The sequence below is a fragment of the Pinus tabuliformis genome, chromosome 2_2 (genome assembly GCF_031772625.1).
Source record: "Pinus tabuliformis cultivar Carrire ecotype Pingquan chromosome 2_2, CPIR1, whole genome shotgun sequence".
In the NCBI taxonomy this organism is placed as follows: Eukaryota; Viridiplantae; Streptophyta; class Pinopsida; order Pinales; family Pinaceae; genus Pinus; species Pinus tabuliformis.
In genome coordinates, this window is record NC_142300.1 from 807,007,689 (window position 1) to 807,079,777 (window position 72,089).

Genomic DNA, 72,089 nt, shown 5'->3' on the forward strand with positions numbered 1-72,089 from the left:
ATATGACCACATCAATTGGACATAGTGGCTAGAATCCCAACCCCATCTGAAAAGGGATGTGGCTAGTGGAGCTATGGAGAGCTCTATTGTAGTTGTGTTGGACATAAGGGAGACTTTCATCCCATGTGTGTGGATGCTTCGAGTTGTACATGCAAAAAATGTACCTAATCATCCTGTTGATGACCTTAATTTGGCCATCAATTTGGGAATAGGAGGTCATGGACTTAATGAGATTGGTATTGAGTGTCGACTAGAGGCTTGACCAAAATACACTTAAGAATATGTTGTCTAGATCTGAGATAATGGACTGAGGGATCCAAAAATGTACACACACTCATTCAAGAAAGAGCTTAGCATCGGCCTCTATTGTGATACTTTTCTTGCATGCCGTCAAAATGGCCATCTTAGAGAATTTGTCGATGACCACAAACATGTAGTCATTGCCATGCTTAGTATAAGGAAGGCTAGACATGTAATCCATGGAGATGGATTGCCAAGGACAACTAGGCATAGGCAGAAGAGTATATAGGCCTTGCTTCTTGATTATTGGTTTGGTAATGGTGCACGCAATGCAATATCTGATGTACTTCCCAACATATTGTCAAAGGTTCAAACAATAAAAATACTTTTCCAGTACTACCACTATTTTCTCTACCCTGAAGTGTCCAATGACCCAATTGTAGTGTGATTCCTAAATAATCTTAGCACGCTTGCTTGTAAGAGCACAAATGTGTCCCATGTGGCATAAAAGTGTGCCATGGAGGTGAAGATATGAAACTTTCTTTCCTTCCACGAGCATCTAGTAGGTGTCGCCAAATTTTGGATCACCTTTGTAAAGATGCGGTCACCCTAAAAGCTTGTATCCACAAGAGTCAAGCATAGTGGTCAGCGCCATGATTGGAGGTCAGCTGAGACAATATGCAACATTATTGGTGCTTCCATTTTTGCAATTTATGTTCAAATGGAGTTGTTGCAAACATGTGGACCATTTATGATGGCGATCATTCTACAACTTCCCTTTTGTCTATATGAACTGTAGGGGTTGGTTATCTATGTGGATGATCATTTCCTTACCCAAAATTTGATGCCTCCATTGTCAGAAAGGTTGCACAATAGAATAAAACTATTTTTCATAAGTGCGATACTTTTAGACTGATTTGGAAGTGTCTCACTGTGATATGTGAACGGATTCCCATCTTGGGTAAGAACTACACCAATAGCATAGTCGGAGGCATATGTCTCAATTTCAAATTGTTGTTGGAGGTTTGATAATGTGATTCGGATCTTCGGGGAGACCCCCAAGATCTAAAAGATTGAAATGGATTTTGGTGAAGAGGCACCCCAAGATCCAAAAAATTGAAATGCTAGAATAAAAAGAGGAGAATACCCAATAAACAAAACCACAAATATTTTTTTTAATAAAATGGAGAATATCTATAAGAGCTACATTGTGGCAGAAGAACTGTCCTTTTACAAAATGTGACTTGTTACTTATAGTATTTTTCAGTTACAATACCACGGGTCAATTCCATGGGTACCATGGGTGTATGTCATAGTACCATGGGTCAATTCCATGGGTGAATGAATACTAGGGTGGATGTCACAATACCATTGGTTAGTTCCACAGGTGAATGAATACAATGGGTGGATGTCACAATAACATAGGTCAATTCCATGGGTGAATGAATACCATGGGTGGATGTCACAATATCAAGGGAAAATACCATGGGTGGATGTCACTTACAATGCCATGGGTGGATAAATACCATGAGTGGATGCCACTTACAATACCATGGCTAAATTCCATGGGTGGATGAATACCATGGGTTGATGCCATTTTGCATTTGGATCATTCCTCCCTCCTTAAGAAGCAATGGTCTCCACTGCGTGAAGTTCCCTCCTGTGAAGCCTTTGTTGGATATGAAGAGCCACTGAAGAGAATGGTTTTCTGTGGTTAACCCATAACCATGATGAACCAAGATCCGGGGATAGAGATACCATGTAATGCTTGTGACCAACTGTGATACTGTGTAGGAATTTACAGGGTAAGTTCCTCAGAAAGAACACCAAAAGGACACCGCTCACAACCAGATCACAGATCAATACACCAGTATTTTGATGTGGTTAAAACCCTCAAAGAGGGAAACAGTCCACGGCCTGCGCCAATGTGGCTACTACAGGCAATTTATTAATCAAAGAATGAAAATTTACATAAGCTTCTCTCATGCACGGATTACCCGAACAATGACCCTCCATGCGCTTTAAATAGAAATCATGGACCAATCGGGTGTCAAGCCACGGATCAAGTGTCGTAATACCGAGGAGAGAATGAACCGTCGGATCACTACATATCGTGACCGTCGGATTGTAAGTTACAAAATGTACAACGGTAAAGAAACACACTTTACCTAACTCTATACCTAACTCTAAACTAGACCAAGTTGTACTTAACTATTTCCTATGTGTCAGAATATCCTAACATCCCCCCTTAAGAACAACTTGGGATAGGATTGAAGGATTTACAAATATGACACAATAGGAGAAGGAAGGAGGCACTAGAGCCTATCCCCCCTTAGTGACAACTTCCTGAACTCCAAGCATATATCGAAGTTTAGTGAACTTCGCCTCTGTGAGAGCCTTTGTGAAGATGTCTGCAACCTGATCATCTGTTGAACAATATTGCACTTCAAGAACATGGTCATGAATGAGATTTCTGATGAAGTGCATGTGTAGTTCAATGTGTTTGCTGCGCTGATGCTGGACTGGATCTTTGCATAGCTGAATGGCACTTTGATTATCACACCAAAGTGTGGTTGGATGCTACTGCTCAAAGCCAAACTCTGATAGGATCTGACAAAGCCACAAGGCTTCCTTCCTAGCTTCCACGGCACCACGATACTCTGCTTCTGCTGACGAAAGAGAAATGGCAGCCTGTTTCTTACAAGCCCATGTAATATGTCCTGAACCAAGAGTGAAGACATAACCGGCAGTAGACTTCCGATCATCAGGGTCACCAGCCCAATCAGAATCAGTGAAACCAACTAATAGAGGAGCTGCTTTGGCACTGTAATGAATCCCAAACTGTATTGTACCTCAAACATAACGAAGTATTCTTTTAGTTGCTTTCCAATGACTTTCACGGGGGTTTTGCATAAAACGAGCAACAAGGCCAACATCAAAGGAAAGGTCAGGACGAGTATGGGTTAAATACAAGAGTTTTCCTACAAGTTGACGGTATAAGGTAGCATCAACTTCAGGAGAAGTACAAGAGACTGAAAGTTTGACTCCAGACTGAAAGGGAGAAGGGGCTGGCTTACAGTCTTCCATGTGAAAATGACGAAGAATATCACAAGCATACTTGGACTGGGAAAGGAAAATACCCTCCTTGGATTGCAAGACTTGAAGACCGAGAAAATAGTGTAAGTGTCCTAAGTCTGTCATTTCAAATTTCTTTTTAAGGCTGGACTTCACATGGTTTATAAGGTTGGGATCACTACCAGTAAGAATAAGATCATCAACATAAAGAACAAGGATGATAAGAGAGTTGCCCACTTTCTTGGTGTAGACAGTATTGTCAGAATAACACCTAGAAAAGCCAGATTCTAAAAGAAAGCTATCCATTTTGGCATACCAAGCCCGAGGAGCTTGCTTGAGACCATAAAGGGATTTCTTAATTCGAAAAACAAGGCTGGAGTTTGTTTGTATGAAGCCAATGGGTTGTTCCATATAGATTTCTTCCTGCAAGTCCCCATGCAAGAAGGCAGATTTAACATCCATCTGATGGACTTCCCATTTTAAAGAGGCAGCAAGGGAAAGAACAAGGCGGATAGAGTTCATTTTGGCAACAGGGGAGAAGGTTTCAGTGTAGTCAATGCCTTCAACCTGTGAAAAGCCCTTAGCAACAAGACGAGCTTTATGTTTATCAACTTTCCCATCTGGTCCATACTTGGTTCTGTAAACCCATTTACATCTAACAAGTTTGCATCCCTTTGGTAGAGGAACAAGATCCCATGTATCATTTGCCAACAATGAATGATATTCTTCATTCATAGCTGCTTCCCAATGTGGATGGCCTGAAGCTTCTGCAAAAGTGTCAGGATCATGATTTACTGGAGCTTGAGCCAGTAAAGAAGAGGCTCTTTCAAACTGAGAACGTGTACGTCGCTGATCTGTAGGATCACCGGCAAGATCACCTGCTGCATCCCGAGTAGCACGGACCCATCTTGGAAGTTGAGGATCCTGAGAAGGTGGGGGAGGATTATCATCCTCACTTTCATCATCTGAAGAAGAAATGTTTTCAAAAGTAGAAGAGATAGGAAGAGGTGGCACATCCGCCGGACTAGGCTCGCAGGCCGATTTATTTTCATCAAATTTTACATCTCTTCTAATGATAACATTTTTGGACTTAAATGGAATAAGTCTATAACCTTTTACATCTTTAGAATATCCAACAAAAGTACATTTCTCACTCTTAGGTTCTAAAGCTCTATGCTTTTCATCTGGAATATGGGCCCATGCTTCACTTCCAAAAACACGAAAGTGACTTACATCTGGTTTAATGGAACTCCAAGCTTCTTCTGGAGTGATATTCTTTAGAACCTTAGTAGGAGTGCGATTGATTATATAATTTGCACAATTAATTGCTTCGGCCCAAAAACTAAGACTGAGTCCTTTAGATTGCAGCATACAATTAGCCATTTCCTTTAAGGTGCGATTTTTCCTTTCAGCTACACCATTTTGTTGTGGAGTGTATGGAACAGTATGTTGCATTTGAATTCCATTTTCGGTGCAAAAGTTGATGAATGTGTTTTTAACATATTCTCCACCATTATCAGTTCTTAGCTTAAGAATTTGTTGTCCAGATTGTTTTTCAACAAAGGCTTTGACGGCCAAAAATGTGTTATATACTTCGCTCTTGAGTTTTAAGAAGTATACCCAAGTGCGTCTGGAGAAATCACCAATGAAAGTTAAGAAATACTTGCAGCCAGAGAATGAAGCAACAGGAAGTGGACCACATAAATCACTGTGCACAAGCTGTAAAGGGGCTGAGGCGTGCCAAGAGGCACGTTTGTCAAAACTGTCCCGATGATGTTTTCCGAGTACACATCCGGAACAAACACCATCTCTGCAAGATACCATAGGAAGACCTGTCACCATATTTTCTTTACATAGATGCTGAAGGGAGCGATAGTTTAAGTGACCAAATCGCTCATGCCAAAGTTTGCTCACTTCATCATTATGAGCAACAAATACTGAGGGAAGATTTGATGACCCAAAGTTGTGAAACTTATACAACCTTGTGGAATCATCAGCAATACCAGTAGCTAGAATCTGTTTAGGATCTCTTAGATCCTTGATTACAACATCATGAGGTGAAAATTCAACAATTTTACCTTCACCTGAATGAGTTATCTGATATACAGATAGAAGGTTGCAGGATAAGGTTGGAACACATAATACATCATTAAACTGACCATTGTCTAGATGAACAGTTCCAGTCCCGACAACATTAAGAGATCTATCATCACCAACATATATATTTTTGGTGTTACAATCATTTAAAGAAGAAAACATGGCTTGGTTTTTGGCCATGTGATAAGAGGCTCCAGAATCAATGAGCCACTCATGAGAAGGAGAGGAAGAAGATACATTTAATGCATAACCAGACTGAGATGATTGACAACGAGATGCAGAAAGTGCCATTCCGGAAGTTGAAGTTGAAGTATGCTCCACATGGATGTTATGTTTCTTCATTGCGGCTTCCAAGGCTTCCATCTTCTTAAAGCATTTAGATTCTAAGTGGCCATCTCAATTACAAAAGTTACAATGTCTATCAGTCTTCTTCCATTTGCTTTTATTGGTCTTATCATTTTGCTGAAATGATCTTTCATTTTGAGGCTGAGTTGGTTTAGGACCATTCTTGTTAGGATATGACTTCTTAGGATTCTTTGAATTTGGTTGCTGCTGGGCGGCTAACGCTTTCGTGGAAGAGTTTCCAAGATTAAGAAGACCAAGGTGTAAGAGTTTTTCTTGTTCTCTTATTAAAGAATCACAAAAAGAGTCAAAGGAAGGGGCCTTGTAGTCTTTTCCTTGACAAATGAAAGCTTCCCTTGTAGAATTTAAGGTGGAAACAAATACAGAGTAGGCTGGTCCCAACTTAGTAAGGATGGAATAAATAAGGTTACTATCTTCTTTCTTAACCTTAACACCTTCCAAAAGATATCTAAGGGTCTTGAATTTGGACAAGAAATCTTCAATGCAAGAAAAATTATTAGGATCCAATGTAAGCAACTCATTTTCAAGTTGATGGGCTCTAATTTCATTTTTAATCCCAAAAACTTTAGTGAGTTTTTCCAATGCTTCATGAGGAGTCTCAAGTTCTGCAATATGGAATCTAAGATCAGGAGAAATAGACATCCCTATCAAACCACGTGCTTGATCTTGTCTATTTTCCCATTTTGCAGCCTTGTCTTCATCTTTTGGTTTCTTCTCTTGGTCTATGGATATTCTGTAGAGACCTTTACTTCTAAGTAAATCTTCCATGTAGGCTATCCATTGGAAGTAGTTAGTGCTGTCAAGAATGACTTGGCATGGACTTTCCATTTAAAAAAAAAAAACTAAAGCTGAAGATGCTGAAAGTAAGTGTTCCAATGGATAGATCTCGAAAAATTAGGCTGTTTTAAAAAAAACGGCTCTGAAAAAGGCTTCCGGATGAAGAAGTTATGGCTTTTTGAAAAAAAATTGTTGAAGTTGCCGGCAAAGTGCGCGAATGTGCGGGAATGAAAAAATCCGCCCCCACAAAATGGAGACTTGAACCCAAGACCTCTACTCTCTTAAAATAGCTTTGAACCAATTGATCTATACAAAAAATTTGAGAGAGAGAGAGAGAGAGGGGGGGGGGGGAGGGGGGGCGCCTTGGTTTGCGTGCTTGCCTTGAGAAAGTTCTTTTTCCCTACAAAACACAAAACACAAAACCCAACACGAATATGCAAAGAAAAACAAACCTTGCGGCTCGAAGTTAGCTTTAGCCAAAAAACTAGATATATTAAAAAAATGAACCTTGCGGCTCAAAGTTAGCTTTAGCCGAAAAACTAAATATTTTTCTCAATGTTTCTGATTTTCCGAGATCACACTAAGGTGCAGGGAAAAGAGCATACGCATGAGAAAAATCCTTCCTTTCTGTTTCTGATTTGCCCAGATCGCACAGAGTCGCAGGGCAAAGAGCATACGCAGAAATGAAAGGTATAGATCCGGTTAAAAAAAAGGCTAAATAAACCGAAACCGAAATAAGCAGAGAGAAAAAAAACAGTAAACTGCAAATAAACACTATATACCTCCCGATCTGAAAAATGACGCAGCTAGGGCTACCGGAAACCTTTTCGCGTGAAACGAAAGGGGTTCCTCACTGGAACAGATGCTCCGAACGCAACAGAGCAGTCCTCTCGGCCCGAAAGCAGTCAGAAACAACAGATCTAGGAAACGACAGTCAGATGCAGTTCTACCGGCTTCAGATTTGGATCACCAACGGACGCAGCCCTCAAATAGCTCTGATACCATGTAGGAATTTACAGGGTAAGTTCCTCAGAAAGAACACCAAAAGGACACCGCTCACAACCAGATCACAGATCAATACACCAATATTTTGACGTGGTTAAAACCCTCAAAGAGGGAAACAGTCCACGGCCTACGCCAACGTGGCTACTACAGGCAATTTATTAATCAAAGAATGAAAATTTACATAAGCTTCTCTCATGCACGGATTACCCGAACAATGACCCTCCATGCGCTTTAAATAGAACTCATGGACCAATCGGGTGTCAAGCCACGGATCAAGTGTCGGTAATACCGAGGAGAGAATGAACCGTCGGATCACTACATATCGTGACCGTCGGATTGTAAGTTACAAAATGTACAACGGTAAAGAAACACACTTTACCTAACTCTATACCTAACTCTAAACTAGACCAAGTTGTACTTAACTATTTCCTATGTGTCGGAATATCCTAACATACTGATAGTGTGCAGCCTAGAAAATGGACTTTGATGAAGTGTGGGCTTGTGGATAACCTATAACCATGATGAATGAAGATCCAAGGATAGAGATGCCCTGTAGTTCTTGTGACCAACTATGATACTAGCAGTGTCCGGCTTAGCAAATGGACTTTGATGACAAGGATTTTTTGTGGTTGAACATAAATGTGATTTTGGTTGTTGATGATGTAGCAGGTGCCTACATAATCTAGGGTGGGATGGAACGTCTCCAACTAACCCAAGCCAAATGTTTCTATGCTGAAACTGATGAATGTGAAGTAGGTGCCTATTAATATGGGGTGGGAGGGCATGTCTCCAACGAGAACCCGCTCTAAATGTTGCTCCAGAATTAAAATGGACATAACTCGGTCAATATAACTCAGAATATTTATTATAACCTATTTTTCGAAGCATAAGGATCATTTTCCATCTTCCCATGTGATGGATATCCTTATCTGGACACTTTAGAATATCACATTCGCCCTGCAATTTTTCCGTCGTCACAAAAGTTCTAAAAAAATAGTTGATTTTAAATCAGTGATATCTCTCACATCTGAACTCCGATTCAAACCATTTTTTTTAAATTGGTCGATTTTTCAAGAGGAGCTCAGTTCTACAATTTTTTTTCTAAAATTCTGCACAAAAACTTCAAAAAATGATAGGATAGTCACCATCCACTAGTTGTAATTAGAAAAAAATTCTACAACATAGCTGATTTAAAATCAACGATATCTCCCTCATCCAAGCTCCAATTTGGCTAATTTGTCTTCTGAATTTTTGTATCTTTTCATAAGGAATACAGATTTGTTATTTTTTTTTTTAAATATTGCACCAAATGTTTCAGATCTGATCTGAAGACTAGCTGCCAGAAGAAAAAAAAATAAAAATAAAAATAAATAAAAATAAATAAATAAATAATTCCTGCATAAAAATGAAATGAAAAATCTTGCTACTTGGCCCAAGAAAGTGCTATGTCAAGGTCGCTGCATGTGCCTAAAGTTTGTTGAATATTTTTGCAAAAAATTTGAAACTGAAATATTCATTAAACCCTCATTCCAATAAAATCATAAGTTGCTCTGATACCACTCGTCCGGATCTTCAAGGGAGGCTCCCAAGATCTAAAAGATTGAAATGGATCTTATGGGGGAGACCCCTAAGATCTGAGGAATTGAAATTGATAGAAAAAAAAAGAGGAGAATGCCCAATAAACAAAACCACAAATATTTTTTTATTAAAATGGAGAATAACTGTAAGAACTACATTGTGGCAGATAAACTGTCCTTTTACAAAATGAAACTTGTTACTTATAGTATTTTTCAGTTACAATACCACAGGTCAATTCCATGGGTACCATCGGTATATGTCACAATACCACCGGTCAATTCCATGGATGAATGAATACCATGGGTGGATGTCACAATACCATGGGTGAATGAATATAATGGGTGGATGTCGAGTTAACATGGGTCAATTCCATGGGTGAATGAATACCATGGGTGGATATCACAATATCATGGAAAAATACCATCGGTGAATGAATACCATGGTTGGATAAATACCATGAGTGGATGCCACTTACAATACCGTGGGTCAATTCCATGGGTGGATGAATACTATGGGTTGATGCCATTGTCCATTTGGATCATAATGTGAGCATTAGTGTAGAGCATAGGCAATGCTTCAACTCAAAAAAAGTCTACTGTTGGGATTCAGACCCAAAGTACTTTTCTTTATCTCTATCCTTGGTGACTTGACTCAAAGTCTACGTGATATGAGAGAATCCCAACATGAACCTACGATAGAAGTTGGTAAAACCAAGAAATCTACGAAGCTCTATTAGAGTGGTTGGGGTTGGCCAATCTCAAATAACTTGTATCTTGGATGGCTCCACATGCACACCTATCTCATTTATGATGTACCCTAGATATTGAACCTAGGTCATACCAAAAGTGAATTTCTCCAAATTGGCACACAATTTGTGTTATCGCAAGGTTTGGAGGACTTGTGAGATATGGTATATGTACTCTTCCCAACTCCAGCTGAAGATCAAGATTTTGTCCAAGTAAACTACCATGAACGAGTTGGTAAAGGGCCACAAGATGTCATCTATAAGCCGCATGAAGGTTGCACGGCCATTCGTCAACCCAAAAGGCATCACCAGCCATTCGAAAAGGCCCTCCTTGAATTTGAAAGCATTCTTCCACACATCATAGGGTTAAATTGGCACTTAGTCAATCTTGCTAAAATATTTGGCTGCCTTGAGCTGGTCCAAGAGGTCATCAATCCATCAGATTGGATACCTTTTTCGAGCAGTACTCTTATTCAGCACCTAATAGTCAATACAGAGTCTGCATGTGTCATATTTCTTCTGTACCAAGATGATTAGGCTTCCACAGGGCGATGAACTTGACCTGATGCTCCCTTTCTGCAACAGTTCTTGAATCTTCCTCTTAATTTCATCATTCTCTAGAACAGATCGTCCGTAGATCGGTTCGGTGGGTAGAGGCACAACTGAGGTTAGATCAATTGAGTGCTTGATCTGACAATGTAGGGGTATCCCTATGGGTGAGGTGAAGATGTCTTATACTCTTATACGACCTTGTCCATCTATTATTGTCATGGAGACGAGTCCTATCTAGAGGTTATTGATGTAGCCACAATCTTCATCTTACCATGAGGAAGAATCATAAGGAAGACAAATTTCTTGGTCTTGATGCACGAGCATCAAGGTCATTTTTTATTTGTAAATATGTTAGAAAAGGGGGTGTGACAATTTTTAATATTTTATTTAATTAATTTGTTATTTTAAATAAAATAGGAGAAAGTGAGGATTTTTGTAAATATCCTTTTATTAATAAAAGGATATGAGAGAAATTTGAGTAGTTAAGGATATAAAGGGATAAGATTCTAGATAATAGGATTTGTTGAGATATTTTAGTGATATTGAGATATTAAGGGGATTGAGCATTAAATTCGATTATTTTTAAAAATTGTATAAATAGGAAGGGGTTTTGAGAGAAAAACACATGGAGATTGAGAGTAGGCTTGAACTACAAGGCTGTAAGCCTTCGGCAATTGTAAAGGGGCCACAAAATTGAAATATCTGCCCAGTAAAAGTTTGTAAGTTATTGTTTTGTTTCAGATTATATATGTTTTGGTTAATTGGGAAATCTTTGTTCAATTTGTAATTGAGAGTTGGATCATGCGCCTTAGCTGAGTGTTTATGGATGGAATTGAATATAATCTCTGCAAGAATGGTGATTGTAATTTTAAGATTGAGCCAGTCCTCTTAAATATAATCAATTGCAGCAAATGCTATTTACTGAGCGCCTGAAGCCACAAAACATAAGTCTTGGGCAGAACTGAATTCGATTTATGTGAATATGTTTGGTAGCTCTGCACATAAGTTATTACTAACGATATGGCAATTGATAAAAAGTATTGTTAAATCTAAGTCTGTCCAGTAATTTGGTTGTCGATCTATAGTTTGATGGACAGCAATAAAAGTACAAAGGAGAGTGCTAGTATGAATTCTTGAGTTTCGAGAGAACCAAAAAGCGTTCAGGCTTAGCTATTGAACAGAGATCGGTGAAAACGTTGAAAAATCGATTCAAATTCAGTGAATCGATGCTGTAGGACAGGAAGCAGTAATGAAATTGGTCTTTCTTATGTAGTAATTGGCATTTTGCATCTTCTGGATTTGTAATTGAACCAAATCTATTTTCTTGTCGATGGACAAATGAAACAGTAATAAAGATTGAAATGGCGATGTGAAGAAATAACATTGCAATTTAAATAGATGCAGATCTTATAAATGCACAGTCGACTCAACTGGAGCAGTTCGGCCGAGGAGTACTTTATAAAACTGGAACAGTGGATTGAGAAGTGTTAACCAGGTTTGGAAATCAGTGTGTTGACAGCGTTAAAAGTTAGGCAAGCAGAGAGAGTTGGGCGCAGCCCCTTCAGAAAGGTGGAAGCTTCGGTGAGCAGTAAGTTGTTTGATTGTGTTTTTTTCAAACCAGTTCTTGTGTTAATAAGCGAATTCCATTGTAAAATCAACGCAGAGTTGATACAACATTTAAATGGTAATCGTATGGAGGCGTTAAATGAGTGATGCCATTGTAAAGATGTATGAACCATGGAAATCGAGCCGTAATAATGGAAAATCCAGTTGAAGGAATGAAACGTTGTGGGTATATAAACACCGTTTGTTTATGTCGTATATTGAACACCGTTTTAACATAATGCAGGTTGAAAAGAAGTTTAAGAAACCAGTAGCTTTGAAAAGAATGTCGTGAAGCCAGCTCCTGGTAAAAGACAAGGTAATTGCAGAAATGAGGTTTATCACAAGCAGATCAGCCTTGGAATGTTTCAGCAAATCACACAACAGGTGTGTGAGGAGTGCCCTAATGTCAAGTATGAATGAGAAGGCGAGTTTATTACTGTTGATATTGAAAAAGGCATGCGCGATGGACAGGAGATAGTATTTTTTGAGGATGGGGAACCTACTGTAGATGGAGAAGTTGGTGATCTAAAGTTTAAAATTTATACGGCACCACATGAAAGGTTCAGAAGGGACGGCAATTACCTACACACTACAGTTACAATTTCGCTGCGGGATTCTCTTGTTGGTTTGAGAAGAGTATCCCTCACCTTGACGGCCATTTAGTGGCTATAGGTTCCAAAGGAATCACCAAACCTAAAGAGGTCATGTGCATTCGAGGAGAGGGCATGCCCATACATCTGAGTACAAATAAAGGGAACTTATTGGTGACATAAGAGGTTTTGTTCCCAAGTAGTCTCACAGAAGAACAAAAAAGAAAAATCAAAGAAGTCTTTGCGCAATGATTTCATATTAGAGAAACAAAAGTTTTGTCAGATTGTTAGAGATTCATATTCAAATGAGATGGTGTGAATTTTCCAATTATTGAAATTGATTTGGGCATATGATGAGGATGCATTTGTATATAGCAGAGAAAAAAGTTCCTAGGTATTGCAAGGTCTAGGCTTGCATCATTTGGTATCAGAGCTGAAATAGCTTTGTGTGGATATATAATTTTTCAGTTACATTAATTGCATGTGTTAAGATGAGATTTTGAGACTGATGAATATTGCAGAATAGGGAGGCAAGTGCAGTTGAGGGAGGAAGTAAGATCAACAGGATCTTGAAAGGTGAGATTGTGTAGTTGATATTTAACTCTGGTTTGAAGACTATTTGTAGAATTTCGTTGCAGGCATAGTAGAGAAATCTCAGCAGGAAGAAGCATATCACAGATGAAGTGCGGTGATGAAGGAGTTCAACAAAGGATTCTAGGTGTGTGGCAGAACCTGAAGATTCAACAGAGTTTGAATGAAAAGAACACGTGTGTTCTTAAAAGTTGCAGATGTGATAAGCCTGAAGGAGCAGTGGAGAAATGCTTAGAAGGTTCCAGCAGAGGACCAGTGATTACCAAGAGACCAGATCCGGAGGAAGGGATTGGTGAGGTAAGTGGCACCAGAAGAGTTAGTTGTTGCAGAGGCTTGGTGCAACTCATGGGTAAGGAACTCATGATGAATGAGATGACTACTGAAAGTCATAAAGGAGAGAACAGAGGTTCAGAGAGAAGCCACAGTAGAATGAGGGAGAAAGATGCCAAGACAAATGGCATATTGAAGCAGTGGACTGATGAGGAGTATGAGAAAGAGAAAGCTGAGATTGCAATTCATCTTGAGTTGTTAATGGAGTTGTTGCAGGAGAATATGAGAGGCCAGAGACAGGGTTGGCTGATGAGGAAGAGAGTGAAGTGGCAGAGACTACAACAGAAAAGAGATCGACAGATAAACATGAAGTTAACGGAAGAGCTGAAGAAGCTCGAGCAGATGATGGATGTACAGTTGAGACGGGAAGAACTCAGAGCAGCTGAGTTGGAAGAGGAGGTTTCCATTGATGAAACAGAGGAGGAGATCATTGATGATTTCTTGAACTATTGGGCAGATCCAGATCAGCTGGATAATGTAGAACCGTATATTTTTATAGCTGACAATTGTGATGTGATTACAGGTTTTACGGAAGAAGATGCGCAATCTTGTGAAACTGTCACAAGCATGGGAGATAAGTAATTTGAAGAAGAAAGCAGTGATGCTTTTACTGTTGTAGTACAAGAGGAAGTTCATGTGAATGAAGAAGAGGATCAGCTGGAAGAGCTGGTATATGAACCAACGGTTAAGGTTGTTGAAACTTGTAGTTTTCAAACTGACAAGTTGTATATGAATGCAGGGACTGTAAGTGATGGTGATGTTATGCTTCAGCAATGCCACGGAGAAATTGCATTGCTGGAATATTTGTTGAAGAATTCGGAGTATGACAGAGAGATGGCAGAAGAAAGAGTTCAGTACAGTGAACGAGTGCAAAAAGATATCATGGAAGCAGATGATGTGAGAGGAAGACTGGTTGACAGTCTTGAAAATTCTTCAGAGGATTCTTTGAGTAGAGAGAATCAGCATACTGATGTGCTGGTTGAGATGGGAAATTCAGGACAGCATATTGAAATGTTGGCAAAGGGAGAAAAGGCACTAAGGCCTTATGATTTTTGTTCTAACAGGTGTTTTGTGAATGCAGGTGTTATTGCAGGGGTTGAAGAATATTTGACTCAGTCGAGCAGTCAAATGAAGGGAGAAGAAGTTTTCTGTTCCAGAAGACAAGAGGGCATGGATGATCAGGTGGTAGTCAGAACAGAAACAAGTAAAGAAACAAGAAGTCAACAAGTGACAATACAGATAGAGAAAGTAAAAACTGATCAAGCCGTCTTAGCTCAGCAGCCGGGAGATTTATTGGACCAAGAGATTGAAAGTATCAGAATACTGATGATGAAAGAATCCCAGAAGAGACCAGCAGCAGTAAGACAAAAGAGAAGCAAGAAAAGAAAGATGGCGAAATATTGCAAGAGCAGAGCAAGTGGAGCATTACAACACGAAATATGGAGACCTGGAGAACAACATCAGATAACAACATCAATAGAGCAATTAACAAGCAAGGAAATATTACAAAATAAAATTTTGGATCCAGGAGGATATATCCAGACTTATGACCAGGTGGTCATGAATTTTCTTACATGGGGAGTCTGATGCAGGAGCATCAAGGGCATTTTTTATTTGTAAATATGTTAGAAAATGGGGTGTGACAATTTTTAATATTTTATTTAATTAATTTGTTATTTTAAATAAAATAGGAGTAATTGGCATTTTGCATCTTCTGGATTTGTAATTGAATCAAATCTATTTTCTTGTCGATGGACAAATGAAACAGTAATAAAGATTGAAATGGCGATGTGAAAAAATAACATTGCAATTTAAATAGATGCAGATCTTATAAATGCACAGTCGACTCAACTGGAGCAGTTTGGTCAAGGAGTACTTTACAAAACTGGAACAATGGACTGAGAAGTGTTAACCAGGTTTGGAAATCAGTGTGTTGACAGTGTTAAAAGTTAGGCAAGCAAGAGAGATGGGTGCAGCCCCTTCAGAAACGTGGAAGCTTCGATGAGTAGTAAGTTGTTTGATTGTGTTTTTTTCAAACCATTTCTTCTGTTAATAAGCGAATTCCATTGTAAAAGAAACGCAGAGTTGATACATCATTTAAATGGTAATCATATGGAGGCGTTAAATGAGTGATGCCATTGTAAAGATGTATGAACCATGAAAATCGATCCGTAATAATGGAAAATCCAGTTGAAAGAATGAAACGTTGTGGGTATATAAACACCGTTTGTTTATGTCGTATATTGAACACCGTTTTAACATAATGCAGGTTGAAAAGAAGATTAAGAAACCAGTAGCTTTGAAAAGAATGTCGTGAAGCCAACTCCTGGTAAAAGACAAGGTAATTGCAGAAATGAGGTTTATCACAAGTAGATCGGCCCTGGAATGTTTCAGCAAATCACACAACAGGTGTGTGAGGAGTGCCCTAATGTCAAGTATGAATGAGAAGGCAAGTTTATTACTGTTGATATTGAAAACGGCATGCGCGATGGACAGGAGATAGTATTTTTTGAGGATGGGGAACCTACTGTAGATGGAGAAGCTGGTGATCTAAAGTTTAAAATTTATATGGCACCACATGAAAGGTTCAGAAGGGACGGCAATGACCTACACACTACAGTTACAATTTCGCTACGGGATTCTCTTATTGGTTTTGAGAAGAGTATCCCTCACCTTGACTGGCCATTTAGTGGCTGTAGGTTCCAAAGGAATCACCAAACCTAAAGAGGTCAGGCGCATTCGAGGAGAGGGCATGCCCATACATCTGAGTACAAATAAAGGGAACTTATTGGTGACATATGAGGTTTTGTTCCCAAGTAGCCTCACAGAAGAACAGAAAATAAAAATCAAAGAAGTCTTTGCGCAATGATTGCATATTAGAGAAACAAAAGTTTTGTCAGATTGTTAGAGATTCATATTCAAATGAGATGGTGCGAATTTGCCAATTATTGAAATTGATTTTGGCATATGATGATGATGCATTTGTATATAGCAGAGAAAAAAGTTCCTGGGTATTGCAAGCTCTAGGCTTGCATCAGGCCTGGGAAATGGTCTTGTTGCATTGGTTTACAGAGATCAAATATATGACAGTAGGTGGAGCTACCTCTAGTATCCTGTATAACTTGATTCCCAACAAAATAATGACAGTGCGAGGCCTAGATTCATACACGACATGACACTTCCACAAGTATGGTTAGCCTAATAATACATCACAAACTTCAAGAGGAGCAACATCGCAAAATACCTCATATGTGAAGGGCTTAATGTTGTAGGGAAGGCAATATTTTTTTCTGACGCAGATATCTCACCCTTGGTGAAGCCACCCTATGGTGTATGGATGTGGGTGGTTTGATTAGTAGGCTCAACCACTTCATGACCTCTATTGAAATGAGGTTCTTTTTGCTCCTGCTGTCAACAATGAACTAGAGTGGAGAACCCTTCACCCACGTCTGTGAGTGGAAGAGTCTCTCTCTCTCCTCTATATCTTCAGGCTCAACCTCTTGGATCTTGCTGGTGGGAATACTCGCATTAGGCTCTGCATCAATAATATGCTTCCCTTTGTCATTCCCCTTGTTGATTTCTAACTCACAGTTTGAACATGCATTTGATTCCCTCAATCATAATCATAATATGTGTGTGTGTGTAATCATAGTTAAAAGTTGTCTCGTGCAAAAAACATAGTATTAAGTTGAGAAATGCTAAAGTCTAAAAGAAATTAATTATACTATAATAGTGATGCAAGGGCATATATATATATATATATATATATATATATATATATATATATATATATATATATATGATATTAGAGGAGGTTGGAGGATTCCGTGGACTTTTTTGCATATATATTAGTGGAGGATGTTGGAGGGTATTTTGGAAAAACAAAATTTTTCGCCAAACTTCAATTGATATAGTCATCAATCACTTTATTTACACTAAAGATGATGTTCTTATGGTAAAATTTTCTTATAATATGGAGAACAAATTATAAATTATAAATTTTTTTTTTTATTAAAATAGCAGTTAACGCTAATAAAACTAAAGTTATGGTAGAAAAAAAAAATATCACTTCTACTAATTTATGTCTCACAACAAAAACTTGGAGGAAGTAGAAATATCAAGCATATTAAAAACACCTAGCCAAATAGAGTGTGCATAAGGATAATAAAGGAAAAGGTGCACCACATCTTCCAAATACAATCTACACAAGATACAAGTCTCAGGTCCTATGTATCCTCTTTTAATTAAATTATCCCATGTTAAGATAATGTTCCTCCAAACCATCCAAGTAATTCACTTTAGCTTTAGAGGTATATCCCACTTCCATATCTTTTGAAAGCATAAACAATCCCCTAAAGTGTGTCGAACATGAGATAAATAGTTATTTGCATCCTTAACTGAGATCTTCCCATTGATGGATTTTCCATCTTATGAAAGTCTATCCATATTATATGATAGATATAAACCCACCAAGTATAATTAGAGAATGTACTTCTCCCATTCTCTAGCCAGCATTTTGGATAGGCAAATTTGTATATGAAAGACCTATTAAACACTTTAACAATATTTATAATAAATAATGTATATGAAAATGTCCATCTTAATTTAGAAGTGATATTAAAAGAATATAAATAAATAAAATAGAAATTGAATTCTATAATTTATAAATGGGTAAATATTTAAAGGTTATGATATTTTTTATCAATATTATGGATTAAGTTCATGTAATTTAATTAATAAACGAAGTGGTTCTATTCAAGGTAATTTTTTTGTCAATTTTATTCAAAATCTAGTACAAATTTTTAAAATCATATGTTTAAGTTGTTTAATTTGTAGGGAACAAGTTCCTCAGGGGTTTTTAGGGTGCAAAATTCATTTACGCATTCAAAAGTGTATTTTAAACAACAATAGATCACAATCTTGCTAGAAACTATATTTTTAGCCAAAAATCCATTTCATCTATTATTGTAACATACCCTTTTTGTCACAATTTCGTTTTCCTATATTAGGCTCCTAACATATTTATTTCTCTCTTTTATCGATCCTCTGAATGCTTCTTAAATTGTATATGACTAGATGACATAACCCACTTAGTTTCTTATACATTAATATTCAAGTTATAGATATGATTTCCTTGACATGGAATAATTTTTCAAGAGCTCTTTTGCTATGGTTTCTTTTCTTTTATCCATTGTGGATACCCATTATACATTTGTTTTCCTTTTACTTATTAACAAAATTTTACATTTGGATTCCTCACCACAACCCATGTAACACACCACTCATTACAATTTTATCAACCATATATAACCCATATCCTATATTCTAGAGTTGAGCGCCTTAACATATATTTACTTGTGTTATTTGCATGGGTTTTTATGTTGGTATATTACATTGTTGGGATCGCTATTTGGTATATCTTCATAGTGCATATAATTAATGTGGTAGGCACATGAAACCTTGGTTATGGACTAGCCTCCATGCATCCTCGCCCACACACTCTTCACATGGCCATCATGCCAAAAGTGTTAACGATGGTGATTTGATCTTTATGCATCAACAGTTGCGATTATCTGTAGAAAACCATAGTTGTATTTCACTTGTGAACTGTTTGTTGAGGTTTTTCATTTGGTAATTTGACTATGGAGGAGCACCACTCCATGGGTTTCCTCATTTGCAGGGTTTATTTCAATTTCAATTCAATTTATGTGGATTTTCAGCTCTGGTTTACTTATTGGGTTCTCTTACTCATGGCTTCGCCTGTTCTGGAGGATTCCTCCTTTCGCTACTCAACATACAATGATTTTTTTGTCATTTTATTCTTTGCAATTTTCCACTGTTTATTTTCATTTGTTAATTAACTTGTTTCTTGTATTGCGTGTAGGGTACAATGCAACATGAATATTTCTATGTGGGTTTTCTATGGTTTCATGTGATGAGTCAAGGGTGTAGTTTTCCTTCGGCCTATTACCTTCATGGTAACTAATATTTTTCTTTTATTGGTAAGTACTCCTACTTTTCTTTTCCTTCAAAAGGAATTTACTAGCATTTAAATGAACAAGGGTTTTCTCAATAATACATAGGGTTTATTTTATCACTACTTATTCCTTTTTCATTGTAGGTCTTGTAGTTCCTCGTGTAGGAGAGACTATGATGACCTTGTTTTTCTAACAAGATGAACATAGGTAAAAAAATATTTTTACTTATTCTCATTTCTTAGTCAAATAGTAGCATGTGGATATTGGGATTTGTTAATTGTCCTTTGTTTCTTTAAGTTATTGTCTACGTAAAGGGTTAGGGTATAGTTATCCTAAGACAAAACATAATTTTTGGTTCAAATGAACCATTTTTTGTCATAGCTAATTTTTTTTCATTTTAGTTTTCATTTCTTGGTTATTTTCTTGTGTGTATCATTTTGGCTCAAGATTGAGCTCTGGGGTTTTTTTCAAGCCCATACTAGCTTGCGGACCTAGTCACCCTTACAAGTAATTGATTCTGTCTTTTACCTCTTTTTTTTCTTACCTAGGGTTTCTCTTGCACCCGAGAATTCTACTTCATGATCATTATATGGGTTGCAAGTAAGCATAGTATTCCTACAATTTGTTGCAAAAGGGTCTTCATTTCTCTTGGTCCAAAGTTCACTTGTGGCACCGCTTTTTCTTTTCATGTTGGCCTCCTACCTAACATGCCTCATTTTCCTTATGCGAAGGCTTCGGTACTTTGTGGGATCAATTTTCCAAACCCTATCTAGGGTTTCTATGTTGCCTCGGAAGTTTTATTGTGCTCTTTATCGGTTATTTCTATATGGCCTTGCACGACTCCCTACTTATTTGATAGTGAGGAATTTTACTTAGCTTGGCCCTAGGTTCTGGGTGCGATTATATGGACAATACCATTTTCTCTCAATTTTGTTTATTGATTAATATATACCTATGCTAGGTTTATTACCAATCCTTAATTTTCTTTATATTTGTGCATCTCTATGTATAAGGAATAAACATTTAGGTCATTTCATTTGATTTAAAATATCAAACTCCATGTGGTTTCTCACTCGCGTGCACTTTTGTATTAATTTTGTAGCTTTACTTATATATACAAGCCACCAATTTACTTTTGTTAATTATATAGAGGGTTTCAATTCGGCCTGTTTCCATATTAATTTTCCTTTAATTACTAAGTAATTTCCTTATATATATATATATATATATATATATATATATATATATATATATATATAGAGAGAGAGAGAGAGAGAGAGAGAGAGAGAGAGAGAGAGAGAGAGAGAGAGAGAGAAACTAGTATCTTTGAGGTTGTGAGTATAGTAACTATTTATCCTTGTTTGTGTTTAATAGTTGTAGCTAACACATCTCCTCACAAACTTTGTTATTGGTTTGATTTTAGACTTTCATTCCTAGTCGAGTACTACGTATGTTCTTCAATAATGTTATATGGTTTGTATAATTATGGAACTAGATAGGTTCAATCTTGTGAACACCACCATCCTGTTATGCAGATGAAACTTTTATAACTACTTACCTGAGATATAATATTCTATTAGTCTAATGGAATATCATTAGTATTCCATGTTTCCTTACCATTTATCAACTAATATCGAGTATTCACGTTATTATTCATCATTGTTCCATAATAATGTTTAGTTTCTTATTTCTTAATCCATAATAAACTATGAGAAGAGTGTCCTAGTCCATATAGTCCTATATAGTAATGTTATTTATAATTATTTTCTTCCAAGCTACATCATCTTACCTTACATTTTTAAGATAGGAAATGGAGATATATATATATATATATATATATATATATATATATATATATATATATATATAGTACTCTACTTCCCTTTAACTTTACATAGCCATTCTCTATACAAGATAGACTCACAAATATAGTAGATAGGTCCTAAATTCCTTAATCATAGTTTATCCAACTGTGCACATACATAAGGGAATATAACGATACTCTCGTGCATTCATTCTCATCACTACAAAAATATATTTCATCAATACGTTTTAATTTATCTTACTATAAACAGTTCTTCTTACTTTCTAATCACATTCATTTCAATCATTTCTTAAGACTATAACCTATTTATGCATGCATATAATTCTCAGATACATAACTTATACCTTCATGCAAAATTGGTCAAGAACATAACATCTAATCCATCACCACTTCAACTATCAAATCTATTCTAATTTGCACAAAATTTTAAGAATAGAATTACACAGTAAACCCATGCATCATTTATAATGTGAAACCTTTAGTAATTTAAAACTAGAAAAACACATTAATTGGAACATAAATTATGTGTAAATGTAATAGATTCCTTGGGGAATATTCAGGAATAGAGTGCGTCCTAACCAACCACGAACTACCTTTTCTAGTTCCCTCAAGGTAAGATCTCATTTCCCTCTAGAATCAATAACCTATTTGATTCATAGGTGGTTTTCTTTTATAACTTTCTTCCCAACATATTTTTAGCAGCATCCTGCTTTAAGGTATGCCCACCTTTTGTCCTCGTCTTTTTGTCTTAGTTTTTTTCGAAAAAAAAATATTTCCTTTTTATTAAAGCATGTCTTTCTCTCATGAAGTTCTTTACTCCAACCCACTTAGTATTTATCTCCAACTATGTATTATGTTAATTTAGTATTATGTTAATTTATTATTACGCTAACTTATTTCTTTTAACTATTTTCCCCTAGGGATTTTTAGGAGACTTTCAAGGAAGGTCCATCATGTGGACTTAACTACCACAATTTTTATTAGGTTGGCATTGAATCTTCTAAACTTTAGTGCTCCTTCATGGATAATTCCACAAAAGATATTTTATTAACATAATTAAAACAAAATAATAATTGAATCATCACATAAGTCTTTAACATGGATAGCCATTCACTGCAATAATAGTTTAATGTTTGAAAATGACAATTGTTCAAAAGCTAAGATATAGGGGGTTTTACAATTTATTAGGCTACACTAAATTAAGTTTAATATAAGTTTAAATTTCAACAAATAAAAATAAATAATTTAAAAATAATAATAATAATAAATAAATATTTATTACATTTTTTTCAAAATTTTCAACATAAATTATTATTAATGTACTAGAATTTATGTTAATTTATAAAAATAATATTTACCAAACAAAACACTAATACTTAAGTATATTTGAGATATGAAACAAAATATATAAATTATATTATTTTTAAAACCAACTTAAAAGCATCTTAACTCAAATTCTTAATAACTTATAATCTCATAATTAAATTTAACACACTCTATTCTACCCTATTACTAAAAGTGACTATTTCCCTCATTTAGAGTAAGACAATGATTAAGTGTCTAATTGCAAAAACAAGGTGAAAACCAAGAGAAAAGCTAGTGAAAATTGCTCCAAACTCCAACGAGTTTCTTTTATGGCTCATGGAAAGTTAGGTTTTGGCTAAATTATTATGGAATAAGAAAAAAAATATAAATTAAAAAAGAGAAATTTTAGTGAAATAAATAATTATGGAATAGAAGAAAACTATGATACTATAAAAAAAAAATTGACAAATTCTAATCTAGAAAACTAATAAAATTTCTCTCTTACTGAAACGAAATAAAAAATCAACATTGTTAAAAAAAAATCAATCTTTTATTAAAACAAAGCAGACCAAACAAAATATTTTTTCATGATACTAAAATTTTGAAAAAAAAAATCTCTTGTAATATGATAACATAACCCATATTAAATCTCGTCAATACTAATCTCTTGTAATATGATAACATAACCCATACTAAATCTCGTCAATACTCACTTTTACCGTACCGTCCTCCATCATCACAAGGTTTTAACTTATTTTATAAAATTACAATTTCATAATATTTATTATAATACTCACCATACTAACCTTTCATCAAAATTATGATAATGTAACAATGTCCACGATGACACTATATATATATAAAAAATTGTATTCATAGCAGATTTATTTGGGTAATTTGGTAAAAACAATAAAAGAAACAATGTTTAATTGTTTGAATCATTTTTTAATAGCTGAATCATTTTTTTAATAGCTGAAATAGATTCAGTATATCCAAACATCCAAAATTTTGAAATTCAGATTTTAAAAATTCTTATTAAATTTTATCATAATTTTACTGAAATTTCTATTATTTTTCAAACTAATTTATAAACTCTTTAAACTACTTTTATCAAATCAATTCAATTTCAAATTTTGATGAGACCCGGGTTTACTTAAACTGCTTCACACCTCTCATGCCCAGCCTTCATTCCATTAAAATATCATTGAATAATGCAAAATTACTATCAAAATAGTATTGAAAAAATGCAGCAACAAAAAAACGATTTACAGATGGAGCGGTGATGGTAGTTCTCATATATATATAAATTATTTGAGATCAGTTGAAACGGTGAGGGAAGTCCCCTGCTCAGAATTCCTTAAAAATCCAAAACTTAATAAATTATTTTGAGTGTAAGAAAATACAATCAAAATAATAGTTAATATATTATACTATTTTTTTTTTTTTTTTACATCATAGGTATAAGTTAAAGCGTATTTTCTAAATTATTTGAGATGTGAGAAAAAGACAATCGAACTAGGTTTAATATATGATATTATTTTTTATATTATAAAATTTAAATTTGTTCTAAACATAAGTATATTTAAATATAAAATTGATATATTGAAAATTATTCATTTAAGTTATTTTATTTATTAATTTTAATGGGTTTATATTTTGATATTAAATTCATATTTTTAATTTTTTTAATTTAATTGGATTTGTTTATTAATTTTAAGGAATATGATAAATAATATTATTATATATTAAAAACCATATTAAAAAATGATGGCCAGGGTGAAGGAGTTAGAGACAATCTCCCTAATTTGCGAGGGAGCTCTTCAATATCTCGATCAACTTTCCTTTCTACTGCTTTGGGCACATCAGTCAATTAAACTGATATTTGACTTACTTACGCAACACTATATATATATGGTGCACCTCACCTCACATATCCCCACTATCGCAAGCACACATAATTATATATAACTGTTATGTTCTCCCTTTGCTCCTTGGCCTGATGCGAGATCGCATCGGCGATGATTATAGGTGGAACCTTAGCATGGACAAAGGCTCGGATGTGTATCGCACCAGGAAGGTTATGTATCTCCGCCCTCTATACTAGTTTCGCTCCATATATATAAGTCGCAATCACTCAAACCAAGATAGTCGGTCCTCAGAACCAACGGACCCCATACACTCATATACAGCCTTTAATACTTCGGCAGTTCCGCTATTTGGTGGTCGATTCAATTTAACACTTCCCAGCCTCCAAAATGACGGACTGAGCGATATGGATATATCGCACTTTATATTAATTCGCTCCCAATTTCAGAACTCGGCCCTTTGTCACGCTATGGCTCCTTTCGGATCGGAAGGCTTTGCAAATCGAGCATACAAATTCAAAGAACAGTTCCAAAGAACCTCTCGACGCCGATGCGGTCTCGGACCAATATGGTAAGAACTTACAGTTATAAGATTTCAAATATACAATGTCCACTTAATGAAAAATAGCTAGGGTTCTGAGTACAATCAGAATATACGCGCAATTGAAAGTCAAAGCCTATATAAACATAAAACGAAAGGGAAATGATTTCGACGATTAATAAATTGTAATTGCAGCGTAAGGAATTAGAACCATTCAACACCGTCGACACTATCCAATAACCTATGCACGCCTATTACGGAGTCATTAATAAGAGACGCCGAGAGAATAGTTTTCTTTCTTTAAAATAATATTATGGCGCTCGCTCCCTCCTCTCTCTTTGGAGAGTCCCTCCTCTCTCTTTGGAGAGCTTTGCTGCCTCTTTATTTATAACTAAGGATAGGCCCTCTCGGTCCTTATCCGATACAAAGAAAAGCATGCTTTACAGGATGATTTAAAGCTTGAAAAGCTATGTTACAATTAGCATGATTTATTGCTGGAATTTATTATATTTTTAACTAAGAAAGTATAGAAATTGTAGGCTAAAAGACCCCACTCCCTTGCCTGTAGATTTTTTTGGATTTTTGGAATAATTTGCAAGATTTTTGCATAGGACTCCCAAGGTAGAAAATTTCATGATCTCGTGATCATGTGTTTAGACCTATGTTTCCCTAGATCCCATATTTTGTGCTGCCATTTTCCACTTGTCACTGCTTCTGTTTGTTGTTCTTCTCCAGGTCTTCACACTTTATGCTGTATGGCCGCACTGACTAAGCCTTCATAATCTTTTGCTATCTTTGTTTTGTTGCTTCTCCTTTGTTTTAGTGCTCTTGACCTCTTCTGTGATACTCTCATCATTAGTTTTCTAATGCTTTCAATCTCTTGGTCCAATAAATCTCCTAGCTATTGATTTCTTGATGTCTAAGACAGCTTGCTCAGTTTTTACTCTCTCTATCTGTACTGTCACTTGTTGATTTCTTGCTTCTATGCTGGCCTCTGTTCTGACTGCCACCCAATCATCCACACTCTCTTGTCTTCTGGAACAGAGAACTTCTTTTCCCTTCATTTGACTACTCAACTCAGTCAAATGTTCCTCAGCATCAGTGACAATACCTGCATTCACAAAACAATTTTTTGAATAAAAACCATAAGGCTTCAGTGCCTCTTCTGCTCTTGTCAATGTTGTCTCAACTGGCACTATAAATGTCATCTCATATGCTGCTCTAGCTGTCACTATGGATGTTGCCGCCATTGATGTTGCTATCATTGCCACCATAGATGTTGCTGTCGCTGCTGCCATAGATGTTGCTGCCACTGCCTCCATAGATGTTGTTTCCTCCCAAACTTCCTAACCCTCTGCAACATTCTTTGGCTCACCACCTTCTTCTTCCTCTTCGAAAATCTTCAGTAATTGTCCACCATCATCTTGATTGATTTTCTCAATCAAATCAAGTCCTTCAAACATTGTAACCTCATCTTCTAACATTGTAGCAGCTCCAAAATTCTGCATACCAGTCTTCTCTTGGCTATTTAGGCAAGCCAACTCTTTATTGTCACCCATAGAAACAAGTTTCTGCATATGAGACATGACTGTCTTATCTTCTTTTTGCAACAGTTCTTCTTCCCTCGAGACAATTCCAAGTGATGGATTGTCTTCTTCATCACCTGCACTCACAAAACACTTGTTAAAATTAAAAACATAAGGTTGTTGTGCCTTATCTCCTTTTGGAAATAATTCAAATGGTTGCTATGTTTTCTCCTTCTCCTCTGTCAGCATATCAGCATGCTGATTCGAATTCTTAGCAAAATTCATAAGACTATCCATTAGTCTTTCTTCCACACCATGCGTTCTAATGATGCCTTCTTGCTCTTGTCCACTGCACTGAACTCTTTCATTTGCAATATCCCTGTCATACTTTGGATTCTTCAACAAGTATTCCAACAATGCAATTTCTCTATGGCATTGTTGCAGCATTTCGTCATCACTTATAGTCCCTGCATTCACACACAAACTGTCACTTTGAAAATCACAGAGTTCAACAGTCTCAACTATTGCTTCACTTATCCTTGCTACAAACTCATCTACTTCTTTTGCATCCATAAGAACTTCCTCTTGTGCTGTAGCAACTTCACAAGATTGCACATCCTCCTCAGCCCCTGTAGCCACATCAAAAGTATCAGCTACATTATCCAGCTGGTCTAGATTTATCCAATAACTCAAGAAATCATCAATGATCTCCTCTTCACGACTCAACGGTATACTTATCATCTGCTCAAGGTATTCCTTTTTTCCAAGTAACAGGGTTTTTGAATTAGTCTTATGTTCCGGCTCATATTCTTCTTGCAGAGGCAACAATGTATGATTGATACCATCCTTTCCAAACTTGTAGGTGTTTCTTTTCCCGTCATGTATGGCTCCTCTGTCATATTGCCAAGGCCTTCCAAGCAATATGTGACATACATCCATAGGCATCACATCACAAACAATATCATCTTTGTACTTGCCCACTTGAAATTCCACTTCACACTGTTCACTTATCAACAGTTGATGTCCCTTTTGCAACCATGACACTCTATAAGGTGTTGGATGCTTCCTTATCTTCAGCTTCAATTTCTCCACTACTTCTGTAGAGACCAAATTATCAGTGCTGCCACTATCAATGATCATCTAGCAACATTTCCCTTGGACTTTACATACTGTCCTGAATAAAGTCTTCCTTTGTGGCGGTTCAGTCATCTCCTTTGCTGGCTTAAGCAAGACTTTATTAACTACCAGAGATTCTCCTCTTTCAGGTGTATTTTCTTCCTCTGCTACTGCTGCCACTGGCATCTCTCCCTCAGCTGGAGCAACAATTGCATTCCTCTGCTTTGTGTCTGCATTCTCTGGACACTCAAAAGCTCTATGTCCCAGCTTGTTACATCTGTAACATCTTATTTCTCTGCCTCCTCTTCCTCTAGAAAAACTCCCTCTGCCTCTTGCATCACCTCCTGTGGGTGCATGCTGGGTTGAGCTACTGCTAGCTCCTTCTTTAGGTGTTGTAGATCCTCCTCTACCACCTTGACTTCCTTTTCCTCTGAAAGTCACTCTCCCTCTGGCAAATTGCTTCCTCATGAGTTTTTCCTCATCTTTCAGCGCTATTTGATAAGCTTCCTCTACTGTTTTAGGAGACAGCTGACTTATCTCATCGTGAATGTCCATCCTGAGGCCATTCTTTTTTTTAGCTACCTTCTCATCTGTATCTTGAACTTCTCCAGCTCTTATGCTCACTTTATAAAACTCTTCTGTATACTCTTTTACTGTTAAAGCTCTCTGTCTAAGATTTTGCATTTGTCTAAACAATGTTTGCTGATAATTACTTGGCAAGAACTTACCTCTTAACTTTTCTACCATTCGGCTCCAATTCTTGATTGGCTGCTTACCAAGTCTCTTCCTTTCCGCCTGCACACCATCCCACTAGAGTGCTGCGTGGCCTTTTAACTTGGTGACAGCAAACTTTACTTTCTTCTCATCTTCTGTTTCCTCGTAATCGAAGAATTTCTCCATGCTATTAATCCAGTCAATCAATTCTTCTGGATTCAGTCCTCCTTGATATACCGGTACTAATTGATTCCATGGCTTGGCTGTGGATTTCAACACTGACTGAAAGAACTTCATCTCAGGAGTAACCTATACAGCTTCCTCCTCTTCAGCAGCTTCAATTTCGGGCTCACTGACATCTCCATCATCTATGTTTCTATCCGAAGTTAACGCATCCACTCTAGCTCGCAGCTCTTCTACTGTTTCCATTAGTTCAGCATTTGCAGCAGATCGTCCTCTTCCACCACGTCCTCATCCTCTTCCAACTCTAAAAGCCATCCTTCTTCTGCTCCTGAGATTCAATTCAATGTCAGTTGATGGCTCTGATACCACTAATGATGGCGAGGGTGTAGGCGTTAGAGACAATCTCCCTAATTTGCCAGCCAGCTCTTCAATATCTCGATCAACTTCCCTTTCTTCTGCTCTGGGCACATCAGTCATTAAACTGATATTTCATCTCTTTTATTAACAAATAGTGGCTTTTTGGTGAAGCGATATCTAATTGACGGACTTACGCAACACTATATATATATATATATATATGCCACGTTATACAACGTTTACACCTCAGCTCACATATTCCCACTATCGCAAGCAATCCACCTAAACCCAAACCGCTTACGCACACATAATTATATATAACAATTATGTTCTCCCTTTGCTCCTTGGCCTGATGCGAGATCGCATCAGCGATGATTATAGGTGGAACCTTACCGTGGACAAAGGCTCGGATGTGTATTGCACCGCGAAGGTTATGTATCTCCGCCCTCTATACTAGTTTCGCTCCATATATATAAGTCGCAATCGCTCAAACCAAGATAGTCGGTCCTCCGAACCAACGGACCCGATACACTCATATACAGCCTTTAATACTTCGGCAGTTCCGGTATTCGGTGGTCGATTCAATTTAACACTTCCCTGCCTCCGAAATGACGGACTCAGCGATATGGATATATTGCAGTTTATATTAATTCGCTCCCAATTTCAGAACTCGACCCTTTGTCACGCTATGGCTCCTTTCGGATCAGAAGGCTTTGTAAATGGAGCATACAAACCCAAAGAACAGTTCCAAAGAACCTCTCGACGCCGATGTGGTCTCGGACCAATATGGTAAGAACTTACAGTTATAAGATTTCAAATATACTACGCCCACTTAATGAAAAATAGCTAGAGTTCTGAGTACAATCAGAATATACGCGCAATTGAAATTCAAAGCCTGTATAAACATAAAACGAAAGGGAAATGATTTCAATGATTAATAAATTGTAATTGCAGCGTGAGGAATTAGAACCATTCAACACCGTCGACACTATCCAATAATCTATGCATGCATATTACGGAGTCATTAATAAGAGACGCCGAGAGAATAGTTTTCTTTCTTTAAAATAATACTATGGCACTCGCTCCCTCCTCTCCCTTTGGAGAGCTTTGCTGCCTCTTTATTTATAACTAAGGATAGGCCCTCTCAGTCCTTATCCGATACAAAGAAAAGCATGCTTTACAGGATGATTTAAAGCTTGAAAAGCTCTGTTACAATTAGCATGATTTATTGTTGGAATTTATTCTATTTTTAACTAAGAAAGCATAGAAATTGTAGGCTAAAGGACCCCACTCCCTTGCCTGTAGATTTTTTTTGGATTTTTGGAATAATTTGGAAGATTTTTCCCCTCTGAGTCCTATGCTCGATCATCAAAAAAAATATTAATTTTATTTTCATTATTAATTTTATTTTCTTTATTATATAGATAGATATCATCTATTTCAAAATGAGACTTTCTAATATTTATTTTTTTTATTTTTATTTTTTATTTTTTATGGATTTTCTAGATTTAATAATGTGATAATATGATTTGTGATATATATGATTTAATGGATGAAATAAAATATTTTGAAAGTTGGCAATGATGTGACATATATCCAAGGTGGCCCAATAAGAAAGTGACAAGTGGTGATGACATATCAAGCATGATGGTGCGGCACCTCGGGAGTGTTATGAAACCAGCTCAAGAAAAGATAGAAAAGAAAGATCAACGCCTTAGAATTCAGCCTCTTCGAGGGGGCAACCTCCTTTACATTACATAAATGAACAATTCTTGGATGATACAAATGAAAATACCTCCTTTCTATATATAGGAGTCTAAGTGGTCCCAATACAATCAAAGCCTACATAACAATAATATTGTAGGGCACAACAATAACAATAGTGGGCTTCTATGTGGCACAATAGTAACAATATGGGCACTACATGGGTACATCAATATAATAAGTGGGTTGTACTAATAACAATAAGGGGTTACACTAGTAGTATAGGGGCCTAACATGCCCCTCTCCTTCAAAAAGCATTGTCCTCAACGCTTGAGTAGTTCTTGATGCTTCTGTATAAAATTCTTGTCCTCCCATGTGGAATATTCAGCAGGTAAGTTCTTCCACTTGATGAGATACTCTGAAATTGATCGATTTCTTAGCTGTTGGGTTCTTGTTTCTGTGACTGCTCCAGGTTCCAATATGATTTTTCCTTCCTCTTCAATTTCTGGCAATATTGCTTGAATTGGGATCTTTTGCCACTTTTGAATAAGTGGCCATACTTCTTCATCCTTCTTCCATTCATCCCTTGCTTCATTTATCCAATCTGGTTGGATAATATAAATAGCACAAAACAATGCTTCCACATCCTCATCCTTGAAGCGTCTTCCCATTCGGTAAGGTCGCCATTTTTTAAGTGCATGTAGTATTACCAACATTTCCTTCTCATAAATAGCTTGCTTGAGATGTAGCAGTAAAAATACCCAATCACTCACATCAAAACATTTTTCACTACGATGTTGATATACATGTTGTTTCATTTGATTTTGCACTGAAGTGGCGTTATCCTTTAAAAGTTGGAGAACTTGTTGTTGATGCTCGATATGATCTTTCTCTACTTGAACCTTTTTCTTCTTGATATGTCCTTCTATCTTTTGAGGAGTGGTAATTTCTTCCAGTCCTTTACAAGATATGGTCGGATTCATTTCTTGATGCTCGATGTGATCTTTCACTTCTTGAACATTTTTCTTCTTGATATGTCCTTCTATCTTGAGAGTTTGAGGAGTGGTAATTCTTGCCAAGGCTTTACAACATATGGTCTGATTCATTTCTTCTTTCTCTGGGGAGGTGTCCTGACGTATATCCTCTTCTTTTGATGTTTCTTGATCCTTTTCTTCCTCCTCTTCATATTCTATGTAAAATAATTTCTTCTCAGCACACCTATGACCTTTAGTGCATTTGCTATCACAATTGTAACAAAGCCCTTTTTCTCTTTTTTCTTCCAATTGTTGTGGTGTAACCCTTGTAGGTTGTCGAAGGCTAGGAGAAACAACACTTCCATCTTTATAGTTGTGAGGGGTACACTTCCTGGTTTCCATAATTTTTCTTTCCCCTATGTCACAAAGCCCTTTTACTCTTTCCAAATGTTGTGGTGTTGCTCTAAAGAAGGTGTTGCTCTTTGTATCCTCATAATGTGCTATCATTTCCTCCGTGAAAATTGACCATGTAACAAGTTTTTTACGAGAACAAAGCCCTTTGTACCATAAAAATTGATCTGGTTCTAAATATGAAGATGCAATACATACCTTTTGTAACAGTTGTACACCATGTATATCAAAATATTGCTCCATCTGAAGTATCCAATTTACCGGATCCTTGCCATCAAACTTCCTCATCTTGCTTTTTCTTGATTTTAGGAGCTCGAACTTGAAACGACTGTAACTCTGTGCTTTTTGATCTTTAAGTTCTAAAATTGCGAAATGTAGTAGCCCTCTGTGTCCTCTTTCCAATGCCACAACTCTGATCCAAATTGGATTCTCCAAGAAAAAGTTAGACACAATCTCCCGCAGTGACCTTATTATAGACTAGTTCAGTAGAGCGAACTTGCATGAAGTGCCACATGTCACTGTTTCAACCTTTGACTCTAAAAAATATATAAACGAAAACTACAGTCCGTCCTCTTTCTGTACCTTCTTACGAAATTTCAATCCGATGCTCAGAAAGAAAGTTATGACGATTTTTTCCCAGGTCACCTGTTTTGCGTGTAATTCAGGAGTCTGCAAAAAGAACAACTTCCTCAAATCATATCTCCGAAACTATCACGTGAAAAGCTCTGAAATTCGGACCCAAGGTTCAGCGCCAATTCTTCTCAAATGGGTTTTTTTTGCGACTTCTGAAACGTCACAGAAAAAAAGTTATAGCGAAAATTCCACGATGACCTGTTTGGAGCAGCGAAACCCTAGAATCCAAAGCTCTGATACCAAATGTTATGAAACCAGCTCAAGAAAAGATAGAAAAGAAAGATCAACGCCTTAGAATTCAGCCTCTTCGAGGGGGAAACCTCCTTTACATTACATAAATGAACAATTCTTGGATGATACAAATGAAAATACCTCCTTTCTATATATAGGAGTCTAAGTGGTCCCAATACAATCAAAGCCTACATAACAATAATATTGTAGGGCAAAACAATAACAATAGTGGGCTTCTATGTGGCACAATAGTAACAATATGGGCACTACATGGGTACATCAATATAATAAGTGGGTTGTACTAATAACAATAAGGGGTTACACTAGTAGTATAGGGGCCTAACAGGGAGTGTGACACACGACAAGTGTTTTTTGACTTTTTCGTGACCAAGTGGGTCGAATCTAAGTCACACATAGCACCACTTAGAGACTACCATGTGGGAAATGAGGATGTCAATAATTGACAAGGAAAGGTATTAAGTTTTGCTTGTGTTTCTAATCCTTTTCCCACATTAATGATTTTTTTTTGTTTTGGGCCCGGAAAAGGCTTAAGGATAGTCTAGGTTGGTTGTACAAGCACATTTAGTGGAAAGGAATGGTTCTAACCCTCAAGCACATAAGCCTATGCACTAAAAATTAATGGCGTGGAGGTTTTAAACCATTGGGAGGCTAAGCATTCTCCATGCTGAAGTGGTTGATCTCGACACTCAGTCAAATGCACCAAAGAGCTGAAACTCAAGGTCATGCAACATTTCAAATTTGGTGTTCTAAACTCCCAATTAGATTTAGTGGTAGTTCAAGGAAAAACAATTTTTCTAGTTGTGATAACAAGTTTTAGCTGAAACGGTCTTTCAAATTTAATGATAACAAATCAATGAAAAATGACACGATTTGATTATGGTCTTTACGAGAAGCTTCTTCTTGAGCTATGAAAGAGTAAATCAAGTTCATCTTCAAGCTCTGTGAGTTTCACAGAATTTCGTCCTTGACTTGTATGTGAATTAATGAAGTTATTTATTTATTTATTTATTTTTATTTATTTATTTTCGAGATTTGTGCATGAGATTGAAGAAAAAAATGTTCTGAATAGTTTGTAATGGTTGATTTGTTGTTTGGTGAATGCAGCACGTTAGAGAGAATGTGAATAGAATCTGTGCCCGAGAGTAGGTGAATTCAATTGAAGGAGATAATTATTGTGCTCGTAACATTGAGTGTGAGCAAGTAGACTAAATTGGAGAAGGGAAAAAGGTTGTTGATGATAGAGCAATGATATTGGTCTAATTTAGAATTAAAGAACAGTTACAAAGGTCTTAGTATGAAATTGTATGACATGTAGATATGCTCGCTACAAGAGGTTGGTGCTTGTATAAATTAGAAGTTGGTGCCTCTAGCAAATTGGTGCTTGTTGATTTGAGGGAGTTGGAACCTCCTTGAGTGGGTGCCCACAAAGAAATATTTAATCAAATTTGGTTCTTTTTGGTTTTTCTCCCACAAGGGTTCCCAAGTTAAAATCATTGTGTATAAATTTCATGTGATTGATGTCTTGTTTTTTTCTAATTATAATCAATTTAATCATTTGTTAAATAAGTGTAAAAATTTATGGAATATTTATTCACCCCCTCCGCCCACCCCCAATATTTCCCAATTCCCAACAATTGGTATTAGAGCAGGTTACTTCAAGAACAATTTAACCACTAGAAGGTAGGTCTGCAAGGAATCATGCAAAGTCAAGAAAATCATGATGTTTATTCAAGTAGAGTGTTAGTATTTAATGGAACCAATTATGTGTTATGAATGGTTAGAATGGAATATTCTATCATGTCCCTTTGTGTGGATTTATGGAGCTATGTAAAAGTTGGATACAAAGTTAAGTTCCAACAACTCCTCTGACAGATCCTAATGAGAGACATATATATATATAATGCAAAGGCTAAGAACAAAATTCTATTTGGTCTTAACCAATATGATCTATTCAAGGTAATGCACTGTGAATCATCCAAGTAGGTCTCGGACAAACTCAAGAAAATATATGAAGGAGATGAAGGTAAACTTCAACCTATCGAATGAGATTTAAAGTGTAAAGACGAGGGAGGATGAAAACATTTTTCAATAATTCCTTAGAGTTGATGAAGTTGCAAATATTATCAGAGGAATTAATTAAGAACTTAAAAATGAAGTATTTGTTTAGAAAGTATTAAGATCTATTCGAATTATATTTAATGCTAACATGTTGGCTATAGAAAATATGTCAGACTTGAAATCTCTCACAATGGAGCGACTTCATGGAAATCTCATTGTCTATAAGATAAGAATTGGAAAAGAGAAGTCATATCTAAAGGAAGCATCCTTCAAAGCCTCAAAGAAGTTTAAAGAGCATCAAGAATTCTCCATTTATGATTCATATCAAGAATTGTCACAATTATAAGAAAATTAAAGAGAAACTTAGGAAAGTGTAAAGGTAAGTTTCCCTTTAAATGTTTCGACTGTGGTAGAGTTGGACTTTTTTCTTCTAAATACCCTTATACTGAATATAGGAAGTATAATAAAGAGAGAGATAAAAATAATGGAGATCAATCTCGGAAATATCAGAAGAGAATGACACAGCGGAAGAAGAGCTTCTACCCTAAAGAAGCCAATTATTCATTTGAATCCAACACTGAAGAACCATCTGAAGGAGAGCATGACGAATGCCTGCTTATGGTATTTGACTCTAATTCAGAGTTTGAGAAAAAATTATACTCTAAAGGATAAGTCTAAGAAGTGTGGATCTTGAAGTAAATCTAATCAATGTGTTAGAAGAACTAAAGAAGACCATAAAGAAGAACAAACAGCTAAAGGAAAAAATACTGAGAGTTGAAGAAGCTATGTACCATTCTGATAATGAAGACTTTAATATTCAAAAAGTAAAATTAGAAGATGATTTTAAACTTAAGTACTTTGTAGTTCAACAATTAAAATAAAAACAAAAGAGTCACGATGAATTGGAAGAAAAAATGAGGCTCTAAAGATAGAATTATCCAAGAAGTGAGAAAAGATAGGCTCATATGCATATGAGGATTACTTTATATCTATGAAATTAAGCTTGGAGAGGCAAGAATAAAAGAATAGGTTATTATGAATTAGGTGGAATAATGGGAAAATAATTGCTAGTAGCTATATGATGAACTTATATCTCTAAGAATGGATTTGGAGAAATCCAAAGATAAGATGAATTTGAATCTCAAATCAACTTAAGGTTCGTAGGCCCTTAACAAAATCCCTAGCGTTCAAATATCCCTATTAATTAAAACATGTCTGGGATACAAAGACCCATAGTGGTCCTCAAAAAGTGAGTTCACCCTGAGGTCCCCGAGAAACGAAGGTTATCAAAGTTATGCAAAAGCAATTAAAGGGAAATATAATTAGGATAAAATAGATATATATCAGAAAATAAAGAAGAAAGGAATCAACTCTATTTAGACTTCAAGTATTGTCTGACATAGAATTTTGTACCAACAAGAAAGACAATCGACTTCCAATAGATCTATTCAAGTGCAGTGATATTCAAATTTCAAGTACCCAAAATTTTTCTATGATAAATGTTATATGTGTCATAATTTTGGGCATAAAGCCATTAATTTTAAAGCTAATAAAGTTGAAATAGATGAAAATGTTAGATCGAGCTACTTTCAAAATTATAGATCTATAAATTATTTTTCTAGAAAGCGAAACTCATTCTTTCCTCTTGTGAATGAAACTAAATGTTACAGTTGTAACATTTTTTTCACAAGGCCATTGAATGTTGAAGTTATTCAATCCTCCTACAGTGCATACTTTTGAACAATCAACACCTCAAAGGAAAATGAATAAATGGAAGCAAAAGACAAAAAGGATTGAAGAATGTGGTGTTTCCCTACATGTTCACGACCATGAAGTGGTATGTCAAGAGTGGGTCTTCCAAACACATGACTGGATATAAAAGTAAATTATTATTTATAAGAAAGGATGGGAAAGGCAGTGTCAAATTTGGGAATAATGCTCCATTACAAATTAAAGGAAAAGGAACAATCATATTTGATGAGAAGACCAAAGTCCAGAATGTTTTATATGTGGATGGTTTTAAGCACAATCATTTAAGTGTTAGCCAAATGTGTAACAATGGCTATGATGTGACCTTTTGATCCAAGGATTATGAAATAAGAAAAGAAGAGAATGGTAACTTGGTAGGGAAAGCAATCAGATCCCTAGCAATGTATATGTTTTTTATGACTCTAGAGTAAAATGTTGTAGAAATTATCACTGTAGATTAACCTGATAATGCAATAAAACTAAAGAAAAATACTTAATATACTTCTACAATAAAACTTGCAGAATCTTAATAGATTTGAGCAAGATCAAGCAAAACAGATATAACCAGAAGCAGAATCAATGCACATGAAACACAAAAGAATACTCTGGGGAAAGACTCAACTAAAAACCTCGCTATCTATATTATCATACAAGTAGAAATATCTCAGGATTACACACAACTTTAGCACTCACAACTAGCCAGCTCTCAGTACAATCCTCACAGATGCTCATGGGAAAAATATACTTCTCATTAAGTCCTCCACACTTCCCTCCAAGCTCCTATTTCCTAGCACAATTTTTCGTGGGTGATCCAGCTGTTACCATGTGTAACATTGATCACACACACTGATCTTACACCCTGTAGGACTGTGCAATTCTCAAGGAATGAATTCCTTCTGCATGCAAGAGTTTTCCTTATAGAAAAATTCTAGCAACTGATAGTACATTGTGTTGGCATTATGGTTCAGGTGTTGTCCTTGATGGCAACCCATTCAGGTGGTAAATTACTGTTCTTCATGTCAGCAGCAAAGGTTGATGATCAGCTCTCAATTTATTGAAAAATTAAGAAGGACACAGGAAATCAGTTCAGAAGGTGCGTACCCGCAGGTGAACCATGCAGAAGCCGCGTCCAGAGACGCAGGCCAGCCGTTCAGAAGGTGCGTCCACCCAGTGCACACATTTCTAGGCAGAGAAAAGCCCACGTGGGGGTTTCTTGTGTTTTACTCTTGGTATCTAGCCGACGGTATTGTGTTATTATGGTGTCGGCTCGTGGTATTGTTCCATGATTTGAGGAGGAGCTTGCCTATATAAAGCAAAGGAGATCATTTGGCTTATGTATGTCTTTGGTTGAATATCTTATGGGGTGAGATCTGGTCTAGATCTAAAAGGTGAATCTACTGAAGGACTGAGATCTCTTTGGCGCAAGATCAGATCTGTAGATCTGACTGTTTGGATTACACTTAAATTCTTGAAATCATTCATACCCGAAGGTACGCAGGTACAGTGAAAGGAAAGCGCGCCGGGACGCAGTGCAGTATCTGGAGATCTGCGTGGGGACGCAGGGCAGACGAAGTTCAGGTGCGTCCGGGACGCCGTTCAGTAACTGGAGATCTGCGTGGGGACGCAGGTTGATCAAGGTTCAGGTGCATCCCTGAAGCAAAAGGACGCGGCGCGATGGTGTTTTTGGGTGCGTCCCTGAAGCAAAAGGACGCGGCGCGATAGTGTTTTTGGGTGCGTCCCTGTAGCAAAAATACGCGGCGCGATAGTGTTTCTGGGTGCGTCCTTGTAGCAACAGGACGCAGAGCAGTTGAAGGATCAGTGCGTGGGCACGCAGCGCAGCAGAAGGATCTCTGCGGGTGGACGCAGGAGAACAGAAGGAGAACTGCGTCTCGACGCAGGCCACAGAAGGGAAAATTGCGTCTCTGTCTTAAGATGTTCTGTTGATTGAATTTCTCTGTTGATAAGGTGTTCTGGGTTAGTTCTGTTATTACTGATCTGATAACTGTAGTGGACTGTAACTGTTATGTACTTGATGATCATTTGATGCTTTATGAAAAGAAGTAGGGGGTTGTAGCTCCCTTCCAGGAGAGACTGGAAAACGAGAGAGAGTTGTAGCTCTCTGTAGGTTGCAGCCTGCGTACTGGTAAAGGACTGCACCAGTACAAAACCATTGTAAAAGAAGTTTCTAAGTTGAAAGAATATAGAGACATATTGCAGCAAGTGGTTTTCACCCACATTGGGTTTCCACCTTACATCTTGTGTTCTTTGGTGTGACTATCTGTTTTTCCTTGTTTATGCTCATTATTTTATGGTATAGACATGCAAAAATAATTCAAAGAACAAATAAGGAAGACTGATTAAAAGTGTTAGATAATACTGATTCACCCCCCCTCTCAGTATTATTTCCAACAATTGGTATCAGAGCAGGTCCTTCAGAGAAGCTTGATCTCTTGAAGGTAGATCGTTCATCATGAGCAACTACAAGAGAGAAGCGTCAATCAGGCCACCGGTTTTTGATGGGACAAACTTCAATTATTGGAAGGTAAGAGTTACTGCATATCTTCAATCTCTTGGTACTGAAGTTTGGGACATTTTTGAAACAGGCTACGCTTTTCCTTCAGCTACTCCTACAGATCCAGTTGAGAAAAAGAAGTATGAAACAAATGCAAAAGCAGTCAGTACTCTGTTAGGATGTATATCCCAAATAGAATTCATGAAGGTAATGCACTACAAATCCGCAAAAGAGATATGGGACAAAATTGTCACAAGCTATGAAGGAGATGAACAGGTAAAGCGTGCTAAACTTCAAACTCTCAGGATTCAGTATGAGACTCTCAAGATGTATAATGATGAAAGTGTGGCTAACTATTTTCTTCGGGTAGATGAGATTGTTAATTGTATGAAAAATTTGGGTGAAGAAATAAGAGAGGCTATAGTGGTTGAAAAGGTTCTAAGATCATTGTCCCCCAAGTTTGAATCTAAAGTATCTGCTATAGAAGAAAAGGAAAATCTACGAATTCTCACTATGTCTCAGCTACATGGAATTCTAACTGCTTATGAAATGAGAAAGGGAGGTCCATCAGATAGAAGAGAAGCTGCTTTCAAGGCATCAGGTAAAGAAGATTATTATGAAGCAAGCCACGTCCCAGAAGAAGAGGAAGAAGAATCAAATTTTGTCAGAAAACTTCAAAGAGGTTCTGGAAGGTTCAGAGGTAAGTTACCTTTTAAATGCTTTGCTTGTGGAAGAGTAGGTCATTATGCTGCAAAATGTCCTTATAAGGATAAAGGAAAGGAACCTGCTAGATGGAACAAGAAACAAAGTGCAAATAAGAAAAGCTACTACACCCATGAAGATAGTGATGGTCTATCGAACAGTGATGAAGATGAACAAGGTAATAAATATAAGTTGTTAATGGCATTTGAAGATGATGATTATATGGATGCTGTAGATGTGGATAACCTTTATGATGAAATTACTAGACTCAAGAGATGTATAGAAGAAAAGAATGTGATCATTGATACTCTACAATTTCAAATTGATGAAAAGGAAAAACATCTTGAAAAACTAGAAGGTGAAATTGTTGGTCTTAGAAAAGAGATTGAGAAAACAAAAGTTATTAATCTTAAGTTTGTCAAAGGATCTGAAACTTTGGATGAGATTATCAATGTGCAGCGGTCTCCTCTAAATAAGACAGGTCTGGGTTATAATGGAGAAACCTCTCAAGCATCCACCTCAAAAAGTTATCTTGATGCGGCAAGAAGAAATGAGCAAAAGAACAATGAAGATCATCAGGTAAAGCAGGGACGTATTACAAACAGAAACTATCAGGGGCAATCCATCTTAAGGGTGAACAAAAGCTACAACCAGCGACAGGTAAAATCTTCTCAGTTTGGTTCAAGAATAGATGAAAATAGAAATTACAATCAGTTGGCTGGTAGATTCAATAACCGCAGAAGCTTCTTCAATGGACAATGCTTTTCTTGCCATAACTTTGGTCGCAAAGCAGCTCAATGTGTTGCATATAAAACAATCATGACTAGGGAAGCTAAAAAACAAAGAAGTATGACAGGGATTACAAAAAGGACCTATAACAACTTTTCGGTCCTTGAAAATGAAGTTGAATGTTCTATTTGCAATAATTTTGGTCATGAAGATTCTGAATGCAGGAGCAGGTTTCAGCAGAAAAAGGAACAAGAGCAGAAAAAGGAACAAGCCTCAAGCACCAAAACATGGCGAATAAAGGAACCTCAAACAGAAAGATGTGGGATAGCATTTTATGCAGAGGGACAGGAAAATCTATGGTACATGGACAGTGGATGTTCAAAGCATATGACAGGTGATAAAGAAAAACTTGAGTCTTATTCTACTTTAGAAAAGGGAAAGAAAGTCTCTTTTGGAAATGATACTCCTGCAACTATAAAAGGAAAAGGCATTGCTCAGTTAAAAGAAAAGGTCAAGGCTGGAAATGTTTTGTATGTTGATGGATTAAAGCATAATCTTCTAAGTGTCAGCCAGATGTGTGATCAAAGAACCGAGGTTATATTCAGATCAAATGGATGTCTTGTTCGTGATCTTGATACAGGTAAAACAGTGCTCAAAGGCAAAAGAACTCCAAATAATCTGTACATATTTGAAGAAGGACAACAACAATGCTATCTAAGCAAGGATGAAGAGCATTGGTTATGGCATCGAAGGTTGGGACATCTAAGCTTCTCACAAATAAGGAAAGCATGCAAATATCAGGCAGTTCGCGATCTTCCAGATATCAAAATTCCTAACAACACCATATGCAAATCATGTCAGTTTGGAAAAAAAACCAGAACTAACTTTCCAGAGAAAGAAGGGTCAGCTAGCATGCCTCTTGAGCTAGTACATACAGATACATGCGGTCCCTTCAGAAAAAGGACACCTCGAGGAGAAGAATACTTGATATTATTCATTGACGATTTCTCCAGGTTTGTCTGGTTAGGACTTATGAAGCACAAAGATGAAGCATTCGAAAAATTCAAATCCTTCAAAGCCTTGGTTGAAAATGAATCAGGTCACAAGATTAAGTGCCTGAGATCCGACAGAGGTGGGGAATTTACTTCAAATGAATTTTTCAATTTCTGTGAAGAACATGGGATACGAAGAGAATTTTCTATAGCAAGAACTCCCCAGCAAAATGGAGTTGTGGAAAGAATGAACAGAACAATCCAACAAATGGCTCGTGCTATGCTTGATGAATCAGGAACTCCCGCAACTTTCTGGGGTGAAGCTGCACATGTTGCGGTTATTATTCTCAACAAAACAAATGTCCGGGTGAACAGCACTCAAACTCCTCATGAGCTCTGGAGTGGTAAAACTCCTTCAGTAAAGCACTTCAAAATCTTTGGGAGCAAATGCTATATCAAGAATACTGATGAACAGCTTGGCAAACTTGAACCTAGAGCAGATGAAGGCATTCTTCTTGGTTACTATCCATATAGCAAAGCATACAAATGCTACAATAAAAGACTTGGCAGAATTTTTGACAGCATTGATGTAGTGGTTGATGAGAAGGGATACATTCCTAGGCAAGTACATCATGAAGACATCGAAGAAGATGAAGGCTACCCTTAAAGACAGAATAATGAAGAAGAAGAACCTCAAGAAGAACCTCAAGAAGAACCAGAGGAGCAAACAAGAATAGAAGAAAAGACTCCATCCAGATATGTTCAGAAGAACCATCCAGAATCTCAGATTATGGGACAGAAAGAAGCAGGTGTACAAACTAGAAGAACAGTTGCAGAAGCCTCAAGCTATTTGGCATTACTCTCCTCGACTGAACCACAAAATGTGAATGAAGCATGCAAAGATGAATGTTGGGTGAAAGCAATGGATGAAGAACTTGAACAGATTGAAAAGAACAACACTTGGGAGCTGGTTCCTAGACCAAAAGATAAGAATGTTATCGGGACAAAATGGGTCTTCAAAAACAAATTGAATGAAAATGGAGAAGTAATTAGAAACAAAGCCAGACTTGTTTGTAAAGGATATGCGCAGCAAGAAGGGATAGACTTTGAAGAAACCTTTGCTCCTATTGCAAGACTTGAGGCCATCCGAATGTTTCTTGCTATCTCAAGTTTTCAAAATTTCAAAGTATTTCAAATGGACGTGAAATCAGCCTTTCTAAATGGAGACTTGGAAGAAGAAGTATACATTGAACAGCCAGATGGGTTCATTCTTGGAAATGATCCAAACCTTGTATGCAGATTGAAAAAGGCTCTCTATGGTCTCAAACAAGCTCCAAGGGCTTGGTACTACCGCTTGGACAAATATCTTCATCAACAAGGCTTTTCAAAAGGATCAACAGATAGCAATCTTTATACAAAAGTTGAAAATGACAAATTGCTAATTCTTGTTGTGTATGTAGATGACATTATTTTTGGCAGCAATGAAGAAGCTATGAGTCAAAACTTTGCTTTGGTCATGCAGAAAGAATTTGAAATGTCCTTGCTAGGAGAACTAACATATTTCCTTGGTTTGCAAATCCAACAAAAGGAAGGAGGAATCTTTTTATCTCAAACCAAGTATCTCAAACAGATTTTGAAGAAATATGGCATGGAAGATGCAAAACCAGTATGTACACCCATGGTCACAGGATGTAGCCTCAGTGCAAATGATGAATCTGCAGCAGTACATCAATCAACCTACAGATCTATGATTGGAAGTTTACTTTATTTGACAGGTACCCGACCGGACATCATGCATGCAGTTGGAATAGTTGGAAGATTTCAGGCAAATCCGAAGGAGACTCATCTTCAGGCAGTGAAGAAAATCTTCAAATATCTTCAAGGGACTCAAAATTATGGCTTATGGTATCCTAGAGATACAGATCTTACTCTTCATGCTTATACAGATGCAGATTGGGCCGGAAGCGTGGATAACAGGAAAAGCACAAGTGGTGGTGCGTTCTTTATGGGTTCCAGATTGGTATCTTGGTTCAGCAAGAAACAGAGTTCAATTGCCTTGTCTACAGCTGAAGCGGAATATGTTGCCGCTGCATCTTGTTGCACCCAACTCCTTTGGATGATGCAGACTTTGCAGGATTTTCAAATCACTTGTACACCACCAATCTCCATCTTATGTGACAACACAAGTGCAATCAGCATCTCAAAGAATCCTGTTATGCATTCAAAAACCAAGCACATACCAATCAAGTACCATTTTCTCCGGGAACAAGTACTTGAACAGAAGGTCAAGTTGGAGTATGTTCCTTCTAAGGAACAAGTTGCGGATATTCTCACCAAACCATTGCCCAGGGACACTTTTGAATACCTCAGGCAAAAGCTGGGGGTTGTTGATGCATCATCTTATTGTTGAACCTTTTCTGATTGATGGTACAGGTTCAGGGGGAGCATATAATGCATTGTTGGCATTATGGAGGATGTTCAGAAGGAGATCTTGGAAATAGCTGCAATATGTCTCTATCTCTTTCATGGTGGATTTTTGGTTATTTGTTGCAGATCTGGAGGAGCATGAGCTTAGGGGGAGCATACCCCTTTGCCCTTGATGTCAAAGGGGGAGAATGAAGCTGAAGATTATGAGGTTGCCATCAAGTCCAAAGGGGGAGATTGTTGGCATTATGGTTCAGGTGTTGTCCTTGATGGCAACCCATTCAGGTGGTAAATCACTGTTCTTCATGTCAGCAGCAAAGGTTGATGATCAGCTCTCAATTTAATGAAAAATTAAGAAGGACGCAGGAAATCAGTTCAGAAGGTGCGTACCTGCAGGTGAACCATGCAGAAGCCGCGTCCAGAGACGTAGGCCAGCTGTTCAGAAGGTGCGTCCACCCAGTGCACACATTTCTAGGCAGAGAAAAGCCCACATGGGGGTTTCTTGTGTTTTACTCTTGGTATCTAGCCGACGGTATTGTGTTATTATGGTGTCGGCTCGTGGTATTGTTCCATGATTTGAGGAGGAGCTTGCCTATATAAAGCAAAGGAGATCATTTGGCTTATGTATGTCTTTGGTTGAATATCTTATGGGGTGAGATCTGGTCTAGATCTAAAAGACGAATCTACTGAAGGACTGAGATCTCTTTGGCGCAAGATCAGATCTGTAGATCTGACTGTTTGGGTTACACTTAAAGTCTTGAAATCATTCATACCCGAAGGTACGTAGGTACAGTGAAAGGAAAGCGCGTCAGGATGCAGTGCAGTATCTGGAGATCTGCGTGGGGACGCAGGGCAGACGAAGTTCAGGTGTGTCCGGGACGCCGTTCAGTAACTGGAGATCTGCGTGGGGACGCAGGTCGATCAAGGTTCAGGTGCGTCCCTGAAGCAAAAGGACGCGGCGCGATAGTGTTTTTGGGTGCGTCCCTGAAGCAAAAGGACGCGGCGTGATAGTGTTTTTGAGTGCGTCCCTGTAGCAAAAAGACGCGGCGCGATAGTGTTTCTGGGTGCGTCCCTGCAGCAACAGGACGCAGAGCAGTTGAAGGATCAGTGCATGGGCACGCAGCGCAGCAGAAGGATCTCTGTGGGTGGACGCAAGAGAACAGAAGGAGAACTGCGTCTCGACGCAGGCCACAGAAGGGAAAATTGCGTCTCTGTCTTAAGATGTTCTGTTGATTGAATTTCTCTGTTGATAAGGTGTTCTGGGTTAGTTCTGTTATTACTGATCTGATAACTGTAGTGGACTGTAACTGTTATGTACTTGATGATCATTTGATGATTTATGAAAAGAAGTAGGGGGTTGTAGCTCCCTTCCAGGAGAGACTGGAAAACGAGAGAGAGTTGTAGCTCTCTGCAAGTTGCAGCCTGCGTACTGGTAAAGGACTGCACCAGTACAAAACCATTGTAAAAGAAGTTTCTAAGTTGAAAGAAGATAGAGACATATTGCAGTAGGTGGTTTTCACCCACATTGGGTTTCCACCTTACATCTTGTGTTCTTTGGTGTGACTATCTGTTTTTCCTTGTTTATGCTCATTATTTTATGGTACTGACATGCAAAAATAATTCAAAGAACAAATAAGGAAGACTGATTAAAAGTGTTAGATAATACTGATTCACCCCCCCTCTCAGTATTATTTCCAACACATTGTCCCTGTCTTTAATCTCAACTGGGTCTTTCTTTGAATAGACATGCATGATTTATTTATGAGAGAATGTTCAGTTATCTGGAGTACACTAGTTTGATGCATGGATGCATTAACTGACTAAACTCACAATTAGTTCCTTAAACTGTTTGGAACTAATTTAATTGGACATAACTTAGTTAACTGAGCTAACTAATTACAACTCAAATTCAACTCATCCTTTTCTCCTTAATTAATGGATAATCTCCTTAATTTAAGGGATAATTGTTGCAAGAATTCACAAAGAATTATAGCTTGAATTTATCCAACTAGTTGATCCAAGATGAATTAATTGATTATTTTTCGAAACAACTAGTGAGACTAAATTTGAATTTTAATTCTCAATTTTAATTCAAGGACAAATTAAAATTGGAATATTCTTGTTGCCACATTTCAAAACTCCCACTCAACTAGAAAGGGATTATCTTCCACCCTGATCCTGTCTCTATGGAAGTCAAATTTACACTTTGACAATTCCTTAGTCAAAATGTCAACATCTTTCTCCTCGGTCAAAATATAATGCAACAAAATGATCGTCCTAGCCACACAGTCTCTGAGATGATGATTCTAATTGTCAATGTGCTTGGATGTGTCATGAATTACTAGATTCTCAGAGATTTTGATACAACTCTGATTATCACAATAGATCACAATTGGATCCCTCGTCTGATCAAACAAACCAACTAAAATTTTCCGCATCCAGATGGCCTCACATGCTTCCTAACTTGCAGCCATGTATTTAGCCTCTACCATGCTGAGTGTGACTGACCTTTGTTTCCTACTATACCAAGAAACTACCACCGACCTAAGGTTGAAAATTCCACCTGATGTGCTCTTCCAATCTGATGGACTCCCTTCCCAATCTACATCATTGACACCCTAGAGATTCACTCCCTCTGTCCATCTGTACCATAATCCATACTGACATGTGCCTCTCAGGTATCTCAAGACATGCTTTGTTGCCTTCCAAAACATCATGGTAGGCTGAACCATAGCTTGACTTAGTTGGTTCACCACATAGCACAAATCTAGTCGTGTGTTCATTAAGTACATCACTGATCCCAAAAGCTACATGTACACAGTAACCTCTACTACTTCTCTTGAAGTAGGATCCTCCTTCCTCCAGCTATCTGCTAGAGGAGTCTGCATGGGCTTTCACTTCTCCATGTCGAATCTCCTGAGTATCCATTGGCATACTTTCCCTGAGGCACAGACAATCCCCCATACTTCCATGCCAAGGAATTAAAGCATGAGACCCATGTCTTTCATCTCGAATTCTCTTACAAGGTCCTCCTTGCAAGACATGATTAACTAATCATCACCTGTCAATATGAGATCATCAGCATAAAGTACAATGATCAACTGCTTACCTTTCACCATGATGTGGTACAGGTTCGCATTTTCTTCACTCTTTTTGAAGCCAAACCCAGTGAAGTAGTTGTCAATCCTAGTGTACCAAGCACGAGGTGCTTGCTTCAGCCCATATAAAGCTCTCTTGAGTTGACACACATGCAAGTCATTTTCAAAGGTCTCAAAACCTTCCGGTTTCTTTATGTACACCTCTTCCCCAATCATTCCATCAAGGAATGCAATATTCACATCCATCTGATGGATCTTCCACCCCATCTATGCTGATAGTGCCAGCATCGATCTGATAGATGACTACCTTGTTACAGGAGCAAAAGTCTCATCATAGTCGATCCCCTCGACCTGTGAGAAACCACGGGCAACAAATCTTGCCTTATGTTTCTCCACACTACCATCAGTAGCTTGCTTTAACTTGTAAAGCCAATTGGAACTCACAACTGACTTGTTTTCTGGTCTTAGAACCACATCCCAAACATTGTTTCGAACTATGGAGTCATACTCCTCTACCATAGCATCAACACAAATCAGCTGCTTCACTGCTTCCTCAAAGGAATATGGCTCGGTCTTAACACATTCCCCAACAAGGGCCATGTGTCCAGTGTACCTCTTAGGTGACCTCCTCTCTCTGTGCTGAGAATATGGTTCTCCCACATTCTCTCTTGCATCTGACAACAATCTGTTAGGTTCTCTTTTGCACTTTTGTCCATATATGGAAGACTCTGCTTAAGTGGATATCTTCACTCCTGGAACCTCTACATATGGCTGCTGAGCATCAGTCTGAGGCTCCTCCTCCTTAAGAACCAAAAGTTCCTCCACAGCCTGTAGTTGGAGCTCCCTCTCAAGGGAAACTCGCATGGCCTTCTACTCATCAAACTTGAGATCTTTGCGAACCACTATCATCTGACTGGTAGGCAAGTACAACAGATAGTTGTGGGGTGTATCAGTGTACCCCACAAGTATCCCCAACTTAACTGTTGACTCAAGCTTCTTTCATGCATCCTTTGTCACATGGAAATATACCGATGAGCCAAAGATCCTGAAGTGACCCACATCTGGTCTCTTGCCAAAGATGGCTTCACCTCATGTTTTCATCCCAAGTATGCAATGTGGGCTTCTATTCTGTAAATAGACAACTGTGTTGCATGCCTTAGACCACAAGTGAAGTGGTAGGCCTTGGTCATATAGCATCACCCATGCTACCCCCACAATAGTTTTGTTCTTCCTCCCAGCCACCCCATTATGTTGTGGGTTATGAGGTGCCTTCAATTCTCATTTAATTCCTTCCACTACACATAAGTACTTAAACTCTTGAGAGACATATTCTCCACTGTTGTGGCTTCTCAAGGCCTTGATCTTGTTCCTTGACTCTTTCTCGACAAAAGCTTTGAACTCACAAAACCTGGAGAAAGTTTTGTCCTTCTTCTACATGAACAAATCCAGCATTTACGAGAAAATCATCAATGAAAATCACATAATACCTTTGCTTCATGGTGGATGCTATCGAGAATGGTTCACACAAATCAGTATGAACTTGCTCTAAGATTGCTTCTACTCAACTGTCTCGATCATGAAAGGAAGACTTGGTGTACTTTCCCAAGGTACAACCTTTGCTTGTGTTAACTTGCTCAATTTTACCTTTGCAAAGTCTTGTAGATATCTATTGCATTATCTTCAAGGCCCCATGATGCAAATGGCCCAATCGCCTATTCCATAACTCGCCAATGTCTTGGCTTTCCACCAATTCTGCTTTCAAACTTAATGCAACACAGTCATCTACCTCTAGTTTATAGAGATTCTTCACTCGAATTACAATCCTCTTGGTCTAACTCGTGGCTATGTGTCTTAAGAATGTCTTTCCTTTACTGAAGACAACATCATAACCTTTATCCTCCAACATCGCGACTGATACCAAGTTCTTCTTTAGTCAAGGCACATACTTCACATTAGTCAAGGTGAGAGCAGATCCATGCTCCCTCTTAAAAGCAACCGTGCCTTCTTCTAAAACACAGTACTTTCCATCGTCACCCATCTCTATGCACATCTTGAGGTCTTTCTCCTCCAAGGTACTGAATAAAATTTTATTGCCGGTCATGTGGAATGAGGCTTCACTGTCAAGATACCAAACACAACCCACCATCGATGAAACCATGCATGCGATGAGAGTGAAGTCCATTTCGAACTGAGAGGCTAATGCCTTACCTTTCGATCATTTCTAGGATCCCTTCTTTGACTTCTTTGATGGGTAATTAGTTGCATAATGTCCCATCTCGTGACACTTAAAGCATCTCACTTTAGATTTGTTACCCTTGTTCCCTCCATGAGAGGAATTCAATTTGGAATGGGAAGCCTTCCCTTTCCCTTTCATTGCCTTAGTTGCTAAGGCCAGATTTTCTTCATCATCATTCTTTTATTCAGAACCATCTCGAGTGCTCCTCCTAATCTCCTCCTGCATGAGATCTGACCACAGTTGTTCCCAATCCAACAATTTCTCTCGTCCATTCACAGAGTCCTAGTAGTTATTCCATCTCTTTGGAAGATCGAGGAGAGCATGGCTCACTGTATCATCATTGGCAGTAGTTATTCCCACACTACCAAGCTCATCTCTGCAGGTGGTGAGGTTCTTCAGATATGTAGAAATAGTATTTCCCTTCTCCATCTTGATTTTCTAAAGCTTATCCTTGAGCGCCAGTTTCCTCTAGTTGCTACTATTCTGATAGAGGTCCTTCAATGTCTTCCACATTGAAAATGGAGTCTCCTTCCCATGGAGATTGAAGACAATATGATCTCGAACTCCCTCCAAAAGAATCTATCTCACCTTCGCCACACACTTCTTCCATTCAACCAATTCTTGTGCATTAGCTGCAATTGGCTTGGGGATTTCTTGATTAATGAAATCCTTCAAACCATCGTCTTTTAATACCACTTCCAGTCTATCTTTCCATGCTATGTAATTCAAGTTTCCTTCCAAGGCATACTTGAGTCTCAAGCCATAGAACACCATTGACCAACGTGAAGTATGAGATGAATTCGATTTGTACATGCAATCCTGCACTTCAAACTTTAAAGTCTCTCCTCTGTATACTATTCATAGCTCTAATAACCTTTGCTCTGATACTATGTAGAAATTCTCAATGTGGATTAACCTAATAATGTAATACAACTAAAGCAAAATACTTAATATACTTCTACAATCCAACTTGCTGAAGCTTAATAGATTTGAGCAAGATCAAGCAGAACACATATAACTAGAAGTAGAATCAATGCACATGAAACACAGAAGAATACTTTGGGGAAAGCCTCAGCTAAAAACCCCACTATCTGTATTATCATACAAGTGAAAATATCTCACTATTACATAAGACTTTAGGTCTCACAGCTAGCCAGCTCTCAGTACAATCCTCACAGATGCTCTCAGGCAAAATAGAATTCTCATTAAGACCTCCATAGTTCCCTCCAAGCTCCTATTTCCTAATGTTGTTTTTCCTAGGTGATCTAGCTATTACCATGTGTAACAATGATCACTCACACTATTCTTACACACTATAAAACTGTGCAAATCTCAAGGAATTAATTCCTTCTACATGCAAGGGTTTTCCTTATAGGAAAATTATAGCAACTGATAGTACATTGTCCCTGTCTTTAATCTCAACTGGGTCTTCCTATGAATAGACATGCATGACTTATTTATGAGAAAATCCTCAGTTATCTAGAGTACACTAGTTTGATGCATGCATGCATTAACTGACTGAATTCACAATTAGTTCCTCAAACTATTTGGAACTAATTTAACTCGACATAACTTAGTTAACTGAGCTAACTAATTACAACTCAAATACAACTCATCATTATCTCCTTAATTAAGGGATAATCTCCTTAATTTAAGGGATAACTGTTGCGTGACTTCACAAAGGCTTCTAGCTTGAATTTCTCCAACTAATTAAGCCAAGATGAATTAATTAATTATTTTTTCCAAATAGTTGGTGAGACAAAATTCGAATTTTAATTCTCAATTTTAATTCAAGGAAAAATTAATATTGGAATATTCTTGTTCCCACATTTAAACAAATGCTACTTAAGCCATATAAATGAAATTTGGTTATGACATAGAAGGATGGGGCATGTATTTGATAATTTAGTAAAGGTCAACAATAAAAAAGCGATAAGAGGTATGTAATGACTATTAATTTGGTAGTGCATTTCAAAATAAAAGAGTACGCATCATCTATACCTTTAGAGTTTGTCCACACTGATATATGTTTTCCTACAAGAACATAACTTCCAATAGGAGAGATGTACTTAATTTTATTCATTTATGACTTTACTAGAGCTACATGGATTATGTTACTCAAAGAAAAATCAGCATCTCTTAGTAAATGCAAGGTTTTCAAGGCTAAAGTATAAAATGGGAAAGACTTGAAAATCAAATTCTTGAGGTCTAACAGAGGAGGAGATTACACTTCAAAGGAGTTTCAATAGTTCTATGAAGAACATCGGATCATAAGGAATTATTCAGTTGTTACAGCCCATCAACAAAATGGGGTGTTGGAAAGAAAAAATAGATCCATTCAAGAAATGGATACAACAATGATGGAGGAATGAAAGGTTGATAAAACCTTATGGGGAGAAACAACTCAAGCTACTATTTTTTTATCCAATAGAACTCAACTCATACCTAATAGTCACAGAACCCATTACGAGTTATGGAAAGGAAGGTCAAACTTAGTAAAATATGTCATGGTATTTGGTACAAATACTATATAAAAGGGAATGATAAGAATCTAGGTAAGTTTGACTCTTGAGCAGACAAGAGTATTTTCCTTGGATAATTGATTAAAATTAAGGGATACAAATGCTACAAGAAGATGTTCAAGAATATCAAGGAATGCATTGAGGTTAGGGTTAATAAAGTCTGGCCTCATTTAGCAAAATATTAGGAAAATGTGAAGTGAAATGAGGGTGATGATTGTGATTTTAAATATGAAGAACCAGAAAAAAAATAGAAGAAGAAGAAAAATAAAGGACCTATAAGAGGCACAAAACACCATCGACATATGTACAAAATAAACACCGTGATAGTAAAATAATTGGAGATAGAGACATCATATTGCAGAAAAGATGAAGATTTACATGCAGTCTTAGACACATAAAGTTTTCTCCATTATCTCAAATGAATCCCAAAAACTTCAGTGAAGAAAGTGAAGATTAATTTTGGGTTAAGCCAATGGATAAAGAGTTAGACCATATAGAGAGCAACAACACTTGGGAACTGGTTCCTATACCAAAAGACAAGAAAATCATTGGTACCAACTGGTTTTTCAAAAACAAGTTGAATGAAGAAGGATGGGTGATAAAAAAACAAAATTAGACTGGTCTACAAAGTGTATGCTGAGGTAGAAGGTATTGATGTTGAAGAAACATTTGCACTTATATCTATACTAGAGGCTATTAGGATGTTCTTGGAATTTGCAAGTTAGTAATTTCAAATTTTATCATATGGATGTCAAGTCGGCCTTCCTTAATGGTGAGTTGGAGGAGGAAGTGTACATTGAACAACTTGGAGGATTTCAACTCTCAAAAGATATAAAAATGTTAGAAATTTGTTGTCATTGATGAAAAGGGAAATGGTGATGATGGCAAAAGTAGAGATGGCTACAAGAATAATGAAGATCAAATCAAAGTATGGTAAAGGAAATATGGTGAAGGTGCAGAGACTTTGGAGCCATTTTTGGTATATCATATTATCTTAAATGTAGTTGCAAACTATTTAGAAGGACATATCTCTAAAAGATATTTCTAGTGGTATATGGAAGTCTACAAATGGCTTCCTAGATTAGAAGTGATTGTCAATCAATGATCAATACCCCAAAGTCAGAAGTTGCACAACTAAAGTTGGTGTAGGGTCAAAATTTTGCAAGTTTTGTTATTTTTCCAAACTTAGTGGAGCCATTGGTGGATCAACTAAAAATATTGCTAGGAGGACATAGATCAACAACATAGAGACAAAATAAAATTTGATTGGATGATGGTGCAGCCCATGTCCATGCAATCCTAGTGGAGGTCTCCCAAAAGTGGAAATTTGCACGTAATAGAAGAAGCTCAAGATGATAATGCATTGGGTGGACGTGAAACAATTAACACAATAGTGTGGTAATTGGGGATTAATGGAGTTTTTATTATGATGTCCCCTAGAGCCACATAACCCCGAGAGGATTTCCTTGGAATAAACAAGAAGTTTTACAAAGGTGAACTCCTGGGATGAGAGGGCTCCAAGAGGACGTCAGTAAGAGTTGATTTGTGGAAAGGATTTACAATGAGCCATATGTAACATGTCACCCCAGAAGGTCCAATTTTAGAGGAGCCACGGTTAGGCACAGTTTGAATACTCCCATGATGTCTTGGTATCGAGTATATACGACAGACGATGCATCACTAAAAAGGTCTGGGACAATTATGAATTTTAATAAAGGAAATTGTTGCAAAACCAAGACCCGGTACCCCCTCTACCTTCGTACTCATGACAATGTGGATGAAACTTGGCATAATTATATTGGCTCATACAAATAGTGTGGAAGCCACAATGGCAAATGATGTTAGTATGATGTAAGCACAGGTGATGTGGCATTACAGACCAAAGGACATGTCGAAGGCATTTTTGACATTTTCATATGGCCAAGTGTGTCAAATATGAGTAACACGTAGCACCACTCAGGAGGCACCATGTGGCTATGATGATGTAATGATGATGATCTCTGGATAGGTCACCCTAGAAGGGCTTCCCCATAAGGGTTAAAATTTTCATAGGTTAAGGCATCTGGGATGATGCAATGCCAAGACAAGGTAGCAGACAATGTGGAAGTATAAATCACCCTAATAGGTTTGTGATTACTCCATGAGTGAAGCATAGGTCCAACTGGGACACATCATCCTAGAGGATCCACCCTAAAAGAAAAAAATTGCAAAATAGAGACTCTATGGGATGATTAGGCTCTGGGATATGTGGAGTACATGGTGGAAGTTACAGTTGGAGTTGTGGAACCAATAAAAATATCTCACAAGACACATGATCATAGAGGTGTTGGCCTAAAAGGAGACATAAGAGTGCATGCGGGTAGCTTTGGGCTAACTCAACATCAGGAAAATGTGGCATGTACAGTCAAAACCAAAGACTAATGAAAAGAGTGCATGTGGAAAGCATAGTCCCTCTAGGACATGTAATCCTAGAGCATAGTCTTTGGAAGCATTTTCAATAATGCATATATATAAGGTCAGGAGCTAAGGAAAAACACTTAAAATTGGTTCTAAATGGGCATAAAACCATGGGTGGAGAGAAGTTGTAGTGTTTATTAAATCCCTCAATGAGATATCTTAGAAGGGCCCCATGGTGAGTTACGTGTGGTGATTAAAGAACTTTGGGCTATATTGGAGGCTTAACATGAACAAGTTTATATTACTTAAATTTGGCATTTATGCCATAGACAATGAAACACTAAAATTGAAAAAATAAAGGCATGAATTTTAGTGGAAGTATTTGGCGGCATGGATAGTTTGAAGGCATATTTAGCATAACGGCTAAACTTTTTGGTGCACTGGATTTATAAAGCTCTGCTAAAGCCTGATAAAAATTCCATAATAGCGAAATTGAGTAGTTTAACTAAGTTTTTCTTATAGAGATAGGTAGAAATAGTTTGAATAATTGAAGAGCACATTCAAAATACATGTTTGAAGCAGGGAAAAGGAAAAAATAAAGTTTCATGCAAGCATAAAGGTACAATGTGACTAAAGTTCAAATGACTAAAATTATGAGCTCAAATTTCTGTATAAACATAATCCGTTGAGCAAGATTGTGGTTGTGAGTATGTGTGTTGGATTGATGTTGTTTGTGTGTTCGGTGAGTTGTTCAATGATCAGAAATTGTTGAAGGTGACATTATGGTGTTTGAAGTGAGAAATTTATTGTTTTATGTGAGGAAGTGGCCTTCATGATTTGAGTGTGAAAAATGTATGAAAGATGAGTCATTGAGGTCAAGCAGGTGGTAGCTTGCAAATCAAGGGTTGTATCTTCTTCCATTAGTGATTGGTAAATATTTAGGGGTTGTAGTTCCTTTCAGTGGTAGCTAATAAAATAGAGGTCTTTTCTCCTTTATGTTGTAGCTGATAAATTAGGGAGTAGTAGCTTCCTTTTATTTGTAGCCATAGAACTTTGTAACAACAAGTAGTATCTTTCCTTTGTGAAGTAAATTAAAGAAATAATTTGAAGAATTTGTGTATTGTTTGTTCTGCTTATGTTGATTCCCTCCGTTATCATTTGAATTAATTGTTGAAGTATTCATTGGTTTCCTAATATCTTTTACAAGTGAAAGAAATTTTTAAAATCCCTACAATACTGATTCACCCCCCTCTCAATGTTGTCCTAGTTTCTAACAATTGGTATTAGAGAAAAACCAAGTTACTTTAGATTAGTTTAGCAACTAGAAGAAATATCAAGGGCCATGGAAACCCAGGAAAGAGGATACACCAACAGGACACCTATGTTGAATTGGAAAATCTACGTGTTTTGGAAAGTAAGGATGAATACATATATTCAATCACTTGGAGGTGATGTATGGGATGCAATGAAAGAAGAATATCAAAATCCTCTAGCCTTTATTACAAGATATCAAAAGATGGAGTTTACATGTAACTATAAGGCTATGAATGACCTTCTTTCTAGCCTACCAAAATCTAAACTAGTTAAGGTCATGAACTTATCTACTGCAAAATCTTTTTGGGAGAAGATGAGCAGTTTATATGAAGATGAAAAAAAGGTAAAGCAAGTTAAACTTCAACGTTTTAGAATGAAATTTGAGTCTTTAAATATGCATGATGATGAAGATATTACAAAATACTTTCTGGGATTTGATGAATTTGTGAAAACTATAAGAGGTCTTCATGAGAAATTAGAAGAGCTTGTAGTAGTAAAAAATTTGTTAATATATCTCCCTTCGAGATTTAATCCCAAGGTTCAATCTATTGAGGAGATGACAAAGTTGAATACTCTCACTTTGGACCAACTACTTGTTACTCTCACATCCTATGAGATGAGAATTTCAAATGGTAAGCCTACAACAAAGTAGTTATCATTCAAAGCAATCAAAAATCCCAAGGAAAAACATCATGATTCATGTTGACAATCAAATGAAGAGGAAGCCATGTTTGCAAGGAAGCTTAAGCAAGGCTCAAGCAAGTACAAAGTTATGCTGCCCTTTAAATTCTTTAATTATGGTAAAGTTGGTCACTATGCTTCCAAGTGTCCTAAAAAGAAGAACAAGGAATATGATCCTAGAGAGATGTTCGGGAAAATTCAAAGGGAGATAAAGAAGGCTAAAAAGAAGACCTTATACAACCAAGATGTCATCTCCTCTGAAAGTGAAGGCAACCAATCTTTAGATGAGGGAAAAAATAATGACAGTCCAAAGGAATTTATGCTCATGGACACAGAAAATATGGAAACAAAAGCTATTAATTATAATTTAGAAGAGTTCAAGGTTGATTTAAAATGATATTTGGTTAATGCTCTTGACGATATTGAAATGCCGAGGAAGAAAAATAAAACCCAAAGTGAGTTGCTGATTAAAGACAAAGCATCAGCCATAGAACCTTTGCTCGTGCAAATTGAAGAAGGTAAGAATATTCAAGAGACTTTAAATCAACAACTCAAAGAGAAAATCTAAGCATGTGAGAGGCTGGAAGGAGAAATTGTTTTGTTAAGGAAAGAGCTAGAGAAGGAAAAAACCCAGCTGAGTTTTATTGCAAACTTTGGAAAGGGAACTAAAATTTTGAATGAGCTTCTTGAATCACAGAGGGTCTCAAGTAATAGAATTGGTCTTAGACTTAAGGTCAATTCAAGCTCAACAACTGATTTGAAGGGAAATAAATCAATTACCTTTGTACAAGCAGCCCAAAATGAATACATTGTAATAACTACAGATGGATCAATGCAAGAACAAAGAGGCAAATGTAGCACATAGTCCAATATGTAGCAAGAGATAAATTATGAGCAATGAAATTAAAGGAGGAATTTCACTTCGTAAAAGTCAAGAAATGCTAGAAAAGAAAATCGAAATGCATAGAGGGAACCCCGACAAATGTTTAGAAACCAATTTTCTCCTAGGAATGAAGATAATTTTCTAGGATATTTTTTTACATGAACAAATTATTTACACAAGGTAGTGAATCTTAGTGTGAATTTATCATACATACAACTCATGCCATGAAGAATAAGTTATTAGCCAAATAATGAGTCAATCAAATAAACGATAAGAAGACCCAAGTACAAAAATCCATTAACTCCTTTAAATAATTTGTTCCAATGTTATAATTGTCAGAATTTTTGCCATAGAGAAACATACTGTACATTCAAGAATAAAAGGCTTGAGCAAATTATTGAGCAAACAATCCACGAGTCCAATCTCAGGAAAGAAAAATAAAGCACAAAGAAATGTAAAATTTTTCTATATGATCATAATAAAGGTAGTTATTTGTATGTTGATAGTGGTTGTTCTAGGTACATGTTAGGAAATAAAAGTAAGTTTTTAACATGGAAACCAGTTCAGAAGGGAAATGTGAATTTTGGAAATAATGCACCTGGTAAGATTGTTGGTAAAGGAGTTGTCAGTTTATCAAATGGCAGAGGTAAAGCCAAGAATATGTCGTATTTTAATGGGATGAAGAATTATTTACTAAGTGTGTCTCAAATGTGTGGTCAAGGTTATGATGTGATTTTCAAGGCTAAAAATCATCAAATCATGTCTGTAGGCACTAGAGAATAGTAGTTGAAGTTGTGAGAATAGAAAGTAATGTATATGCCCTAAAAGAGAAGACAAAGAGATGTTGTTTGTAAAACATTAATAAGAGATGGTTGTGGCATAGAAGGCTTGGACATATAAATTTTGATCAGATTCTCAAGTTGGGCAAGAAGAACATTGTGAGATATCTGCCAAAGTTTTCAAATCCTGAGAATACTATTTGCAAGTCTTGTCAGTTGGGTAAGCAAGTGCGAGTACCATTCAATTACAAGGAGGATTCATCAACCAAGCCATTACAACTATTTCATATGGACTTATTTGGACCCTCAAGAACACAAAAACACATAGGTAAATTGTATTTCATGCTTATTATTGATGATTTTAGTAGAATGATATGGGTTGTATTCTTAAGATAAAAATTAGAGGCCTTTGACAAGTTTAAAAACTTTAAGGCCGTGGCTGAAAATCAAACTAACTATAAAGACAAGTGGATGAGGTATGATAATGGAAGTGTGTTTACTTCAAAGGAGTTTGATAACTTTTCCAAGAAACATGGCATGAAAAGGTAGTTTACAATAGTAGAGACTCCATGGCAGAATGGTGTAGGAGAGAGAGGAAATAGATCAATTCAATAGTTGTCCAAAGCCATGATGGGAGAAAGAAATGTTTAGCATATATTTTGGGTTGAAACCATTCACACAACAGTGCTGATTCTCAACAAAGCACACTTCAGACCAAATAGTGATAAGACTCCATATGAGATTTTGTATGGAATACCTACTACAATCAATAATTTTAGAGTATTTGGAAGCATGTGCTATATCAAAAGGAATGATGAAAATATTGGTAAGTTTGATGCAAGGGTTGATGAAGTTATTTTTCTTGGATACTCTCAAAATAAAAAAGGATATATATGCTATAACAAGAATACAAAAGGGATAGTTGATTGTATTGGTGTCAAAGTGGATGAGAACATTGAATTCAAAGTCTATCAACAAGTAAATACCAGCTCAATTGATCCATTAAACAATAAGGAGAAGGTTGATAATCCACTTTGAGATGAATACAATGAAGAACCTCTCAATCATCAATCCAAGGATCCAACAAGGTATGTGCAAAAAAACCACCCAGCTGATCAAGTTGTTGGTGATTTAAATATCGGTGTTTAGACAAGAAGAAGATCGTTAAGTCCCCTTGCTCAAGTGCATGTAGCTCTGATATCTATGGTGGAACCAAAGGATTTTACTCAGGCTATCCAAGATGATAATTGGTTTAAATAAATGCATGAAGAGCTTGATCAGATTGAGAAAAATTAATACTTGGAAACTTATACCTAGACCAACAAACAAGAATGTTATTGGTAAGAATTGGGCCTTCAAGAAATGAGCCTTATGAAGTTGTAAGAAATAAGGCATGTATAGTTTTCAAAGGATATGCATATATTGAATTATTATACTTTGATGAAACCTTTTCTCCTATTTCTTGATTAGAGTTGATTATAATTTTCTTGGCATTTTCTAATTTGAAGAAATTCAAGATATATCATATCGATGTCAAATCTATTTTCTTGAATGGATAGTTACTGGAAGAGGTTTACTTTGAGTAGATAGATGGTTTTTATTTTTCAAACCAATGTAATTATGTTTGCAAGCTAAAAATGGCCTTCTATGGTCTCCAACAAGCTTCATGGGCTTGGTATTACAAGTTTGACAACTACTTGATTAAGTGTGGTTTTAAAAGAGGTGCAATCGATAGTAATTTGTATGTTAAATCTAATTATGCAAAATTGTTAGTGGTGGTTCTCTATGTTTATGATATTATTTTTTCTAGTGATTCAGATCAACTAACATGCCAATTTGCAACTGATATGAAGGTTGAATTTGAAATTTATACTCTTGGATACCTTTCTTATTTCCTTGGCTTACATATTGCACATTCATCCAAAGGAATATTTATTTCAAAAAGCAATTATCTCAAGGAACTATTGAAGAAATTTGGTATGGAGGAATGTTCTTTGATAAGCACTCCAATGGACCTTATAGGTTGCAAGCTCAGCAAGATTGATGAATCACCAAAGTTGGATGATAATTTATACAGATCTATTACTAGAAGCCTCGTATATCTGATAGCCTCAAGACCATACATCATGCAGGTAGTTGGTATTGTTGGAATATTTCAATAAGCCTTAAGATAGAGTCATCTCCTAGTAGCAAGAGGATTCTCTGATATTTCAGAGCCACGGTGGACTATGGAATTTGGTACCCAAGAGCTAAATATTTTTCATTGATGTTAATTAGGCAGGTGATGTAGGTGATCGTAAGAGCACTAGTGGTCGTGATTTTTTTCTTGGTGAATGTCTATTTTAATGTTTGAGTAAGAAGAAAGCCTTAATTTCACTATCCACTGCTGAAGAGGAGTACATAGCAGCAACTTCCCGTTGCACTCGACTCTTATGTATGAGGTAAACTTTATAGGATGTACACGTATTATATGACCAACCTATACTAATCATATGCAATCATAAAAGTTCCATCATAATGTCCAAGAACCTTTCTTTTCGTTCAAAGACAAAACATATTCCAACCAAGTACCATTTCTTAAGAGAGCAAGTTCCACATGATGAATAATACAAGGTGAGCAAGGTTGTATGGGGGGGACATTTCTTTCTTTTTCATTTATATCAAAAGGGTAGAAGTAAAATAAGGTATCTCATCAAACAAAGGGCAAGAGGTACACCAAAGAAGGAGAAGTACTCAATGGAGGAGAAAAACAAAGCAACAATCCAGTAAAGGTAGTGTATTTGGTATTTTGTTGATCAGGGGTCCCAAAACACCTCTCCTTGTAGTTTGGTTGTCAACTAAAAAGAGCATACAAATAGTTAGATGATAGTTCTTCAATAAGAACCAAGAAAGTATGGAATGTGAGAAGAAAAATACGTGAGATATATTAAACAAAAAAATAAAAAAAATAACATGAAAACATGCTTAATGAAGCATAAACACATCAACAAAGATATAGGAACGTAATCCCCCTTATTGATTGTTGGTACAAGAGCTAGAAATAAGATATCAATACACTTGAAGAGACTTTCTTGAGCAATGGTGATGAAGATCTCTCAACAAGGAACTCCTTTCTTCAATCTCCTATGCAAACTCACTCTCTCTAAAAGAAGCCAATAGAACTCTTAATGGTGGTGGAACTCTCTCAATAATGTAATCTTGGATTGCTTTGGAGAAATTTTTCCAGCATAACGATCCACAAACTTCTTCTTCTCTTTGGTCTTCCAATGCCTTTTTTATATAGAAATTTAACTCCTCTTTCCCTCCCTTGGCTCATTAACAAGAAAATGACTTGAGAGAAGGAAAAGAGGACTCCCTTCAGGGGTGCATATCTCCAAGTAGGATCCAAATCTTTTGTCCTTCGGCAGTATATGTCAAGGATAGTTAGTCAAAATTGTCTGGAGTGGTCCCGAACTAGTAACTAGAATTTGGGCTACCCACGTGGCTATCGAAGAAATAGTCGTGCAATAGTGAATTTCTGCCTCTGGATAGCCCTCGCAGAGTGATTTTTTAAATATGACCTTATAAAACAATTTTTTTTTACGTCTTTAGTTGGAAAATATTCACTTCTACATGCTCTTGTTTGACTATGAGTGTCATTTGACCTATACAAATGTGTGTACGATTTTTTCATGTCAACAGTTGCCCCCTAATGTATTACACTAGGAGAAAACATATAGCTAAAATATATCATGCTTTTTTTACTTAATGATGGGTCTAACATGATTTTTGAGAGAGATGAGATCACTCTGAATATGATTGGGAAGATGTCCTTGACTGAGAACTCATAGCAAACCATTTCTCTGAAGGAATGATGATACAAAAAGTGTTTATATGAGTGAGCCATGTCCCATGCTCATTATGATACCTTAGGATTGAAATAGTACAAATATATAGGAAAACATCATGTCAAGTGAGTTGTTATCATCAAAAAATGATCACCTAGCCATTTCTAACTACGTCGATCGAAATACACCATGTGAATTTAATTTTACCATAGTAAAATCACTTTCACTATGGAAAATAATATCATAAACCACTTTCATTAAATTATTTTCCAATTTAAATAATAAAAAAACACATGAGAATAATTAGATAAATCATTTATTTATTTAATTTTCTCTAAGAAGTGTTATTAAATCATTATCTAATAATTATTCCTTGTCACATTTGACTAAATCCCTTAGGAATATTTAAATAAATCTTTATTTATTTAAATTTCTTTATCTCTGTAATTAGAATAATTATTAAACCACTATTTAATAATTATTTTGATTTCACACATTTCTTGTTTCTCGCGAAATAGTTAATAAATCATTTTAGTTGTTAATTATTTCTAAATAAAGGAATTTAACGATTTTAAATTCCTTTTCCCTCTCCAATAAATATAATAAAGTATTCCAAGTAGTTAGATTGAAATTGGTCAATAATATTTTAATATTCTCCATTTTTAAGATTAACTCCATGCTTTGCATTATATAATGAGCATTTTTCATTCATTCCTCACCATGATTATTATCATCATCAACATTATCATCATTTTCTTGAGCTCCCATTTGAGTTCTTCATTTTGTTTGGGTTTTTCACACAATTGAGAGAAGGAATTTTATTTCTGAAGCATCAAGGACATCTAAGGACCCATCCCACGGAGGGGGACTTACAGACCAATCTGTATATCTCCTTCACCAAGTGTTATCAATAAAGATTTATTCATTTAAAATTGTCTTTCCAATTGGGTTATTATTCTGGATACATTATTTTGATGCTATTTGTTTTAGATCTTGTTTTCTTTTACTGCAGTTTTTCCTTTTGTATTGCAGATATTGAATGATAGAAACCATCAAATTGTTGTTAGGGTCACTTGTCTCCTATTGACATAAGTGAGTATTTTTGGTACACCTTCCAGGAATTTTCACTCTAAAAAATGGTGACTCCATTGGTTTAATAATCACGTTCTTAGGTGACTACAGTTTCAAAAATTTTAGGGTTTCTTTAGCCATTTTTCAAGCCTCTCACTTTTTATTTCAATTATTAAACCCTTTTTGTCCAATTTTCAGATTCTGGCATGTTTCTGGTCTTTTCCACAAGTCACATGTACTAGCCGAGTAGGAGACTACAACATTTGTTCGAGATCTACTGACCGAGAATCCATGAGATAGAGCACATTTTTTTCCCCTTTAGTGCACTTCAAAGTGTACTTTTTTGCCCAGGAACTGTGTTCTCATTGAGAACGGGTCAGTACCCGCATTCTGCAACTTTTCTGAAAAATTTTCAATTTTTTTTACAGTTTTGCCAAGAGTGTTGTCTATAGATTGGTTTTGGTTTTTCAACTCTTTTAATCAATCACCCTTAGGCCTATATCCACTTTTTTTTTCTCTATGATGAAGGAAATACCCGCCTAGGGTTTAGGGTACTCCTCCACATTGTTAGGAAGACGTTTGCTGAGTGAGGAGTTTAGGATTTTCAGCATTTTAGCCTCTACTTTTCAGATATGATCCATTACTTTTCATATCCATTGGATACATTTATTGTACATTTTCTTGCTTTTCCCCCATTGGATCCCCTTGAGTATCCTAGGTCTTAGAGCTTTATACTTGTCCCTTATAGCAGTTTTCCCTTTTGATTATTATTGTTTGTTTGCACCATTTCCAGTAGCTAACGGTCTTTAGATCCTAGTCCCTTGACATCATATCTCGTTGGCCTATTTATGTGTCTTTGAGTAGAGTATTTGTCTTCTCTTGCTTAGCTTTTTAGTATCCCTTGTGGGTGGGGGTGTGTATTCTTGATTGACTGTTTAATTTTATTTCATTTCATATTCATTTACAGTGTTTCAACATTTTACTGTAAACAACATATGGCATCATGAAACATATTTAATTAACTCATCGACTTAACACATACTTTTCACACACTCACACCTTAAGCGGACGAGAGCTTGGTTAACACTGCCAAGCCAAGACTTTAAACACTACACCTTAATAAATCAACACACATAGATTAATCCCACTTGGGCATTAGGGCCAAACAATATTTCTAGTGCAGGTGTAAGATTGGTGGGATAGGCTTCCAATAATAGCCATCAGTCACTTTTCATTGAAACATAAAAGTTTTCATATTAGGCAGCTTAAAATCCTTCACCATCCCCTGTGGAGTGCATTGAAAAACCCAATTCAGAGGGGGTTACGCTAGGTCATTGTGCGAGAAGTTCTCCTCAGGGCTACCCAACCCATGGCAGGGAATTACGTGCGGTGGTTGACTACCAAGAAGCTCAAGACTTGACCACCCCCGTGGGACGAAGGTAACCATAGTGAAAAATCTTGGGAAACCCCCTTATAGGATTGGTTGTGGGAAGCAATTAGTCCTCTACCACACCTTTCTCTGGATAGCTCTACTTGGAGGGATGAGATTCCGTCAAGTAAGAAGTTATTTGGAAGACCATCTAAAACAATAGATCTAGGATTGTTTGAGGATTCAGTTAACCTATAGGATAGTGGTATTTTTATTTGATCGGACGTGTTTTCTTACATTAGAGTAACATCATTAAAATAGTTAGTTATACTTGGCACCACTACACTATGTGTTTTTTTGTTGTTTTTCACTCTTTTCTTCCTATCGTTATCACTTAGTCTAGACATGATAATGCCTCCAAGGCATTTTTCGTGTCGAATTCAAGGGTTTAACCCTCAATTCCCATTAGGCCATATCACTCCTCCCCATTGGGTGTGAGTTCATCCTTGCAATCCTCCATCGAGTCATCATATTGATTCTAATTCTAATTTTGCTGGTTCGTCTTGTTCATCCTTTGATTCTGCTTCCCCTCATTCTCATATCGCCAGCATGTCTGGCACCAATGTACATGCAGGAACCCAAGGCGGTAACCCAGGTGCCAACCAAGGTACCCCCACTAGAGGAACCTCAACTAGTGTGGTCACTCCCACTCCTTTACCTCCTTTTGTCATTGGTCTAAGTCTCCTAGATTTTAACCAACTTATCAATGATCCCCTTCTCAACAATCGAACATGGCCAGTAATGCCTACAAAACTCCCCTCAGACATCCTGAAGTTTGACGGTGATCCTGGAGAAGACCCAACCAATCATGTTCTCAGCTTTGATATGTGGTGTTCATCCAATTCTATTACCGATGACTCCATTCATCTTGGATTGTTCCAACACATGCTCATTGGAGCTCCTACGAAGGGGTATGTAGACCAACTTAGGGAAACCCGTTCCACTTTAGTGATTCTTTCCACAACCTTTCTTTCATATTTCTAGTTGCCTCTCCATTATGATACCAGTACTAAACTTTTGACTTCATTCCGTCAAACTTCTGCTACTCGCCATTCCGACCATGTTCAGGAATGGCATAGAAGGAGGAGCATATACCGAGTTCCTGACTTCGAAGACCAAGTATATATGGATTGGTTTCTTAGATCACTATTGGCCCCCATTGTGAAAGATGTTGCTTCTCACTTTCCTCAATCCGAAGAAGAAGCTCTCCAAATAGCTCTCAAATTTGACCTGATTTATGCACAGTCAGGTTACATTTACATTGTAATCCCTGATCTACCTCAACATGGTGTTGCTAATGCACGGGGGGCATCTCATGTCGTGGATGGCATTGTTGCAGATATTTCACACCCCCAACCCTATGCTCCTCCTTAGATGAGTTATGGTCAACCTCAGGGAGGGACCAATCCCATGTACAATTATCCCTCCCCCAATTCTTATCAGGACACTCCTTGTCCAAGTACTAGCACATGATATGCATATCCCCATCTGCATCAATCGATTCTAGGGCCAACTATTACACTGCCTACTTATACTAATGTTTCCCCATCTCCATATTATTTGTACACACAACATAGTGCTCCATCTCCTTCGGTACCAGAGCCCCAACCCCCCATACCTGCTCCCCCTCCGCCGTAGCAAGCACCTCCTCCACAAGGACAAGTGTATGCTCATCAGTGTGGTCCCAATCCCCCGAATCCTAAGAAAAGGAATAAGGCGAAGGGAAATAGGGACCAATAACAACAAGGTAATTAAGGAAACCAGGTGCTCCGCCCAATGCCCCTCGGGGTCCTCCACCTAACCCCACAACCCAGCAAAAGGGCAGTCAGCCCAAGTAGAACAAGGGTCTTCGTACGAACAAGCCTTGTGCTTATTGTGGAGTCTATGGTCATTATACTCATGAGTGTCCCCTGTTACCTCAAATGTGCCAAGAGTGGGAAGCTTAAGCAACCTCTTGAGGATCACAACCCTCTGCTCCTCCTCCCCTTCTGCTTCATATCAACCCGTTATGTTTACCAACCCTTTTCCCCACCAAGTTTATATAGCTGCCCAACCTTCGCAAGGTCAGGCTACTTATCTGGCTCCTCCATTTGTTCACCATGATTATTATATTCTCATGATGAATTCTAATGAGGTAAACACCAAACAAGTCAACCTCTAGACTCTATCGTGTCAATATGACAAGACACCTACTAAGTCTACAACTGATTCTGAACCCAAAGTGTCTACCGAGCCTCTATCATCACCCAACAATACCTTACAGATCCATCAACCAAAGGTTGAGGTCATACTAAATATCCCCAAAGGTTTGTTATGTCTAAATGTTGCTTTTGCCAAAGTCGCCCATACATATAGCATATCAAATGACTTGGCACAATCTCCTACTGCCATGTCAACATTGGAAGTCCTCCAGACATGCCCATCACAACAAAATTCTATACTATCTTCTATAGGTGTCGTAGATCCTCAAGACAATCATATGTTTGCCTTACATGTTGACAACTCAGAAAACCCTCCTTTACCTTCATCCGTTGCTTTTCAAATTCCAGTCTCCATTCAAAATTCCACTATCCAACGGTGTATCATTAACGAAGGAACATCCACTTGTGTGATGTCTTCCTATGTTTAGAAACAACTTGGTTCCCCTGACCTCTCTGTCCACCATCACTTTGCATGCATGGGATGGTCACCCCTCACAGTCCCTTGGCTTATATCACAACTGCCCAGTCACAGTTGTTGGCAAGGCCATCTATATTGACATTGAATTCATTGATGTTCCCCTTGACTATAACATCATTTTAGGTCATAGTTATACTTAGGCCATGTCAATTGTCACATTTTCAATTCACCGTAAGATGTGCTTCCCCACAATGGAAATATCATCATCATTAATCAGTTGACATATTATGATCCAAAATCCCAGACTTTTCCTCAGACCAACATTTCTTCCATGGCTGACAATAAGGCCCTCTTGTCTATTTCTCCAGGAGTCTATAAAGTTTCCTCTTTATTTGGTGCTTCCTATGGACCCCTGCCTACTCCTTCTGAGCCTAGCTCATCAAGTGTTTGCATACTCCAAGAATTGTGGGCCACCTAGAAATGGGACACTATGCCTTCCCAGTGGTCTGCACCTTCCCAACCTATTGTACCTGATTGAACCATGCCTAATAGTACAACTCCTTAAGTACCACCTCCTTTATCTAGTGTCTCTCCTAATATTTTTTTGCCTAGTTTCATTCCCCCAGCCCTTAACCATGTGGGAGTTGTTCCTCCAAGTCGTTACCCTTTTGATTAGATATCATTCTTGTTTCCACCTCCTGGATTTTATTCTACACCTTCCATGGCTACACTAAGTCTACCAATATCACCCCAGGGATCTCATTCTGGTACATTAATCCCCCTTCAAACACTCCACCTCATTAGTTGAAACCTCACTATGCTTTGACCCCCGTCAAATGGTCATTCCTACCCCTGCCTTTACTTGAATTCCACAAAAACCTCAACAGGAGCCTACTCCTACTATGAAATCATCTAGTGAGGGGGGAAAAGCTCGAATGAAGGTATCTCAATACAAGCCTGCCCTAGCAACTCCAGCTGCCCCTATGCCCCCAAAGCCTATTCCTCCTTGCGCTTTGTCTGATGTTGTCATTCATGCCACCAATAAATGTCATGAAATCCCTCACATTAAAAAGGTTGTCATTGATACCATTATTGATCCTAACATCCTTGAGGTCCACGTAACGTTGCCTGAATCAGCTAAGATAATCCACTCATTATGCACAAACCACCCATGTACTTTGTGTGAGGACTGCATCCATTATTCCCATCATTGTCCCTATCTTGAAGATTTTCGTGATACACTTCAAGTACTTCACAAAATAGTGGTCACTCGTAATGAGTCCACTTCTCCTTTACCTATGGAGTTTGGTCCCACCCCTACTCCAGAAGGGAATTCTTCCAACCACCCATCGTGATCTCTCCCCCTCATGTCAAAATGACAGACAGTTCTGCTCTCATCCTCTACCTATCATCATTCATGAGATTGCTCCCTAAGGACTCCCTAGATATATCCTCTTGTTATTTTTTTGAACCTCCTTCATTGGACACATCGATCTCAACATCGATAGATGTCCCCTCTACTAGTCATATGTCTCCCACTCATGAAGATGCATATGTGAACCTCATTTCTCATGAAGATGCTTCAAGTATCTCTTCCTCGCCATGTGATCTTTCTTCCTCCAACCCACCCATCTTCCACTCTGAGGAAGACATCATGGAAGCCATGACCACTCCCGATTACCCTTGGGATGATATGCACCATTGTGTGTACTTCCTCCTACAGTAGAACCATGACCAATATGCTATGGAATCCAAAGACTTCATTCATGGTGAAGTCAATTGGTTCAAAAACCCCATTCCCGTGCCTGATACTTTCGAAGAAGGAAATATGTTTGACATTTCACCCACCATAAAATAAAGCATATCAAATAAACTAGGGTTTGAAGAAAACATTGTCTTGGGGGCACATCGCACCCCAGAAGAAATTGAGGCTTACACCAAGCTCTTCAAGGGAATTCTGTGATGTTTTCTCCTCATCCTATTTTGAAATTCTAGGACTTGATCCCGCCATTGTCGAACATCACATAAACACTTGGTCCAATGCTGTACCTGTCTGTCAAAATAAATGACCTATTCACCCTTCTAAGCATGATTCCATAAAAGCCAAAATCAATAAGCTAAAGCGGGAAGGCTTCATTTATCCTATTGAATACACCACATGGACGTCCAATCTAGTTCCTATTCTTAAAAAACAAGGCACCATCCATATTTGCACTAAATTTTGTGATCTGAACAAAGCTTGTCCCAAAGAAAAATTTCCCACACCCTTCATTGACTAGGTCATTGATGAGTGTGCGGGGCATGAGATTATTTCCTTTATGGATGAATTCTCTGGGTACAATCAGATTCGTATTCGTAATGTAAATCAGTTGAAAACCTCCTTCACTAATATGTGGGGAACCTTTGCCTACAAGGTCATGCCATTCGGCTTAAAGAATGTTGGGGCCACATTTTAGTTGGCCATGTCTATTTCTTTCAATACTTATCCCACATTATCCTTGTGTATATCAACGACCTCACCACTCATTCTAGACTTCGGTTGCAACACCTCCATGATTTGGGAATTGTATTCTTACGATGTCGCAAGTATAACATTTACCTTCACCAGCTAAAGTGTGTCTTTTTCATCCCTTTTTTCATCTTTTTGGGCTTCAATTTTTCCAAGGATGGTGTTACTCTTAGTCCTTTAAAATTTCAATCCATTCTTGAATTGTCCCCCCCCCCCCATACTCTCCACTAGCTACAAATCCTTGAAGGCAACGCTAACTTCCTTTGTCGATTCATCCTTCATTATGCCACAATGGCTCATGGGTTCCTCACAATCCTTATATATACCACTCCATTTGTATGGGATGACAAAGCTCAACATTCTTTCGATACGCTAAAATGTGCTCTAACTTATGCTCCCTTGATTAGTCCACCAAACTTTGAAATGGATTTCATCCTGTACATCTCTACATCCACCTACTCGTTTGCTAGGGTCATAATACAGGAAGATTCAACAGGAATAGAACATGTCATCTATTTTCTCAATAAGAACCTCAACAGGTCCCCTATGTCCTATTCACATGAAGAAAATATAGCTCTGGATGTTGTGTTCTCCGTCGAGAAACTTTTCAATTACATCCTCACTCGTACCACTAAATTTGTGACAAAATCCAACCCAATGGATTTCCTACTGAGGTTACAAGTCATCAACAGGAAGTATGCCCATTGGATTGTCTTCCTCCATGAATACAATCTTGAGTTTTTCATCCCCAAAAGGAAGAAAGGTTTGGCCCTTACCGAACTTATTTCTAAATTCCCCACCGATGCGCATGATTCGCCGGTTAATGATGATCTCCTAGAAAAACACTTGTTCATTATAACCTCTTATGACCCATGGTATGGTGACATCCTCACATATCTGCATACCCAGGAATTCTCACCCCATGTCACTCATGATGATCGATGATAGATTCAACATCAAGCCCCCTGCTACCTCCTCATCGGTGATGATCACTATCATTGTAGTGTTGATATTGTCCTTTTTCATTGTCTCACCCATCCTGAAGCTGAGAAAGTGCTCAATTCCTGCCATAGTGGTGGTTGTGGTGGCCACATCTATGAAAAGACTACTACTCAAAAAATCATGCATGCCAGGTACTTTTGGCCTTCTCTCTTCAGTGACTATATTACAACAATCAAACATTGTCCCAATTGTTATTTATATGCCCCTAAGGTGAGAGCTCTACCTACTCCCCTCCATCTAGTTGTCGCAGTTGGTCCTTTCTATAAATGGGATATTGACTTTATGGAGTGTCGACCCCCATCCGCTAATAACCACAAGTATTTTCCGTGGTTGTCAACTATTTTACCAAGTGGGTTGAAGCCATGCCAACGTTCACCAATACTGCGGCTACTGCTACCCTCTTCTTTCTCAACCATGTTATCACTCAATTTGGGGTTCCGAAACAATTGGTCTTTGACCATGGCCGACACTTTGAATATATGATATGGCACAAGTTATCCTCTCTATTGGGCTTTGAACACCAATATTCATCGTATTATTATCCCCAAGGAAATGGCCAATTTAAAGTTGTCAACAAGATCCTTAAGACTATGCTTCAATGGATGGTGAATAAACATAAGACCAACTGACATTTAATTCTCTTCCCAACTCTGTGGGCCTATAGAACTTCTGTCAAGACTACCACCGGGTTCACTCCTTTCCATCTCATTTTTGGAGACGAAGTGATTTTAGCAATCGAGTTTGGAATCCCTTCCCTTCACCTTGTCGTTGAGCTCCTCCCAGACACCCAACCCTTAGAACAATGAATCATCATGCTTGAGCATGCTTATGAAGAACTTCATGTTGCATTGAAAACCACTGAGGCGACAAAGAAACATAACAAATCTCAGTGTGACCGCAAAGTCTACCCTCATACCTTCCATGAAGGCGACCTTGTTTTCATGTATGACCAACCTCATGATTTCCTAGGACGTGGAAATTTTGAACCTTTATGGCTAGGGACTTATATCATCCATAAGTTTTTGGGCAAGGGGACATGCCTATTAGAGGATCCAGAGGGCCAAATCCTTCCTAATCCTTGGAATGCGCTTTACCTCAAGAAATTTTACCCATAGCATTTCCCATCAAAGTGTGTGTATCTTTGTCTTTCTTCTTTCATTTATATAGCTTGAATCCCCCACTTTCTTACACATTGCATCTCATATCTTTCAGATGGATCTATCATCCACAACTTATACCGGTTTTGCCAATGGTGTGAGTCGCTTCACCAAGAATCTTGCCTCGGCATTTTGGGCCACTTTTACCCCCATGCATTCATTAGTCCACTCCAGTGGCACTTGCATTGGACCTGCCACCAATAACTAAGCCAAATATGATGCAGTGATAGGTTTGTTAGTCGATGCCCTTGATCATTTCATCCTTCACCTTCATGTTTTTCTAAATTCCTTGCTACTTGTCATGTAAGTGAATGGTGTTTATCGTGTGCACAATCCTGACCTATTTAGAAAATATCTATGAGTTAATCTTTTGATGCGTTAATTTGAATCCATTTCATTCAATCATGTACCTAGAGCCCAAAATCACTATGTAGATACCATTGGTAATAACATCTAAATTGGAATTT

The 72,089-nt window shown here is 37.4% G+C and overlaps 2 pseudogenes; both read left to right on the plus strand.

Annotated features, from left to right (window-relative positions):
• The first annotated feature begins 12,189 nt into the window (after positions 1-12,189).
• LOC149195413 (dnaJ protein ERDJ3B pseudogene) lies at positions 12,190-12,933 on the plus strand (annotated as a pseudogene).
• A 2,792-nt stretch (positions 12,934-15,725) lies between these two features.
• On the plus strand, positions 15,726-16,471 carry LOC149195414 (dnaJ protein ERDJ3B pseudogene; annotated as a pseudogene).
• The last annotated feature ends 55,618 nt before the right edge of the window (positions 16,472-72,089 follow it).